General features: G+C 43.6%; 1 protein-coding gene across 1 annotated transcript; it reads right to left on the reverse strand.

The window, feature by feature from the left end:
* Positions 1–29,597: 29,597 nt before the first annotated feature.
* TEKT4 (tektin 4) lies at positions 29,598–46,789 on the reverse strand. The gene is made up of 6 exons (XM_024212471.2): positions 46,256–46,789; positions 37,673–37,743; positions 34,638–34,781; positions 33,575–33,797; positions 31,653–31,807; positions 29,598–29,814 (listed from the first exon to the last, which is right to left on the reverse strand). The coding sequence occupies exons 1-6, from the start codon at positions 46,787–46,789 to the stop codon at positions 29,598–29,600; spliced, it is 1,344 nt and encodes a 447-aa protein (XP_024068239.2).
* Between the last annotated feature and the right edge of the window lie 25,300 nt (positions 46,790–72,089).

Consider the following 72,089-nt stretch of genomic DNA (forward strand, 5'->3'; position numbering starts at 1 on the left):
TTCTTGGTCTCCTGTTGTTGGCACTTCCCCACATTCCTTGGTGCACCGACCCACCCATGGTGTTGATGCTTTTGTAGGGTCTGTCAAAAGATGCAGCTGGGGTTACAAAGTGGACTACGAAGCAATGGCAGTAGCTTGCTAATTCTAGAAAAGCCCATCCTTGCTTATGGGTCTTGGGGACTGTTTTTACGGGCCTCTGTCTTGTCCTGCCATGGTTAGATTCAGCCGTTTCTCTATTCTCTTGCATGCCAAACTTGCACTTTGGTAGGTTTGCTGTGAGCCGAGCCGACGGAAGCCATGTGGACCAAGTGTCCCTGCCAGTCTGTGCTGAAAATAACCACCTTGTTGAGAGATACTGCTGCTGGTGGTGCAGCATAAGGTTCACGAGCCACTGGAAGGTGGATGGGGCCCCATGCAAACTGAAGGGCCTGGTGGTGAACTGAGAGAGTCCTAGCAGGATGGCAAATGCTGTTTTTCCCCTTGTGTCAGGCATCAGGGGTATTTGCCAGTAGCCTTTCTTCAGGTTTAAGAGTTGTGCTATACTTGGCTTCATCAGATGGTCCAAGCGCTCAGCTACCCAGGGCATTGGGTAGGCATCCAACTGTGACACAGCGTTGAGCTATAGAAAACCAGACAGCACCATCTGACTTGGGTACTAACACAACAGGACTGCGCCATGGGCTGCTAGGGCACCTGGTCTTCCAGGATCCGCGACTCCAGAGCAGGCAGCCAGGCCAGGGTTCCCATGGAGCCTGAAAGCCATAGGAGCCCTGGCTCCAATCAGGGCTCAGCTCCCAGCTTCACAGCACGGAGCCTGGAAGCCCTGAGAACCCTAGATCGAGCCGGGGCTCTCAGGCCTTCTAAGCTCCCTGTTAAAGTGGGCCCACATCTGTTTTGTAAGAGGAATAAGACCAAACACTCCAAAATACTAAGTTCTCTCTAAACATGAAGATATGTGCCTAAGTCCAAATTATTTATGGTGTGTGTATGCACTGGTATCTATCCACAGCTCAGCTGTACATACAGAGCCAATCAAAGGGAACTACTTTTTGTGACACAGTCAACCTGTGGAATTCACTGCTGCAGGTTTTCATTGAGACAGATGCCATGGCTGGGTGTTTGAAAGATCTGAATAAGATTTTTGATCATTCATCTCACTAGTATCTATTCATGCTGAAATAATCTGGTTAATCAAATCTTATGGTTCAGATCAGAAGCTGACTACCTGCTGAGGACGGGGAGGGATTGCTCACTGCACAGTTTTCCAGCCGTTTGTGCAGCGGGAGGTTTCCTCCTTCTGAAGCACCAGCTTCTGGGAAGCAGCATAATGAACCAGGTGGTAGCAATGGGTGAACATGGAGCTGTTCAGAGCTGGGGTTTGGTTAGGAGATGTATCCAAAACTGGATGCTTGGTTTAAATTTGCCTGAAGTGTTGGCGCTCTCTTGTAGATACTGAAGTTTCCTGCTTCAGGTCAGGCCAAAAATACTGCATAAACACAGCCTCACTTGCCGTTTTGGTGGATGTGTCAGTCCTGCTCCAAAACCCATTGGGTGAGATTTTGAAAGTAACTGAAAATAGCTGAACACCCAAATCCTTTGAAAGTTGATGGGTGCCCAACTCCCTTGGGCTTGACTGAAAATCCACGCATTGAAGACAACTCCCATTGACTACAAATAGGCTCCTACTCTTGTCTGGAACAGGGAACTGCAGAGATGGGTTTGTTACATGTGCAGAGGGTAGCAGCGAGGAAGACATATGTGTGGGAGTGGAAGGAGGAGACAAAGATGATGGCGCTGTTGGGAGTGCAGGGTAAGAAACCGCATCCATAGGTCTAGGGACATTGCTGTGCAGGGCTTCAAGCTGAGGATAAGAATCCTGCATGAATTGTAAACTGTCTGGGCATAGACACCTACCTTCCTAAGGTATGCAAAGGGCACGGCTAGTGGAAAGACTCGGATAGCAACAGAAATGGTCTGATTGATGGGCAAAGAACATAGACCAAATTTTCAAAAGTGACTAGTGATTTGGGGGAGTGCTTTAGATTTTTGATGCCCAACTTGCAATGCCTTAAAGAGCACTGAGCATCCCCTCTAAGGCCACATCTACACTATTAACTAGGGCTGTGATTCCCAGCTTTCGTAGACAGATTTGTGTTAGCTTTTATCTGAGCTAGCAGACTAAAAATAGCAGTGTAGCCATGGTAGCAGAGGCAGGAGCAAGCGGTGGGAGAGGCTGGCAGCCCCGAATACAAACCAACCTGAATCTCATGGGTACGTGGTTGGGGATGCTAGGACATGCTGCTGTTGTCGCTGATTGTGTTAACCTGAATACATTACTATTTTTAGTGTGCTAACTCAGGGGAGAGCTAGCACAAGTGTGTCTACACGAGCTGGGAATCACCTCCCTAGCTTGTAGTGTAGACATAGCCTCACTGACACATCTCTTGAAGGCACCTCATAAATTGGGCACTCCCAAATTGGAGGCATCCCGAAACCATTAGTCACTTTTGAAACTCTTGGCCATAATTTAGCAGCTGATTTCAGATGGCTCTAGTTGTAATATGAAGAAAACCAAAAGAGGCGAGAAGTAGGCTTGTGCTTCTAGAGATAAGCTTATTGACACAAAAATCACAAAGAGGCAAAACTTGTATGAGAAAAGAACATGATGTACAGAGGGTTGAAAGTGGCATGCTTTGCTATTTCAGTCAGTCTTTTTGACACCCACTCATTTTGAGCTAAAGCATCACAACTAAAATATGAGGCATGGTTGTATCGCTGTGAAAAATCTGGTAAATTACATTCCAGTGTGCTGTTCAATGACATTTACAAGCCTAAATGTTATAAAAATATCAAATATACATTCATCCTTATTCCTGAGTGCCTGGAGATGATTCTCAGCTTCCAGCTGGAACTTAAGGGTGAACAAGGTAAAATCAAGATATTTTTTAGTACTCTCCTGATAAAAATAGGAATCTGGGTTTTTCTATGGCATTACTATTTGGCATGGAATGGAGATGTCTGCAAGAGCTGGGAAAGTTTCTGGGGCTTCCGATTGTTATTTGATCTAAGACCTACATGATTGTTGTTTAATATTTGTATTTCAGTAAGGTTTAGATGCTGTCAGGCAGGATCAGGAGCCATTGTGCTACGCCCCTGCACAAGCATGTATGAAACCAGAGGCCCCTCCCTGGAGAACTAAGAAGTTATTTCTGTACTTACAGAAATAAGGCACAGATGGTAAACTCAGATGCACTAGGATCAAGACACGGAGTTGCTGCTCTATGATTCAACTGGGTGCAACGGCTTGTAGACCAGTGATATTCACACTGTGGCTCGCGAGCCTCAAGCGGCTTTTTAATGCATCTCTTTGCAGCACATGATATTAAAATGCTGTGTGATTCTGTTATTATTAACCAATCTAAGGCTTGGTCTACACTAAACCCCCAAATCGAACTAAGGCACGCAACTTCAGCTACGTGAATAACGTAGCTGAAGTTCGAAATACCTTAGTTCGAACTTACCTCGGTCCACACGCGGCAGGCAGGCTCCCCCGTCGACTCCGCGGTACTCCTCTCGTCTAGCTGGAGTACCCCAGTCGACGGCGAGCACTTCCTGGTTCGACTTATCGCGTCCAGACAAGACGCGATAAGTCGAACCCAGAACTTCGATTGCCAGCCGCCGAACTAGCGGCTGGGTGTAGACATACCCTAAGTTATTAACCAGTCAGGATGCTTTTACTATGAAACAATTAATTCACACGTCTGTGGCTCTTTTGGGTCATGTTGACCACTAATTTGGCTCCTGAACCGCTGAGGTCTGAGTATCACTGTTGTAGACCATCTAACTAGGTGGAGGGTGAAAGACTCATTAAGACCCTTTTGGACGTACTTAAGTCAGAGATTTGCTGGATCAGGGTCCAAGGGCAGGTGTAATTTAAGCTGCTTGAGCACTACTAGATCCATAAAGCCTGGAGAAAAAGCAACCTGATCTTTCTTCTTATCAAACCAAAATCACGCTCTCTCTCCCCTGCTGTGAAAGGGTGCCTATTTGATGTGTCTCGGTTTGGCTTTAACTAGTGATAGGCAAATCCATTTATCCCTAGTTAAAGCCATCTTTGCCTCCTCCCCCTCTTCCCACCCCCATTGCCAGGTTGCACCTTTTGTGTTGTGTCTCTTGGAAGCACAAGATGATGAAAATTTTACAAGAGGATAAAACGTAATTGGATGTGATTTTTATTTTCCTTCGTCTCACGTCAGGCGTGTAAAAATGAAAGCAGATAAAATGAAACAACAGGTTCCAGTTGCACTAATTCACGTAATGGCGAAGTGCTTAGCCTGTGAAGAACTGTCAGGAAGAAAACAAATCTAACGGCTTGTAAATATTAAACCCAGGCAAATCATTTGTGACAAATAATCTATTTGACAGATTTTACCCTTTTTCTGTGTCACAACAGATTGTGCTTTCTCTTGAATGTATTTATTGTTCAAAATTGTTTGCCAAAACATTGTAGATTGTTGAAGAGCAATTTGTCACAAGTATTCAATATTCAAAATTTGAAATCGGAGCTGTTTCCATTGGATACACACATCTCATGGTATTTTTGCTGTTCCCTGCGTGAATTGGCATATGGTAACACTGAGAATCAGGTTTCTGGTGTGAATACTCAGAATTATGAATTAAAACTTCACTTTCCACAAATGTCATTCAATATCAGCTTTCAAAGTCACTGGTTCTGTGAACGTGCCACCCAGGTAACTCAGTGGCAGAAAGCAAATACAAAAGTGGCATGGATGCATTCGGAGTGAATTTCTTTCAAAATATGAATGTTGAGATTTTTTGGCTGATGAATCAGCAAAGATTGCTACGTGCAGAATGTGTTGTGGAGAAAGCAAGATGGTGTATCGCGGGCTAGGTCTTTCACTTCCATATGAAAATGTTTAGATGGAAAGCAGTAGGCCTCTGTAGAAGACCTGGGTCAATATTTTAGGTAAGAGCCCTGTAGTTTGCTCATGTGTGCCAGGGCACCGTTGAAGGTCTCCATCAGATCTGGGCGGTGGCTGCTGAGCAGTTCAATGTAATCCTGTGGCACACATGTCCAGGAATTAAAGTTTTGAAAGTCCTCTGGTCTGGCTAGCAGGGCTGATATATGAAGCACTGCTGCTAGGGAGCCTCTGGATGAAATCTGGGAGCAGTTATTCCACATGGATCCTTCCTCTTTTACTCTCTCAACATCTGAGTGGCATGTCGGATTGGGAGGCAGGTGAAATGATTTTACTTAGGGAAATAGTCAAACGTCAGAGAGAGTCAGTAGCCAGCTGCCCCAAGAGCAGGCCCCCCCCTCTGGCAGCTCTTACTCGGGCTGTCCTAATAGGGCAGTGAGTTCCCCTTATTACTGCTGCGTGATACCCGTTCTGAATCATGTCCCTTTGCACATCTTGTCTCTGCTCTGTGGTCGGACTGTTTGCCCGGATCCTGTCTTTCCAGACGAGGCCATGATTTGTGCCGTCCTGCCACATGGACACAGCCGCATTTTTTTGTCGATCATGCACACCTTAGCCTGGACTGAGCCTATTTGACCAAACCCGTTAGTCTCTCCCTGGCGTATATCAGCACTCAGGACTCAGGTAGAATGATTTTGGCTTGCAGAAATCTGCAGTTTTATGTTTTTCCCTACACGTGCACCTTGTGAGCCACAATCCGGACTTCATAATCCTGTTGTGACCAGGACCGGCTCTAGGCACCAGCAAACCAAGCACGTGCTTGAGGCAGCACAATTGTAGGGGCGGCATTCCAGTGAGGTGTTTTGGGTTTTTTTGGCTTCGGCAGTGGCGCTCTTGGAGTTTTTTGGTTTTGTTTTTTGGTTTTTTGCTTCGGCAGTGGCACTCTCAGAGGGTTTGGTTTTTTTTTTGCTTGGGGCGGCAAAAAACCTAGAGCCGGCCCTGGTTGTGATGTTGCAGGTCCTTGCTGTCAAAAAGATGATGATGGCCCACCAAGAATATCAGAGCTTCAGGTGGGGAATAAATAGCAGATACAGGTGAAATCTTGAGACAGCAGGATCTCTGACAGAAGATGAGTGAAGTTAAGCCAACAGGAAAATAGAAGACCCATAGAAGCATGACTGTTTTCAAATAGAACATTTATTAAAGGTTTTCTTGGAGTCATCAGCCGCCTCTAACGCAGCACAGCTCACCGTTCCCATGTCAGCCACAGTAACTCCCATTGTTGAGGCAGCTAGCCCGTCCATGGAGAATGGTAAATGATGTTTACAGGTAGATAATTCAGTAGTTTATAACATCGAAACAAGAGCTCTGCATAGTTGTTGTGATTGATGTGCAATAATTTACCAGCTGCGACACTCAAAACAACCCAGTGTTGCACATAGTCGCCAGCAACTTGTGGGAAAGTGCCACGATTATTCTTTTGTTTTATGTAACAATGGAAAACTACTAATATAGACGCTTTCTCAATAGCAGGGGGTTTAAATAATAAAAATATCAAGAAGCAAAGTGCTGATTGTTGTGAACAGAAAAATGGAAAGGATTTTCTGGTCAGTTGCTATCAGAGGACTATTTTAAAACCAATTATCAGGATAGCAACACAAAAGAAAGGGAGACTTTATTTTTTTCCAAATATTTCCTTTGCATCGCATGGCACAGGAGTTCAGGACGGGGCACTCGTATGCATTGAGGAATTGACTGTTTTGCTAAGGGAATAGCTCTTTCAGAAGCATATAGTCCTCTTTCCTCAGTGGAATATACTATTGAGGGAGCTGAGGTTGGAGTGCTAAACGTAGCGATGGCTTGGGGCTGGCAGTACTGCGTGTTATTATCCACAGCCTCTTAGCTAGCAAGTATATCACTCAGTGAGAAATACTGCTGCTGTCCACACCAACAGACTTCACTCTTTTCTTCAGAATGTGGCCAGTTTCCAGTCCCTTTCTGAAATCTTCCTAGTGCTTTATGTCTGTGTTTTCTGGATGAAAACAGTTACAGCCATGGATTGAAATAATGCAATCAAAAGCTCACTCCAGTGACCATGCTGAAACAGACTCCTTTGTTGCCTTTTCTCAGATCATAGGGAAGAACTGTAAAGAAACGGGAAAATGGAAGAATACAACTGACTTCCTGTTTAGTTGCTATTAGAAAAATATTTTTAAACAAATTCTTAGGGTAGTAGCCTAAAAGAAATTTTCTCCAACTACTTCCCTTGGGTTGCATGGGGTGTCTGTGACAAATATGATGTGCCCTGTAACAATTTAATACTGTATGTTGGCCTGGTTATTGGGATGGTGTTTTCTGTATGAATTTTGTGGTTTAAACTGCCTCCCCATGGGCCATCAGGAATGGACCAGGCAGGAAGGAGGAGATGGTTCCAGTCGGTCCCCTGATCAGCTTCTACTTGAGGGTGGTTAAGGGACGATGCCAGAACCGTTCACTCTGATGACATTGGCTTATGGAACTGGTTAGGCCAGGCAGGGCCCAAGCCTGCCAAGACTGGGAGAAGCCTCCTGGAGAACAAAAAATACTGCGAGGGCTTAAAGGGACACACTTTTACGGGTGCTGGGGGTAACCCAGACTGAGATGGATTCCAACATAGGAAAGCCATAGGGATGTCTGAACAAGCTAGGCCTAGGTTACCATTATGGGCTGATAGTACTATGGGTAAGCTAGATGTGTGTACAGGCTGTTTGTTATAAATTCCTTTCTTCCCTCATGCTTTATTCCAACTGCTAAGTAAAAATACTCTGTTTTAAGAAGTCACAATATCACTGACTCCTAAAGGGCGGAAATGTAGGTACCCAAAAGCCAGTTGGGGATGTAGGGTGGTATGTGGTGGGTGTACACTACGTAGCCTCAGGTCCAGGTCTAAGACTTGGAGAATCAGGAGATTCCACCCCTAGACTCAAGAGACTCACGACCTGAGCTGTGTGCTGTCAGAGAGACCACTGGGGACGACAGAGGTGCAGCTAGACCCCCTCCCCAAACCACGACAATATAAATTCAACAGACTATCAGTCTATTTGTGCACTGAAGAAATGGCTGTTGTATTAAGGGAATAGCTATTTCAGATGCATAATATCCCCTTTTCACCATGCAATATACTTTTGCGGGGGTTGGGAGGAAGGGATAAATGTAGAGGGGTGTCTGGTGTTTGGACACCAATGTAATGAGGAATGAACGGATACGTAGGGGGCTCTATGCTAGTGGTGGGTAACTCTGAGAAGCACCGAATCATCAATTTGGCTTGCATGAGCACCTTAAACACTGCATTCTTTTCTGTATGGATTAGGTCCATAAAACTGAGCTGGAGAGCTCAAGAGAACAGATCTTCTTTTGCTTTATTAGCTTTTTTAATGGTTATGGACAGAGCCAGGCAAGTGTCAACATGAAAAACAAAAGGTGGAGTGACCCTTTAGATAGGCAGTAAGCTAGCAGGGTAGCGAGCATGGCCTAATGCTTAGAACCGTCACATATGTGAGATAAATAGAAATGTTCTTCTAACATTTCTAACCACAGAAATGGTTTGGTTCAGGTTAGGGTGAAGGGCCAACTCAGTATTTCTTTTTCCCTGAACAGATTTACCAAGACCTTAACATAAGCCCATCTATTTTGTATCTAAAATCTACCTCTATTTCTTCTCTTCTTTTGTTATACTAGTCTTTTGTCTGTCTGTATCTTGTGCAAAAACTTCTTTTCCCTTGAGTCTGTTTCGCTGGGCTCGAAAGACTCTTTTTTAAAGACATTTTCATTTATTTAATCCAAGCCATTATCAAAATGGTTCCGAATTTTTCATGTATCAGGTTTTCAGACCATGAAAAATGTCTAGCAGTTTCAATCACATTTGCCAGAGAGAAGGCACTTCCCACCTCCATTCTTCTGGGTCTTCTTCCTTCCTGAGTTCCCTTAACTTCTTTATAAGGCCCAGGTACCTAATGATCCTTATCTCACTCCATGCCCCAGGCCAGGAGGCAATCAATCCATCACAGATGCACTAATTGGCTTTTCACTTCTTGTCTAACAGGTGATGGGCATGAGAGAGCAACTCAAGATCCCTGGTTATGAATACCTTAACTTGCAGCATAGCCTGGAGGTACAAGCAGAGGCCCAGGATTCAAAAGCCTCAGGTGTCATTGATTTCTGTGGACAATTCACAGGACCTCCCTGCTTTAGGGTCCCCATCTATAAGATGAGAATAATATAATAGGGTGAAATTCACTCCCAGTGTAGAAGATCTTTGTGAGACTTATCCACCACTTAAATGGTGCTCTATGTAGCTGGCCCAGGATCAGGAAAAGGCAAAGATCTCTTGTAGTCGCTGCTTTGCACGCTTCCACCTGAGTTGCACTCTGTGTGCTGTTGCTGCAGCTAAGGATTTAAGCCATAAAGTTTATAAGAGCTAAGGATGATCATAGTTCATCTGGGGCTAGAAATGGGCGAACATCCACCGATTCAGATAATCAGACTATCTTTGGGGTGAGCGCTTGTGAGATTGCATCACATGCCCAATATATGCAATGCTTCATAGTCTTTGGCATGCTTGGAAATACCAGTGTCTGGCACAAGACCCATCGTTCTTTGTGGCCCTTCTGTCTTTACATTTCTGAATGAAGCCAGAAAACATGGAGATGCCTATAAAAACTGTAAGACGACAAGCAGAGAAAGTGGATTGAACTTTTTTGAACCTCCAAAAGCATTCAGCTTTGGGTCTCCTTGATTTGTGTATGTATGTTTGTGTCAGTTCTAGTTTCATCTGAACACGTTCACCCATCCATAACTGAAATATCACCAGCTTCTTCCACAATGGTTCACCAGACGAGGTCAATTTAATAATTACAGCTTTTATGCACATTCTGCTTGCCAATTTCAACTAACAACATTGGAGTTTCTTTGCTGTAAAACTCTCCTGATTGTACCTGACATTCAACAGCCAGGGTACAGTTGCAATTCTATGGGCTATGACAAAGCCAACGCAATGGTTTCTAAAGAGTTTCTAGTCAGTGTATCGTACGTGTCAGAAAAATGTCATTCAGGCACATTGTTCCAAGCAGATCTCATAGGCATGAACCCACTAGAGAACAAGAACAAACCACTTGTACTAACTAATAATTCTACACTCGTGCATCACAGAGGGGTTGTGTACTCCAACATCAGTTATTGTCAGAAGCAAATTTATACCAGTCTGATCATGAGTAACAGAAAAGGGGTGAAAGCAAATGTTTCATATAAAACTTTTAGTTCATCTCAGTTTGATATGAGTATGAAAGCATAACGCTAATCAGTGCTGGCAACACATACTGAAAAACATATGTGTATGAGCTTTGATTACATTGTCAGCTGGAATGTAAATATAAGTTGTTTGGTAGCAGGAGACTTTTCTTTCTTTAAAACTATCCTTTACTTTTAGGATAAAAACTATGGCATATATTTACTTTTCAATATACCCTCAGCTTGCGCTGTGACATAAACTGATCATTAAGAGATCTTTGTGTCTATAACCATATAAGCATTAAAGCTTATGCTTCTAAACGATTTTCCCCATGTGTGTTAAAAAGGGATTTCCTGTTTGGAAAATGGGTATATTGCCAGCTAAGGCTGAGCAAAGTTTTTTGTAGTGGAGCAAACCCATCATTTGGGTCACTCAAGCCGTGCTCTCTGCAAACTTTTTGACCAATCTGGTCCAAGTTTCAACTAGATGTGAACAGCGTTTCGAGTGAATTTGGAACGATGTTTGGGCTTTGGTTAGAAAATGGGGGGAAAGTTGGTGGTTTTGCCAACCCCAAATTAGGCAAAATTGGAGCGTTCAGAAGTTATGGGAAGTGAGCTCATAGGGATACATAATCAATGAAAGGTTGGTATGAATCTAGGTGGACGAAAAGTGGCAAGGTTTGCACGCCCTGTTAGAAAAATATTTCAATTTTTAATCTCTTCCTGCCTGTCTTTTACTTGCACTATTTTGTCTGATACAGCCATCCCGTCATTCTGGTCACCCGTGCACAGGATTGGTTGGTCTACTGACTCTCAGAAAGCAATACTTGGAAAACAGGCATCGTCTAACCTTTTCCTTTCTTCTCCAAGCACACCATGTGAAAACCTAGCATTCAGGTATTTTTCATGACTTTTAATTGAAGTGGAAGCCATTATAAGCAGGTCTTTGAAATTGGTCCATGTGGCCATAACAAGCATAATGCTTGACCTGTTCCCCAAGAGCAGGTCTCCTGCTTGAACTTGCTGTGTAGACTGTTGGGGAGCATGGCAGAGGAGAGCAGATTCACCTCCTAAAAGGAGGAGGGGCCTCGTATTACACTCGCAGTCATCTCCCCTGGAGGATCATCAGATGATTTTGCTGGATATGCAAAATAATCTACAATAAAATATACACCAACCAACCAAAAGTTACCCAAAGTATTTCAGAGGTTCCATTTAAGTTTTGGGCTAAGGGCTGGTGCCAGTTCTTATTTTATTAGAACCAATTGGCCTATCCCCAGTGCTCCCCAACGACTGGAAAAGGAAGGGAGGCCGCAGACAACAGCTCAAGCAGTATGTAGGCCAAAGATGCCCGTAGTTGTGCATTGGTATCACTGGGAAGAGGCCCAGGACTAGAATACTTGCCAACAGCGTTCAGTTCTGGTCACGCCATCTTACAGAGGATGTAGTATAACTAGAAGGGGTCAAGAGACGGGTGACAGAATGATTAGAGACCTGGAGAGACTTCTGTACATGAAATGGCATAGGGCGACACTTGCCTTTTAAGAGGAAGCTGGACCAGTGCACCTGTGACTCATCCGCTGCCTCCCAATTGGCCTTAAAAGAAGGCACCTGAGGAGACACCCAATGATGCAGGGTTGCCTTAGAGCGCAGATTGAGTCTGTTAGGGAGAGGGCAGGTGAGAGCTGCCAGAGACCAGGGGGACGATGAAAGATCCTGGGAAAAGGCTGAAGGCAGAGGAGCAGCAACAGCAGGAGTTTGCAGGCTGACTTCCCCAAGCCAGAGAGCCAAGTCTGGAGAGGACTGAAGACTGGAGGAGCAGCAGCAGGAGTTGCCTGCCCATGTCTAAGCCAGAGCCAACAGCGGGAGAGGACGGAAGGCAGGGGAGCAGCGAAAGAGCTAAACCTGACACCTCCACACCGGAGACCTGGACCCAGGGGAACAGTGAGAGGGCCAGGGGGAGTGAGGGATGCTCCCCGAGTGAGGATGATCTTCCAACAGGAGACATGGACCATATCTGGGACTTTCTGCTGGGGATTGATTGAGCTATGTTTTGGTAATAAACCGGCCCCAAGGAGGGGCAGCATTAAGGCAAGAGGGCTGCTGTGGAGTTACTGGGGAAACTGAGGCAGGCAAGCATGCCCAGTCTGCTGCAGGAAGCCACTCCAGGAGGGGCTGCCCTGTCCCAGAGAGATTGAAAAGACTGGGAGTATATTGTTTAGAGAGGAGATGAATGGGAGGTGACACAATAAAGGTATGTCAATTCATAAAGCGGGTAGAGGAGGTCAGTTGGGCACTCCTGTTTTCTAGAGCTGGTTTTTTTCTGCTGAAAATTTCAATGGAAATGGAACCAACACAACTACAGCAACACTACGTACAAAAAAAATGTGTCCGTTTTCCATGGAGAAATTATACTTTTACCAAAAACATATTTTTGATTCAGAAATAGTGCTGTGGTGCCTCCTGGGAACTGTAATTTTGGTGCTTCTTGCTCTTTCTCCTCTATAGGTTGGGGTTCCTGGTTGGATACATCCCCATGAGCTCAGCAGTTTATAGTTAAGTCTATAGTTAAGTTAAAAACAATGACTAGATATTTATGACCCTGACTTCGGAAAGTGCTTAAGTTTGAGTGACTTCAATGGGACTTGTTGATCATGTGCTTAAAAACTCTCCTGAATTGGCATGACTTCTTGAATTGGAGTCCATATGAATAACAAAGAACATCCATACTTACATGAACTAAAACAAACATTTTAAAAGCGATATAAATTCTTATGCTTCAGGGCATAAACCAAGCTCTAATTGACAGGGATCAGGAAAAAATTTCTCCTATGGGCAACAATAGCTGCACATTGAGGGGTTTCTTGAAGTTTCTTTTGAAGCAGCTGGTAATGGCTACTTTTGGATACTGGACTGGATGGACCACTGGTCTGAGCCACCCTAGGAATACCTATGTTCTTAATAACAGCGGGGGTGCCCAAACAGTCAAGCTGATTCCAAGAGTGGAATTGCAAGTGGTGATACAGATCAAGAATGAGGTACCTTGTCAAAGCTATGTGGGAACTCAGAACTGGTCTGGAATAATAGAGTCCGGGGTATCACTGGTTAGGACCATGGTACTTTGGCAAGGCTGTGTGTGGAAGCTTACAGAGTGCTTGAGTGAACTCTGGTTCTAATATTTTGCACTGCAAAAATATCAGATTCACTCCCTTTTTAAACTAGGAGACATCTTGGGGCAGCTTTACATCACAGGCTCCAGAGACACAGAGCCCTCATTCAGAAAGCAGTCCTGGCTGTAAAGCAAACTAAGCCTAGAATTGCAACACTGAACAAATATTGCTGCAGGAGCCAAAGCAGCAGGGTATGGAGCAGCAGCCTCAGGAGAAAAGCTACATCGAATGTCTGTCAGAATAGGTTGCTAGAAAAGGTATTGCCGGGCGTTCTTTTCTGTTTTAGAGCAATCGCTCCCATGAATAGGTAAGTGCTTATCTGAAATTAATCAACACACACCTCACCTCTTTAGACCTTCTCTTTTCAACCTGTATCATCCTGATGATTTACAATTAGGGAAGCTGGCAAGGATAGTGCTTGTGATGACGGTGCATGTGCATTAGTGGAGTATCCCTTGAAGGGAACTTTAATATTTTAACATCCTCACAGTTGCCGGACCACACTTGGGATCCGAGAGCCGGCCCAGCTGTTTATGAAAGGAACCTGTACGGCTGTATGAAGTTCAGCTCTCATGTATTATGAAAAGCAATAGGGAATTAACACAACTTCTTCACCCACTGGGCTGTCACTCAGCCTTTCAAGTTCTCTTTCCTTTGCAAGCAGGTTTTGACTTTTGAGGAGGCCTGCTATGTTTTGGGGTGATGCAGGGCTTGTGGAGAGGCAAAACGGGAGCCCTGTGAGCAGCGGGAGAGTTGCCTGCTGCTCTGATTAGAGTCAGTCCTCGAGGTAGAGTTGCTCCTGGGTAACTGGGCATTGGCGCTGGGTTGAGAGTCCTGGGAGATGGGCTGGCCCTGCGTGCTGTTTGAGCAGCTCATGTGTGGACTCATGTACGTGTGTAAATAAAGCAAGCTGCACTTGGAAATAGAGCCAGACCCCCTGTCACTGATCTTTCCCCTGGGACGCCAACCTCCAAGGCCCCAGGCATTGGCCACCCCCCAGCAGAGGGGTGTCAGTCCGTGGCATCAGAACAGGATGCTGGTGCCAGGAGAAGGGCCAACAAAAAACCCTTTACTGAAGGTGTACAGTGGACTAATGATGCCTGCTCTGTTCGGTGATCATCAATCGAGCTTTCTTGTCAACAGGAAGCGATACACTTGACTTACGGTTCACTTAGGCAGTCAGTTCTTAAAGGCCCAGTACAAATAATGGTTACCTTAGCACATTACAGGGTGGGTTCAAACAAATAGGCTGTATGTCTCTTACAGGTGTCAGGGTGGGTGCTGGCAGTCTGGGTCAATGGTGAGAACCAGGCGGAGGGGGCCAGGAACCGGAACAGGGGGCCAAGGGTCAGAGCTAGGGAAGGGAATGGGAGCTAGGGGACAGAGCTGGAGCCAGGAAGGGAACACAGGGCTGAAACATGACAAGAATAAGGTGCTCAGTCCTGAAAACAGGCCGGACAGACCTTTATAGCAAAGTATTTAAACATAAAGCAGACAAATAGAGCAAAGAACAGAAATCGTTGGGCAAAAGTCAGCATGGTTTCTGTAAAGGGAAACTGTGTCTTACTCATCTATTAGTGTTCTTTGAAGGGGTCAACAAACCTGTGGACAAGGGGGATCCAGTGGACATAGTGTACTTAGATTTCCAGAAAGCCTTTGGCAAGGTCCCTCACCAAAGGCTCTTACGTAAATTAAGTGGTCATGGGATAAGAGGGAAGATCCTTTCATGGATTGAGAACTGGTTAAAAGACAGGGAACAAAGGGTAGGAATAAACGATAAATTTTCAGAATGGAGAGGGGTAACTAGTGGTGTTCCCCAAGGGTCAGTCCTAGGACCAATCCTATTCAACTTATTCATAAATGATCTGGAGAAAGGGATAAACAGTGAGGTGGCAAAGTTTGCAGACGATACTAAACTGCTCAAGATAATTAAGACCAAAGCAGACTGTGAAGAACTTCAAAAAGATCTCACAAAACTAAGTGATTGGGCAACAAAATGGCAACTGAAATTTAATATGGATAAATGTAAAGTAATGCACATTGGAAAAAATAACCCCAACTATACATACAATATGATGGGGACTAATTTAGCTACAGCTAATCAGGAAAGAGATCTTGGAGTCATCGTGGATAGTTCTCTGAAGACGTCCACGCAGTGTGCAGCGGCAGTCAAAAAAGCAAACAGGATGTTAGGAATCATTAAAAAAGGGATAGAGAATAAGATGGAGAATATCTTATTGCCCTTATATAAATCCATGGTACGCCCACATCTTGAATACTGCATGCAGATGTGGTCTCCTCATCTCAAAAAAGATATACTGGCATTAGAAAAGGTTCAGAAAAGGGCAACTAAAATGATTAGGGGTTTGGAACAGGTCCCATATGAGGAGAGATTAAAGAGGCTAGGACTTTTCAGCTTGGAAAAGAGTAGACTAAGGGGGATATGATAGAGGTATATAAAATCATGAGTGGTGTGGAGAAAGTGAATAAGGAAAAGTTATTTACTTGTTCCCATAATATAAGAACTAGGGGCCACCAAATGAAATTAATGGGCAGCAGGTTTAAAACAAATAAAAGGAAGTTCTTCTTCACACAGTGCACAGTCAACCTGTGGAACTCCTTGCCTGAGGAGGTTGTGAAGGCTAGGACTATAACAGGGTTTAAAAGAGAACTAGATAAATTCATGGCGGTTAAATCCATTAATGGCTATTAGCCAGGAATGGTGTCCCTAGCCTCTGTTTGTCAGAGGGTGGAGCTAGATGGCAGGAGAGAGATCACTTGATCGTTACCTGTTAGGTTCACTATCTCTGGGGCACCTGGCATTGGTCACTGTCGGTAGATAGGATACTGGGCTGGATGGACCTTTGGTCTGACCCAGTATGGCCATTCTTATGTTCTTATTTTTATATTAAAGTCACCAGCGCTTTCCATCCAAGGGTAGCAAAGTACAGCCTTACCTGCCTTCAGGTATGAAAGTGTTATTGCCATTTAACTAATGGGCACACTGAGGCAGACACATGTCCGGGGTCAGACAGTCAGTCAGTGGCACAGTCAAGTGAGAACCTACTCTTGATAGATGTTTGGCTGCGTGTGGGTGTTCTCTGTGTGCTGTCCTAGCTCTGTGCAGATAGTTGGCACAGCAAACCTCACTCGAACTGCCCAATGACCACAAGATCCGTTAAGGTACGAAGGCGCCCGGCCAGGTTTATTGTCGATGAAGCACGAAAATGGCATCTGGCAGACTCTACAAGGATACTAAAACATGTATTCCCATGACAATGGACACAGCTCAGTCAGTGGCGGGACTTTCCACTGTCCCCTCGGCTGGCCAAAGACACTCCCGCTGAGACGCCATTTTATACATCAGTACAAACAAGTTACGTATTGCCCCTCTGACGTTAGTTGATACCCTCTGACATAGCCGGTTACTACCCATCACCTTGTACATCTCTATCCATTACACTGTTATTCTGACCTTATCTTTAGGAGGGGTCAGTGTGTTCCTGTTATCTTTGGGGAATGTGTTTGTACCATTCTTGGTAGAGGATGTTCTAGTACCACCCTTCTGGGATGCGTTTGCATGTGTGTTTTGTGCCTCTCTCTTTTTAGGAATGTGTGTTTCTGCAATATGAGCCCTGTTCTTGCCAGATTCTGTGAGCAGGGCCTGCCTCTTGCTAACTTTGCTTTATATCAGCAAAGCTTTGACCACTACTTTAGCTCCAGCCTCATACCAGGCCTCTGATACAAGGACTTATGTCTCAGGCTCTCTTCCTCCTACACCTATTATTTTATCTACTAGACAACTCTGCCTCTTTGGAAGCAGAGTGACCCAGAGATGACCATTTGCCCTCTGGTTCCAAAGCAAAAGTTTTGAATGTCACACGGGAGTTCTGCAGTCATTCTTGCAGGATCAGAGGCTGACAAATCAAAAGGCCCAATAAATCCCTGGTGGAAGTTCGTTGTCTTCTGCAAAAGTACACCGGGGATGAATTTGGCCTAATGCGTGCAGTGCACTGATCCACAGCATTTAGGCTTCTTTATGATCATCAGAGTCCAGCTAGAAAAAAAGAGAAGCAGCGACCCACTAAATGAGAGCTTTTAGGCCTCTTCTCAAGGCAAGTGCCGTGACTGGTGGTGGGGGGAAGAACCCTAGGAAAGAGCCTTGGTTACCATAGACAGTAATAACGCAATCAGTGTCTTACAGGCTATCATTTCCCAGCTCAGAAGAAACACCTAATTTCCTGCTTCACTGGGCCTTGAACACTGATGGTATGAAGTTCCTCCTCTCCCTTCTTCAGTCGTCAGAAAACAGAAAGAAAAGAAAAAACCACCAGTAGCATTTTTCTCAGATCCCCGAAGATTACAAGATGTATGAAAAATAATGCCTGACTCAAAGGCTGTATGTGCAACCGAGGATCTCATCATTCCTATTTTTGCTTCTCGCTCCTGTGATTAGTTCAAATTCCTGAATATAAATAGGTGATCGTTACTAAATAAGAATGCCTAGGCTGATGTAATACAGAGATTACACGTGAGCCCAACCAATAGAGCGCAACGCTGGGCATCAGAAAGCACAGGTGCTGTCCCTGACTCTGACTCGATCTCAGTTTGGGCAAGTCAATGCCTCATGTCCCACCCATAAAATGGGGACGGTGTGATTGCAAAGCTCTTTGGCCCAGGCCCTCAAAGGTATTTAGGTACCTAACTCCCATTAAAATCAATTACCTAATTACCTTTGCAAGTCTGGGGCTTTGCGCTTATATGTGTTTAAGCGCAGAGTATTGCATATTATTCCTTTTTGTTAAGCACCGACCGCTGGGGTTGTCATGGAGTGCGCTGGCCCTTTAAGAGGGGTGGGGCTGAGCTGCACCTGTGCTGGGCTTTGACCACCTCCACAGGAGAAGGGAATGAGACCTGGGATCACCTGATGGGACCATGTGACTCAGAACCCGATCCTGCTGGGAGTTGTAAAGGGCAGCCTATGCTCAGGGAGCAGGCGTTTGAGGAGGGAGGCTGCTGGGAGGACAGGCAGGGCGAGCGACATGCAAGGAGCGGGAGCCTATTGAGGGAGAAGCCTCAGCTGAGGTCCCTGCAAAGAGCAGGAAGAGGGCTGGAAAAGACTGTGCAACTGGAGGGAAGGCTGTAAGGCAGGGGGAGGCCTGATTAAAGAATTGAAAAGACTTTTGAGCTGGAGGGAAACTGAGGCAGTGACTGGGCCCAAAGCCAAACTGGTTATGCTGTGCTACAATGATGCTCAATGCTGCCTGCACCCATAATATAGTAACACCCAAGCCCCCGTTCTGTCCACACACAAGTCAGTCTGACTTGGGTCAGCAAGTCCTCAGGAACCTGTTCTAGGACCCTCCTAGGGGGATGGGTCAGGGCCCAAGCCCTGCTGTGACTCAAGTCCAAGCCCTGTCATTTTGCAGTATGGAAACAGGGCAAGCCACCGAGCTGAGTCAGTAGATCTGCATAGTGCAGTATGGACGCGTTAGCGCGACTGTGAGACCCGGGTCCAGCAGCTGGAAACCCAGGTTTACAATGCAGTGTGGATGCTCAAGCATGGGCTTGAAAATACCGAGTCCTACAGACCCAGGCTTAGTATGCACCACAGACATATTCTCTGAAATGACGTGTTAGGTGTTGTGAAACAGCGATATAGACCAGTAAGTGGGTGTAAAAGAATTTGTGTGTAAGACCATTTGGTTGACTCTCAGCAGTACCAGTTAGTTTCTTTGGCATTGCTCCATTGTGGAACAAGCTGAGAATTCACACCCCAAATCAGTGGATTCTGGCAGATTCGTAAGGCCTGTGCATTTGCGGTAGATTCTAGCTCCTCTGGCACATTGACCATATTCCTCATGGGGGAACCACACTACTATCGTTTGAATTCCTGATCACTCACTCTCATTAGAACCACCCTGGCCATCAGATACAGACCTGCTGAATTTCAGTCATCGGAGCCTAGGAATTGCCACACTGGATCAGACCCATGGTCCATATTGTCCAGTATCCTGTCTCTGATGCCTCAAAGGAAGATGCAAGAAAGCAGTGGTAGATGTGGGGTAACCTTCTACCTGTGAAAGTCTCATCCTAATCCCTGACAGAGATTCTCTTAAATCCTGAAGCATGGAAATGCAAAGAACAGTACGGCTTTTCATGTTTGTCAAGTGCTTTGTAGAGGAAAAGCACTGCAGGAGAAGGGCTGTGTAGTGACACAATTAAAGGTTTGCACGCAACGCTGCGTACTGAAAACACTTAAACAGTTTGCCAGAATCTTTCTGCTTTAGAGTAAAAAAAAGACCATGATCTTGACAGACAGGAGACTAGCTGTGTTTGTAATTCCCTGCTCAAATTATCCAGGCAAATAGGTTTTCAAAAGCTGCTACTTAAAGGGAAAATACAAACATTCTCATTTGAAGAAAATATCATGGCGAGAACAGGCGCTTGTATTCAGGTATCAGCATCTGCTGCAGTTCAGGACTGCAAATATAGCTTGAAAACATATGGTAGACAATGACCCCATTGTGACAAATCAAACCTAGTTGTGGAAGCACAGAGAGTAAGTCGACTCAATTGCACAATATATGATAAGAACCATCAGGCAAGAACCCAGGGCATCTTCCTAAATCTGAGAGGTTCAATGCATATGTCTTAGGGCAGGTCTACAGGGGAAAGTTGATCTAAACTACGCAATTTGAGTTACGTTAGTAGCATAACTCAAGTCAACATAGCTTAGATCTACTTACCGCGGGGTCCACACTACGCGATGTCAACGGGAGATGCGATGTTGACGGGAGCACCTCAGCTGAAAGTGAAATCTTAGGCTGATTCATATGTATGGGGGTAGTTAGAGATTTTTATGATCACTTTTCTAGTTCCACAGGTTCCATTTACCCAGGGAGCAGAAATTGGTTTCAGAGGCTATGTCTACACAACTGTGGTAAGTCAACCTAAGTTACACAACTCCATCTACGTGAATAATGTAGCTGGAGTCGACGTAGCTTAGGTCAACTTACTGCGGTGTCTACACCACGCTGGGTCAACGGGAGACACTCTCCCGTTGACTTACCATACTCTTCTCGTTCCGGGTGGAGTACCGGGGTCAACCAGAGAGCGCTTTGCCATTGATTTAGTGGGTCTTCACTAGACCCACTAAATCGATCCCCGATGCATCGACTACTGGAGTGTCGATCCGGCGGTAATGTAGACATAACATAAGTGGGATAAAATTCTTTGTGTCTCAATTCCAGAAAGAGACCAGAAAACGAATTCTCTTTTCGTGCAGTTCCTGGAAGAATAAGGTTCTTGGCCCATTCAGTGTACTAAAGGAATGCATGCCAAAGAAGAGCTGATGCAATTGTTCATACACAGAAGCTGTTCAGGTAAAATATCCTTTGATCTCATAACCATTGGAGATATATAATTCCAAGGTAGGGAGAAAGCTAAATATCATGTTTTCCCTCTAGCTACCTCATTTCCCCCCCACCCCCGATGTATCAATCCATCTCCCTGACCCTACTGTTTCCATTCTCCATGTATTTACACTGACAATAGACTGAATTAGATAATGGGGGATGGCGAAAGGAGGTGAAATAGTACTTGCTGGTGAAAAGAAGAAGTACACTTGGAAGAATGGGGTGTTGGTCTTTATTTCAGTGTGATTGTGCAAACCCCAGACATTATCTACTATCCACATGGCGCTCAGCTTGAATCATAGTCTTCCCACATCGCACAGTGTCTCCCGTTGACCCAGCGCGGTGTAGACACCGCAGTAAGTTGACCTAAGCTACGTCGACTCCATGGTAGTGTTTGCACAGTAAGAAGCTGAACCAGCAAGGTGTTTAAGCCCGCTATCCATCCAATGGGAGCTGGGGGCCCACTCAGCATTTCAAAGCATCAAGTTGTAAATAATCAGAAAGAGGCGTCTCGTAGCAAATGCAGAGTGATAGCTGTAGCTATGTACCTGACCTCATGAAAAAGTCCTATGTAATTTAAAAAGAATGAAACTAATAGGGTTCTATAGAAATTAATCTAAAAACCCTAATCCTACTGAATTCTATAACAGGTAAATGCTAGCAGATGGGGAAAAACGTATCCAACGATTGATCTATGATGGGAATATTTCTATTATTGAATGTGCATGACTGTAGTAGTGCATGACTACTGGAAAATATTATTCTATTTTTCTTCATTGATGGGACACCTCTATCCCGATATAACGCTGTCCTCGGGAGCCAAAAAATCTTACCACGTTATAGGTGAAACCGCGTTATATCGAAATTGCTTTGATCCACCAGAGCGCGCAGCCCCGCCCCCCTGGAGCGCTGCTTTACCGTGGTATATCGGGTCGCATTATATCGGGGTAGGGGTGTATACTTATATATGCATTCTGAGTCCTCGATGAAATAATAATGTAAAAAAAGCAATAGAAAAGTGGCAATTTTTGTTAAATTGCACAGGACTTTCCACCATGGTGGGGATGTTCTGTTTCCTGTATTTTCGAGGAGTTCACTCAGAAAAAGGCACACAATGCTCTCTCTGGGGACAGGATGAGAGAACAAACAGCGCATGGCAGATGTTAGTCACATTGCTTAGCGCACTATGGGAAGGCGCTCAGGCATTCAGGTGAAGTGTAAGAACCTATATCGAATAGACTACAGCAATCATGTTTAAGACAGACCTGACACAGTTTGTTCAAGGAGACCCACACTGTCCATGTTTTCTCATGGAGAGTTGGCTTATGTCCTTTTCTTTCTTGTGTTGCCCTAAATGTACAATAAAGGGCATTTAGAGTAAAAATCTATGGTTGTTATTTGTGTACGGAAAAATATCACAACGGGAACAATAAGTATTTTTATTCCATTTATTGCAAAACCTAAAAGAAGGGAGGGAAAAACAGATGACAAACTACCAAGTTTCTGTTGCAACGCCTTTTTTTAGAGAGACCCATTGGGTCGGAATGGTACTAGAGTAATAAGGTGGGGAGGCAAACTCGTAGGTATCATGCTCCAGAGGCTACCATGACTCAAAGAGGCATTCAATCCAGCTGATCAGCAGACAGTCCCCTGGGAGCCACATCCAAAGGGTCATAGGCTGGAGGAGGTGGCCAGTTGGCCAGGTTTCTCTCCTTTGCAAGAGTGAAGGGAAAAGAAATGTTGGTACCAGAGGGGGAGTGAGATTGGGTGGGAGGAAAGAGAAAGGGTGGTGAGCTAAGAATAAGTCAGACTTGGGTGGGGCTGGGGGGAGGAGCCGGAAAAGGGAAAACTGGGGGGTGGGAGAAATCTGTTTTGTAGGCGGGGAGAGGCTCTAGAAAACAATTCCACTTGGGCTGGCTCTGAGCTTTGGAGCGCCTATTAGCGCTGTGCCATTAATCAAAGGAACACTGTAAAACACTGCACTTCTCAGCAAATTCCATTAACTCCTTGGTCAGGGTGGGGCTGGGGGAAGAGAGGAGATAATTAATTACCACATCCTGTATAAACAGAAATAACTTCTGGCAACAGAACCAATTATACAATTAGGCTAATCACTCTCCAAAATATTTTAAAATCACTCATTGTGTAACGGGCAAAGTAACACTGTAAGTGGTCATCTCCAATGCAAATAAATAGGCAGAGGGCAGAAGCCTAACTCATAACTTGTTCCGTATTGCCAGGTTCCAAAACACATTGTCTTCTAACAGCCCTGCTAGCTAGGCAGACTGAAGCATGGTAGCATAGTCCCACTTTATACCAGACATTGCAATACACACTCGGGGTGAAATTAGTCCCTTCACAGAGGGCCAGTTTAACACTATTTAGATAGACAGGGTTGGTGAGGTCCAATATCTTTTATTGGACCATCATCTGATGGTGAAAGAGGCACGTTTTGGAGCTTACACAGAGCTTTCCCAGACCTGAAGCAGAGCTCAGTGTAAGCTCCAAAGCTTGTCTCTCTCACCAACAGAAGTTGGTCTCTCTAGTAACCTGGGACCAACACGCTACCCTGCAAACTCTGTTTAGAGGGCTCTCGTCTCCATAGTAACCGAACACTTCATAATCGGTAATGGATTTTATCCTCACAGCACTCCTGGGAGGTGCTGGGCAGTATTAGTCCCATTTTACAGATGCTGAACTGAGGCACAGAATGGGTTAAGTGACGTAGCCGAAGTCACACAGGACATCTGCAACTGACCCCGGAACTGAAGCTACGCCTCCTTAAGTCTCAAGTCAGCGCCTTGTCCACCAGTTTATCCTTCCAGCCCTCCTTTCTGCCCAGTAAAGAAGGCTAAAGTGGGACTTATAGGGCAGAAATATATGTGCCTGAGCAAGATGTAGTTGAAGCCAAAATATCCCACTATACGTGTGACTTAGAGGCCATAGTGAGTTGCTATAGAAACGGCTGCATATATCACCCACAGAATGATAAAAACAGATTGTTTCTTCCCCTCTGAGGAATGGGAACAGGCTGCTCTGCAGTCAGGGTGTGATCCTGTGAGGGGCTGACAGCTTCTTGCAAGTGACTAGACTTCAGTGGGGCCTGAAGGGCACTCAGCAGCTAGTGGAAATGGGCTCCTTGCTCTGTAGCATCTGGAATGTTAAAATCTTGTTTTTGGAAGACATGGCATCCTATTACTCTGTCCAGGCCAAATCCAGAGAGCCTGCTGCAGTCCTTCCTCAAACCAGCTTCCTCTGAAGTAAGCAGGTAGGGAACTATCTGGTGGATATGGTACTGAATTAGATGGACTATGGTTCTGATCCATGTGGCAATGCCTATAGTGGTATGGAAGGGAAAACACAAGGGAGTATGACATGTTAATACTAAAGAAAGTATATTATAATGAGCAGAGCTGGTCAAATAGTATTAAATGAACCAAAAATCAGGAGAATTAAGACAATTTTGGTTAGCAACCCAGTCCAGTTGGCAGAGAACATGCTCCTCGTTCTTAAACATTTGCTGATTAGCTTGGCTGAATACATTTCAAATGATGGTTTGGTCCCAAACTATTTACTTTGACTGGTTGCCAATGGAGGTGGACAATTGGTCACTAGAAACTTTTCTACTTGCTGATTGACTTAATGCAACTTTCAAGAATTAGTGAACTTTCAAGAACTTTCAAGAAACTTTCACGGTTAAAGAACTTTTCCATTGAATGCCAGTGGCTGTATGAATAGTCCTGAAGGACGAACATGATGATGTCCCAAAGAGCAGCAAGTCAAATTCAAGTCATTCACTGAGGCAGCTGCTCTAATTTACACTGGTGTATTGGGGAACAATTAAATACCTGGGCCCTAAAGTTGAATAAAATACTTCAAAATGCAACAGGCAAAGTTATTGAGAAGGCTTTTTAATGATTCACAAACAGAGTGATAAGGTTTTGAGCAAAAAATCCCCTGAAAACACGTTTGAAAAAGATGAAAACATGCAGACATTATGGACATTAGAGGTTTTTAAGGCCCGGCTTGACAAAGCCCTGTCTGGGATGATTTAGTTGGCGATTGGTCCTGCTTTGAGCAGGGGGTTGGACTAGATGACCTCCTGAGGTCTCTTCCAACCCTGATCTTCTATGATTCTATGACAGGGATTGGCAACCTTTGGCACGCGGCCCACCAGGGTAAGCACCCTGGCGGGCTGGGCCGGTTTGTTTACCTGCCGTGTCCGCAGGTTTGGCCGATCGCGGCTCCCACTGGCCACGGTTTGCCACTCCAGGCCAATGGGGGCTGTGGGAAGCGGCAGCCAGCACATCCCTCGGCCCGCGCCGTTTCCCACAGCCCCCATCAGCCTGGGATGGCGAACTGCGGCCAGTGGGAGCCATGATCGGCCAAAGCTGCAGTCGCGGCAGGTAAACAAACTGGCCTGGCCCGCCAGGGTGCTTACCCTGGCGTGCCGCATGCCAAAGGTTGCCAATCCCTGTTCTATGACATGGTAACCCGGTAACTTTCCTACTCAAATAGAAAATAAGCGGTATGTTAATGATTAATTTAGGATGATCCACAGTACATGTGAAGAAAATTGCTGAATGGTAGAAAATAAAGGACTAGGTCTTGTTAGTTCAATGAGGTAATGTTAATGACATAGAATGGTGAATGAAAAACAAATCATGAACATTTGGATACATGGATAACTGGGCACGTGTAATGTTAAATGATGTTAATTGGGGGAAAGCTAATGAATATGTAATGTGGAAATGTATAAGAACCAAGTGAATGAGGGCCCAACTCGGAGAAATACCAGACAGAAAACCGAAGGAATGAGACTGAAGGACCAGAGCAGAGACTGAGATGATGATCATGAAGTGGAGAAGAGCTCCCCAGTAACCTGGAATATGGTAACTCGGGTCCCTAGCTCTTCAATCTTATCTGATTATTATCTGACATAAATATATGATCAGAAATGATAAGTGACAATAATTCTATCTGAAAATTTATAAAGGTGAAAATTGAGTATGCCTAAACTGGGCGAACATGTGACTCAGTTTCCCACCTTACAGGGGACTGGGGCAGGCCCTGGCATGGACCTAGAGCGTACAAAGAGAGTACAGAGAATACAAAGATGGCCCCAAGGATAGGTACAAAGTAACTGAGATTTGCTCCCTTTGCATCTGCATGTGTTTCTATCACTAACATCCAGCATCAGACTCCAGCGCATGAGGTCTGCCATGATCAACAACAGCAGAGCAATTGACAAGAGAAAAATAATGATATTAGGAGGCCAAGCAACAAACCCTCTGCAATTAGCCCAGTACATATTTTTGGTATCAGCTACATCTCATGGATGAGCCTCATCCTCCTTCTCAAGGAGAAATGTGCAATTAATAAGCATTTTATACAGTGATAAATATTGTTTTAATCCATATTACTCTGGAGACAGACATTCAAGATGTAATTTTACTTAAAAGGACCGGCAGAACCAAGAAACTACCCTGCAATTATGTAGCTAAATATCACATAAATACTTTCCCGCTCTGTGGAGGCTACTTGGTAATTATACTGCAAATCACCTGGAACGGAACCGCAAAGATTAAGTGAAATATCTTCCAGCCTTCAGATCTCATCTTTAATGCTGTCGTTTAAAACACGGTTGGAACCACATCTTGTAATCTTGGATAATCATGGTGTAGGCAGGAACAGGGATTACTAATTACGACGGGCCCGATTTTAAAAGGTATTTAAGCACCTAACGATGCAGATAGACACCTAGTTGTATTTTTAAAAGCACTTAGAATGGACAGAAGATAATATCTTAAGAGCCACATCCACATTTAAAAATCTGGCCCAGTGCTGTTATTGCAGGTTTATTTGTGACCTGTGAAAGGTGCGAAGCTGAAATTTACTATGTGGTGGTTCTAAGATTTACCTATGGATAACAATAATTATTGGTGTTGTAATTACTCTGGTAATATGTTCCCTGCCTTACTTCGGTAGTTTATGCAAACTTTTTTTTGGACTGCATAGGAATGCTGGGGAAAATGTAAAACTGCATTTACACTCCTGGAGCAATGGCTCCGATTAGTATGTAAAAAGAAAATCAGTAATTAGGGAAACGGAAGCTATTGTATGCATGGTTCACGCTCCTACCACTTGCATCAATTCAACCATTAGCATGTGAATAAGACAGTGATGAGACTGTTGCCAACGTGTTCCATTTACCGGAATAAGATTATCGTGCTGAGTTTGATGTAAAAGTTGAATAATTGGTTCATACAAGGTAAATTAAACTATTAGGCTTTAGCAAGTGAAACCTCCATCTACATCCACCATGGGGCATAAAGATACTTACATTCGCATTCTGTTTCAGACAAGAAAACTATATATTTCATCTGTATCGCCATTTAATGAAAAAACAATAGCAATGCAATGTTATGTCTGTGCTTTCAGATCCAAATAGGACAGTTTAAAACTCTTGCATTGTATAATTATTTTAAAAATCCTTATGCTGTTATGACCCTGCTGCAACCTCCACATACACGCTGGCCCAGTTTGCATTAAAGTCCTGCTGCATCATTAACTCCAGATTTAAACCTGCCTACACTTAGGCTTGATAATAATAGGGCCTAGTAAAATTTGAGTGAAGGGAAGCAATTCTGAGGCAAGTTAGAGATGAGTTAGAACATAACCCCAGGTCATGTTGTAAACACGTTTGTGGTTTTAACACCGTTTTTAGACAAAATGTGAATATTTTGACAGCATGCTATCTGTATGGATAGTTATTGGAATGATATTCACGCAGCTTTATTTTAGATGATGTTTATTATTAAACAGCCAATGAGATGATGTTTATTATTAAACAGCCAATGAGATAGTAAAACATATTTAAGTATGGTAGCGGAAATATAGATATGGTAAAAGGTAGGCTTAGTGCTAATTAATTAAGGGGTGTTATTACAACTGATTATGGTAGCAGGCTAATTTTAGATTTGCGCTGCTCATCTATCATCAAGGTGCCATTAGAGAAAGGATTATATATCCATTCTTCTCAACCAACGATTGATCACCCTGGGATGCACCATTCCATTTTGGAATGTGACTATAAATGGAGGACATGGTTATATTGTAATGCTTGCTTGCTTTACCTAATTATTTGATTTTAAATACAATCGTTAATTCTATCATTCGTGTCATTCACAGTCCTCCATTAAATTAAATGAGCTATAACTGTCCCAGAGACACAAAGCTTCTAGAGCTCATTTTGGTTCTATTCCTTATCTTTAAAGTATTAATTGGGACCACACCAATCTAGATCACACGGGGGTGGGGTGGTCCTTTGGGATGAACGGTGATATAAAATCCTATTCTGGAATTTTAATGTTGAATCAACCTTTATCCAGCTTCCGAACCTCTCTTTGGTCTCCAAGTAGAGGAAAGGACTCAGAACCTGACGAATGCAAAAGGGACAGCACATGAGCTTACCATCCAAGTGCTTCTTTTTTTAGTATATTGCTTTAGCTGCCTGTGTTTAGAGACACAAGGTAGACAAACTTTCCCTATTTTGCTCTCTACCACCTACTTCTAATGACTGTGATTCAGGCTACAAAAATAGCACTGCAAGGACAATGTTTTTATTTAAAAAAAAATTCATGAATACAAAACAACTGGAGAAATCGAAGCCACAGGCAGAATATGTTTTACTGATGTAGTTCTTTTCAGAGAAATAGTGGTAGGCTTTTATTTCAGGATGGTAACAGACCAAAGCTGATATGCACCTCCTGTGTCAACATAATAGATGGATGAACAAATAACTGTCCTAGAGTAAAACAGTTACATGAATGTACTCTCATACTTAGGGTAATAATGCAGTGACCATGCAGAGTTAAGGAGTTTCTAAACTACCTTTTAAAAATAAAAAATATGTAATGTAGGAGACAATGAATTTGCCTTAATGGACATCTATTTCATTTAGCCCCTTTTATCCTGTATATCACAAATCCAGCAAACTGGCACCTGTAACCTGATAGATGAATGATGTATGTTACAGGGTTCTACTGATGCAGATGGAATTGATGTGTCTTTTGACTGCCCATCATAGGTTACATTTCACTATCTATCCACATACATTACTTCCACTGATGTCAGTGGGAATAGCGTGAAAAGATCAAAGGTAGACTCTGACAGTGGTAAAGGCAGTGAGAAAAAGGAGCATTCCCTGTTCACTAGCTGTTTAGCTTCTCTTTAAAAGTAAACTGAATTGGTTTTGATTGTTTAAAATCATTTCATTCAATACCAGATTATACATCCAGGTATCATGGGTTTGCTTTGTGTAGTTAGTATTCAGATTGTCACCTGACTGTGAAAACTACAATTTTACTTTCATAACCCTTGGGCAGCTTGAAACTAAAATCTATTTAATCTATTTCCTTACTGAAGTGCGTGTTCTTCTATTTCCCAAGCACACTTATTTGTTCGCTATAAAGTTGCTTGAAAACGATGGAGCTAGAAAAGCCTTTCTTTGTTCCAAAACCCCCACGTTCATTTATTTGATCTGAGGGGAAAAGCCCTGAAACATCACATACTGTATGAACTGCGCAAGCATAAAGAAAACAGATATCAAATTTTAGGTGGAATGCAAATGCAAGAACCACAGCCAACTGCGAAGTTCTGCTTATGCATTTTTATTTAAATAAAGGAAATTAACAGCAAATTACGTTTCTTATTGACTACAATATTACACACTTATTATAAAATTAAATATCTTAGGTTAAGATTTTCTACCAATCTTCACATCATTAATACAGAGGGTATTGCTACTGGTAACCTGCTAGTTTAAGGACAACAGGGTATCGCGTGCGATGGGCCGTGCACTTCTGCCTATCAATAAAAATGCTGTTCGATTTCACAGCGATCTCCTTCTCTAGACTCATCCGCGTGTCTTCCAGGTTCCTCAGAGACTGTTCAGCCTCCAGTAGTTTCTGCTTCAGAGACTCGATGGACTCTGTCATTTCTTCAACTTCACTGATCAACCTGAATAGAATTAAATAAGTAATCAAAATTAGAAGAAGGCTCCAAAGGCATGTGAGCTGTTATAGTTCTCTGGTTAGCAGTCTTTGTTCTTCTGAAACTCAACAGCACAGTAATTGGGTGTTAGTCTGTATAACGGCTAGCAGGGCCAGGTGGGTGCTAAAGACTTTGGGCTATAGGATTATGAAATGAAGCTGCTCTCCGAGCTGTCAGTGAAGTCTCTTCCAATAAAGATAAAGCTCGGAATAATTTCAAAACAACTGTAATTATAAAGGTCTCCTAAAATTTACATTGTAAAAACAACAAACTCCAAGATAACCTTTCCCCATTCGGAATAGTCATGAAAGAATGATCCATTGTCCTAGATACTAATCCATTCTGCAAGCATCCCTTGTTAACAGCTGAAGGGCTAAAGATGATTTAGATGACTGATTGATTTTTGACTGTCTAAACGTTTATGTAAGCCCAATTTTTTCCCCCCGTTCGCTGGTGTACAACTGGAGGAACTACTGAAGCTCATGGTGTTACGTCAGATGTATGTTGATGTAAGTGAAATCACAAAATGTTCCTTAGGTTCTTTTTAGAATGAATTGTAGAGAAGATTTTCAAAGCCATAAAAGGCAGTTAGGTGCACGACTCTCATTAAAAGTTCACAGGAGTCCCCCCCAAATGTTTATTTCATGGGAAAAGGGGATGCTATATAAGGGGTATGTATTGGGGGGAGAGGAGTAATGTAAAACAATATAAGGCCCCATTTCAGCAAAACAATTAAACACATCCCTATTCAGCAGAGCACTTAAGCATGCCCTTATATCCTATTATAGGTAATGCACATATTTAAGAGCTTTGAATAGGGATGGTTTGCTGAATCAGGGCCTAAATGAATGTGCCTGAGATAGCATAAAGCATTTGAATTAAGTAAGCCTATCGCAGCACTATACAGAGGAGAGAAGCAGCATGTTGGCTTTGAATGGTGTATATTTTTGCTATAAACAACTGGGAAAGCTGATCACAAATTTTCCTAAGGGCAGGGGGGAAAAAAAACACATGTGGGAGAATCAATTACAAGCACTATAATGAGATCAAGAGTAACAAATTACATTCCGACCTTTAATTTGAAAGGATTTATTGCCCTCCAGTTTTTAAATGGATTATTACTGAAAATCGAATGCCATCGGCTAGTTCTTTGGAGGAGCTGATGAGTTTTCTCAGCTTGTGGAAATGCACAGCCCATTTACATTCATAGTGCTTGAAGTGTAATTGATTCACCGCATAATTCACCTCACAATGAACCTCTGCCAAGAGCATACTGGCTGCAAATTATCTACAACCTGTCAGGTTATTTTGGATCAGCTGGATAAGTAAAGAACCCCACTGTTCAAAGAAGAAAGCGGACAGAGATGTTTATGGAGTCTCTATTTATAAACATGTTGGACCTGATTCAGATCTTCTTTACACTGATTTCAACGGCGTAACTCCCAGTTGACATCAGCGAACGGTATTGGAATCAAGCCCAGTAATTAAGAGCTGAAGGTCACATGCTACAAAACGATTTCGTACAACAGTGGCAGTGACATCGTTAAACTTGGGGATTAGGTCATTGACATTTAAGAACTGGTGTCAATGGGTGAAACTCCATTGAATCTATGTCAACCCATTGAAGTCAATGATACATCCATTCACAATAACACGTTAGGGTTAGGGTTAGGGTTTATTCACGTTTTTGTGAATAGGTAAACCATTTATTTCTTTGCCACAGTATGTCTCTGCCAGGGAGAAGTTCTCAAAAATATCTTTGATATAATTGGGGTCTTTAAGGACTCTCTCTTTAATGTGCTTACCTGAATTGTGCTGGATCTCTGCAGAGCTCAACGTTGGGCCTAAAAGATCTGTCATACAGCCTTGTCTGAGCCACTTTCAGTGGAGCTTCTTTGTCCTTAATAGCTTGTTTGAGAGCAGCAATGTTGTTTTCTTGATCTCCAATCTCCTTAAGGGTCTGTTTGAAGTGAATATCCATGAGAAAAGACAAGTTTAAGACAATAAATTTAACGTATATGGTACTATTTGTGTGTATAGCACTTTACAGACATTAAATGATGGGGCCTCTTCAAGCTCCCAAGGAATCAAGGGGAGTTTTGCTCTTGCTGGGTAGCCCTCTCGTTGACGCCAGAATATGGGAGGTGCAAAGGTCGTATAAAGCTCTTTTGTCTCCTTATCTCTATTCCTACACTGAGCAGAATGGAAAATCTCATGTCCACTTTAAAGAGAAGCTGAAGAATTTTTGCAGCTGATTAAACTGATAAGAACAGATATAACTTAGAGAATTTTTCACTTAACCAGAGCTATTTGTATTCTCATCAGACCCTGTTCATGGCACAATCCATCTCAGTGAATCATTTCTGGCACTGCAATTAATGTAAATTACTCAAAAAGTGACAGGCTATTTTGAATTAGATCAGAAAGATTACCTAGGCTTATGTTCACAGCTTTCTGGCATTAGTGAAGCTGGAATCACATGAAAAAGTGAGAAATACTGATTCTCATCTCCTTTAAAACCAGTGAACTCCACTGACTTTGATGGAGTCACTCCAGAATTAAATCAGTGTAAAGAACAGTAGAATCAAGGCCTATGAATTTGTATTTCGGATTTTTTTTTTTACAGGGTATTACACATTTTCACAGAATTATTCAGTCATGAGTTGCTGAATGTCAGTTTGTTCCACCTGCCCCTTGGTTGGACTTTAAGGAGAAAAAACAAAATGGAAATTCACATTAATGCCCATAGAACTTCAGTAGTATTACAGTGGATGCCCTTAAAAAACGAGTACCATATCAATGGTATTGTCCTTACACACAGTAGGTAATACATTTAGAATGCATCGCGTACCATGCTAAATGCTCGCTTTTTAAGAGTGTAATAATAAAAATAATCTTGGGAGGCAACTAGTGGTTACTGGCAGTGATGTATATGATACTGACTACTGTAATCTTCCCTTGAAGAGGTACAGTCACCGTAAAAATATTCTGACTAGTGTATTAGACAAGTTATGGAAAAGGCACCATAATGCACACTACTGTAGATGCTTCTATTTACGAGTGACATGTTCATAAAACTTTTACCATTTCTCTCCCCCGCCGCCCCCACCCGTCCTCTGCTAGCTCAGAGCTGCCCTTCAGTGGGATCCAAAGCTTTTTACTTTGTCTCCAACAACATCTTGAAACATCTCACCCTATTAATAGCTTTTAAATAGGAGTCTATGTTGTATGTGTATATGTCTTGCATATACAATGTGCACTGTTCACATATGGATACAGTGGGGGAAAATCCACCCCGGGTTAATTCCACTGACTTTAGCGGGGCTACACCTGAGATGAATATTGACCTAGTACTTTACAGCTAGACAGGTGGGAAACACCTATTAGAGTTCATTTCCTTGCCAGGGCAGTAGTTAGGCCCTGATTCAGCAAAGCACTTAAACATGTGCTTAACTTTGAGCATGCATTTTAAGTCCACCGTGATTTAGTGAAGCAGTGACAATAACGGAACTTAAGCACACACTTAAATATAAGCATGTGCTTAGGTGCTCTGCTGAATCGGGGTCACAACTGGAAACCCTATCAGATACTAAACTGACACAAATACTATTCTATACTCTACATGGACTAAGCAACTCTTCTTTCTTGATCATTCTACTGTGATGATCTCAATATGTATGAAAACTAATGGAAGCGGCTTAGCTAATAAACTCAGGGGCACCCTTACTTTTTTCAAATGATGTTCCAGTTTGTGTTTTGCATCTTCCATTTCTTCGCAGCGTTTAGCAAAAGCCTCATCAACGGCAGCGCACTGCAAGCGCAGATCCTCAGCTGTGTCATGCAGGATATTGTCAATCAATAAACGGAGGTTGATGGAAGCCAGTCGCTCTCGCTCTGCCCTATAGATGTTGTCATGGCTGAATTTTGCCCAGGTTTCAGGCGTTGAGGCACTGTAAGGGATAGGCCAGAAATCACTCTCATGAAGAACTTTGTTCAAGTTGCAATGGAAAAGAAAAGCCAAAACAGAACTGTTCCATTTCCTTGGGTTTTATCATCCCATAAACTTTCCTGCTACGGCATGCATGCTTTAGTATTACTATAAATAAAACATGGGGGAACAGCAGGCGGGAGTACTCTCACCTGTCCTCTCAGTTCTGAAGCAGAGAGAGATACACTATATAGAATCTCAGAAGTTCTATCACCTTTAGCAAATAGGAATAAAGGCAAAACAAAAAATAAGAATCACTCATAAATCTTAACTATACTGAGAGTGGCAAACATTGTTAAGACAGCGGTACATAAGCACTAGGATTTCTAGCCAATTAAGCTTTACAATCCATGACGACCTTATCTACAAAGCAGACTGAAATATGATTCTGTGGTAATACTTTGCCATCTGTTGAGCAGCAGAAGGAACTCTATAACATTCTGTAAACTACGTTGCAGGAATAGTGGTTGGAGGAGGAAAAGCAACAACATTTATAATAGTTAAGCAATAAAATTCTGTTCTATATAAGAGGAGTGAAACTTTTCTTTCAACAACTAACCCAGGGCTTCTGTAATTCAATCTAATCGAGCCTTTGCATTGACTTCAATGGGTTTTGAATGACCCCCCCCCCCAAATGTTTAAAACAAATTATTGCTAAGAATTGATATTTTGCAAACATAATATGTATTTGTTCGGCATAAAATAAACGTATCTACAGAAATGGTGTGGTTTTAGCTGATACAGAGGATCCTTTACATCTCAATGGCTTTCCTTGTATAGGTTAATAACAAGTAGTCCTCACCTTTCCTCAAACTTTGATGAGCTGGGATGGAACTGGATGTTGGTGCTCTGGTTATTGTATCTTCCACATTTGTCATCAATGTTGTACGTTTCCACTTTATCAGACCAATCCATTTCACAAATCTGCTTGTGATCTCGATTTAATCTAAAAAGGTGAAGATTCCCACAAATCAGTACTGGAAAAATAATATGACCTTGCAACAACATCATGCAAATGTATGAGTCCAGAGGACAGAGCCTAGGACTTTCAAAGAAAGCTGAGTAGGAAATCCTCCTTCTGATCCTTTGAAAATTCCAGCCCAAAATCTCTTTCCCCAACCTTGCACGGCAGCACCATACTACCCACTTCCACCCCCCCCCCCAAATTCTCCTCTGTACTAACTGCAATAGCTGGAGCTCTGATGGTGAGGTGAGGAGCTGGACCTGGGGTTTCACAGAGTAATCCTGGTGGAAAGGGGACCCATATGGGAACTCCATAATGTGACCCACGTGGTTTTCTTAGTCCTCTTTCCCACTCACCCAAAGTTTTTATCCGGGAGACAGCATGATTTGATCCTCAGAAAACACAGTAATAATGACATTAAACATTAAAGCTGTTGCTTTATTCTAAATTAAATCTCTCCTGCCTACCACAATTAATTTAAAGATCTTTAGCAACAGTTAGTTATAAAAAGTACCATTTTTCTCTCGCCTGTTACCACCAGATGTCAGTATGAACTAAGGAATCAAAAGTCTACAAATGTTAACCTATGTAATACTATGCCAAGACGATCTGAAAACAATTACTAATACAAAGTAAAGTCTGCACTCAATAGATCCTGTATTGTGCTTTGATGGAGGTTTTGATGCAACAGCCCATATTCTTCATAGAAATATTGTTATAATCGGATTATAGCATAACTATGATATGTTTTGTGCAAGACAAGGCATGTAAGGTATCATTGGAAAGGTAATGATTTACTGAATATGATTATCCTATTTGTATGCATGCATCATGTTTGTATCTAAAGTTAGGAATATGGACTATACATCTTAACTACAGAAGTGTTTGCACCTGGGGAATGCCCACCAGACAAAATGCAATCAGCCTGGCTGGTTAGCTGGGGACAAGTCAATGAACCATTAGGGAGAACACTAGGTCTTTGAAGATGCTAATCTCCCACCTTCTGGAGAAGCTTTCTGGGATGCTACAAATGGCCTTTGACACATGGCTGCTTTGACACTGCAGGGTCATGTGATCATGTCACCTGGTACTGGACTCCAACATAGAATACCAGTATTTTTCCACTGAGCCGGGTGGGAATCACACTGAAAGACAAAGGATTCCTGCCGTATGTAAATCCTATTTAAGGCAGGGAAGTGAGTTAATCAGGGTTCTTTCTTCACTGAATCCCCGCCCAGGATGACTGCTGGAAACATCTAAGGGTATGTCTTCGCTAGCAGAAGCGCTTTAACGTGGCTGTGTAGTCATGGCACCAGCGCTGGGAGAGAGCTCTCCCAGCTCTCTAAAAAAACCACCTCCATGAGGCGAGTAGCTCCCAGCGCTGGTGCACTGTCTGCACTGGCACTTTACAGAGCTGAAACTTGCAGCGCTCAGAAGGGTGTTTTTTTCACACCCCTGAACAAGAAAGTTGCAGCGCTGTAAAGTGGCAGTGTAAACAAGGCCTAAGAAAGACAAAAGGGGGGGAAGAGCTGAGCCCAGGCTGGAAAAGGTGTCTGGCCTGTGAAAGAAATGCCTAAAGCAACATTTAGGGTGAGAAATTACTACTTGTAACCCGTTTCTTTAGTGTATTAAGCTTAGTTTGCGTGTTTGTTTTATTTGCTCAGTAATCTGCTTTGATCTGTTTGCCATCCCTTATAAACACTTAGTTAATAAACTTGTTTTTGTTTTCTCTGAACCCAGTTTGTGGAATTCATTACTGGGGGGGTGGGGGGGAGCTGTGCCTATCTTCCTCCACATTGAGGGAGGAGGTGAATTTCAATAAGCTTACGCTGTACCTTTCTCTGTGCAGCGCAAGATGATACAATTTTGGGTTTTCACCCCAGAGGGGGTGTGCACATGAGTCCTGGGCAATTCCCTAGCTGAGTCTTCCCATGCAGAGTTGATTTCAGTGTCCATGTCATTCTGCAGCTGGGTGTGTCCCTATCTGTGTGTGCTGGAGGAGGCTTGAGGGCCTGGCTCAGTAGATCAAAGTAAGGGAGCCCAGGCTGGTGGAACAGGCGGGATCAGTGGTACCTCAGTACATCAGGTGGCACCCCGGAGTGGGGGGTAACCCGTCACAGAGGTAATTAAACTATCTGAAATTGTTGAGTGATTTTTATAAGCATTCTTTATTAAAAATAATATTCTGCTTTATAGCTAACAAAATATGACAAATGCTGGCTGATAAGAATAAAAGATTTTTAAATGTAATGTGTACTATTAATTGTCTCACCTTGAAATACCTTAGAATTTAGTAAACATCTTATTTCCGGACTGGTATATTGTAACATAAAAGTAAACACTACTTTTCAAGAGCAACAGACTTCCATACTAGCAAGGATACTGTCGGTTTTTTTCACTTCCTTAGTTCATACTGACATCTGATGGCAACAGCTCTGGGGGGAAAAGGTACTTTTTTCTAACAAATTGTTTAAAAAGAGATTTTAAAATAGCTGTACTAGTCCCAATGCAATAGAGCAGTGACTTCAACAGAATAAAATGTTTTTACCGTACTTCTACTTACATGCAATTTTGAGCCATCACAGAACTAAACAGATATATTTGAAAGCAAGATGAAAAATTTGACCTAATGTTATAGAATAATGGAAACTATCATTACAAAAAGACGTGGCACTTCTCTTACACCACCTGGCTTGCTTCCAATGCTGCCTTTCCATATATGTAATTGTATCTATTTTGAGGGCTTAAATAGAATGGTAGGTAGTGCATAGGCCTTGTGAATTTCACCTACTGACAGTTGTGTCCATAGATGTCAGGAATTAATTTGGTCCTATAAATCATTAAGTATTTGGGAACAGTGAAAAGCATCTTACTGCATCTGGTTAACAGCTTGCATCAAAGTTCTTTTCAGAAGTTCTTGTACATTTCTGATAAGTTCAACTTCCTAGATAAAAATATAAAAATTATGGTATTCAGTACATCCCATTTTCAGAGACCTTTGCTTTCAACCGCTACTGGTGCATTGCTAAATTGTCCACTAATTATCCATTCTCTTTGTGACACTATTTTTCATGACTGTAAAGACTTTGTCAAGATCTTCTGCAGAGTTAGATATGATTCAAATATAAGGTAGATCAATCAACATTGAATTCACTCAATAAATTACAGGTTTGTGACACTGATCTAAAAATGAACTAATGCTTAAAGTATTTCCATTCTTTAGAATTTGTTGTTTTAATACTGCATGTATATTAAGAGGAAGGAATATGTTTTTATCATATTTAATACAAGATTTGCAGCTGTGCAGGTTGCTATATAGATGTATATAGATGTTGGTGCTAGACCTTTTACAAAATTATTGTATGTTTAAATGGCTTTAAGGCACCCATTGAAAAATAATCTATTGAATTTCAAAGCCTTGTCATATCGGATCAGACCAACTTAGTCCAGAATCCTGCATCTGGTAATGGACAACACCAAGGAATATGGAAAAATCTCATAATGCATGTAGTCAGTTCAACAATGTTGTAGATGGAGGAACAATTGTCTCCTAAAGCCAGCAGGTGATTAGTTTATGCCCTGAAGAGTTAACCCACCTCCTTGATAATGGGACAGATGTCTAAAGCCCCAGGTTGAACTGATTTATCATGCTAATTTCATCATTAAATTTATTTGGATAGGAAACTAAAAGTCTGTATTTTAAAATATCCTTTATTGAACAAGGAAACATCTTAGATTGTAAGAAGTTTGCTTTGTTCCTGAACTACCAATACCTAATGAAGTGACCTTTCTGACCTGGAAGTTTATACACTGTTATTTATTAGGTGGTCCAATAAAAGATACCACATTTCCTACCTTATTTCCTCCATTATTATTTGTGGCCTAGACATTAAAAAGAGCTAGAGGACATAAAAAACTCCTCATTAATGTTGCTATTCTACTCCAATGACAGTCATCTGGCCAGCAGAGAGAGAACGTATTTACTAACAAATCCTATTCTTAGAACTGTGCTTGCGCCAGTTGATTATATTACAATGTTTTAGACAAATAAGGATATATACAAGTCACTGACATATCAGTTTATTCTCCATAAGAAACAAAGGAGGAAAAAAATAAAGAACAATTTATTTTAAACAGAAAAAAGGAAACGTCTGATCAGGGTGAAAATGGTATTTTTAAGATTCTGAGATGCACAGTTAAAACGAAACCTATTAAAAAAAATTGATAGTGTCTCTTTAATAAAATGCCCTTGCAATCAGGAATACCAAGGAAGGAAATGTTTCGAGGGTTGAATTGTTAGACAGCACCATTTTGTTACAAATATTTTAAAAGATTTAGCAAGACTCAGTATTTGAAATACCATTAAAGATAATTGATTTCATGTTGTATTGTGTATCCCCAGTATAAATAAAGAGGCAATAGTATTACCTGTGATCAATGTGCAATTTAATTGCACAGCTTTGAATATGAAAAGCCTTCCATTACCAATTAATAGGTCTCTTACATGGAAAAAGAGACGCGGTACTAAAATAAAGGAAACTCTTGTTGAATGACCTCCAATAAAAGTAACTGCATTTCCGCTGGGGGAGATATGCACTTACATAGAATACTTCCGAAATGCAGAAGCAATACCCGTAATCAATGGCAGCCATAATGCTAGTGGGAAGTAGATAAACCTAATGTGCTCCAGACACACAGGTTTAAATAACAACCACTTCTGGATGCTGATCTGCCATATGATTTTTCATGACATTTAAAATAAACTCCATGCTAATTCTTAAGCTGCATAAACTGGCAGAACAACCTTATGAAACAAACAGCCAGGAACCACTTCAGTAACCATGCCTTTTAGCTCTGTGGGAAAGTTTAGCGTTCCTGATTTAACCCCAAACCTTAAAGTAGATGAGCTTCCCTCCTACCCTAAAACAATGTGTGCAAATAAAAACGTCGAGTATGTTCAAACTAGGAAAAGACACCTAAAGGCCCTCCAGTTTCTGCATTATTACTCAGGCAAAGTTCAGTGGGAGTTTTGCCTGAATAAAAGCTGTGGGATTGGACGCTAAATATTCCCGATTAAGGCCCCAATCCTCCAAAATGTATGCATGTGCTTATCTTTAACCCACTAAGTTCAGTGGGCCTATTGAGTGCCTAAAGTTAGGCACTTGTGTAAATCTTCACTGGCTCGGAACTGAAGACAGCTTACCAAATAAGAGACAGAGGGATAAATATGATTGAGCTATGTAGGATTCATGCTCGCCAATGCAAAATGCTTCCTGTTACCCGGGGTTCTTTCAACCCAAAGCTCTTGGTAACTTTACTCTGTGCAAGGAGGTGTCAGGAAATAAATCAGGGGAGACACGGCCGTCCGACCGATAGATGGCTGGCACAAACAGGACAACACAAGAGTGCTTTCACTTAAAGCTAAACTTTACTAGTCTCAAGCACTTACACACGTCCGCAACAAGATTAGTAAAACACCCCCAACCCTTGATAATTACCAAAGCTGAGTGTGGCTTTCGAGTGGCACAGTGGCAGCCCGTCTGCCGCTGGGGAACACAAGATGCATCCAGAGGGAGAGACTAGTCCCGAAGAGTCCCCCAAAGGAGTCCTCTTATTTATACATTAGTAATAGAATGACATGTCCCTTAAAGAAACCTTGTTAAGTAAGCAGTTTCAAGCAAGAGGTTCCTTCTGATTATTGATTAACCAGGTGTGGGTTTTTCCAGAGTCTGCAGCTCTGAGACCCCAATAGACATTCCTGGGGCATATCCTGCTCTTTTAAAACGCATGTATCAGCAACTTCAACACAATTCTTATCAGGAAGGACGCGGGGTCAAGCTGCCCCTTCCGTGGCACCCCAAAAACCCCTCCCCTCCTGCCTTGGTCAAGCTGAGTTTGCTGAATGGCCAATTTACAGCTTGCTGACTAGGTTGCTTTTTAACAATAAGCCATAGTGGTTTCAGGCACTTTACTGGTTTGCCAAAGTCTCCCCATACACTCCCCTTCATATCTGTATAGGAAATGGAGTTGGTGAGGTGCTTAGGGTGACCAGGTGTCCGGTTAGGGTTAGGAGCCCACACCCCTTCCCACATCCCAACCTCCTGCCCCAGCCCAGTGAAAATGAGTGAGGGTGGGGGTGAGCGAGCCACCGAGGGAGGGGAAATGTATTAAGCGGGAGGTGAGGCCTCGGGGAAGGGGCGGGGGTAGGGGTGCTCGGTTTTGTGTGATTAGAAAGTTGACAATTCTAGTGGTGCTTAAAAAAAGGGGAAGTTTTGCCTCTACAGCATGCGCCCTCTTTCCCCAACCGCAAACCTGCAGAAGCTCCTCCATGTGGCTTCACAGAGTTCAAGGCTGCAGATTTGGAGGGGGCCAGCTGGAACGGGTCAAAGGAGTTGGCTCCCCAGGCCTGCAGGGGAACACAGCCTGATGCTGTTGGAAATTTCACTGCTTCCATGAGCATCCATGATAAAGGGAGTCAGAGTCTGGAAGCATAGCTAATTAGGACCAAATCCTGCCATCACTCTGACTCCCCATGGGGAGAGGTTTGTGGTTTAACAAGTGGTAGAATATATTTATAGAATGTATACGAGGAAGGAAAAATCAAATGCACAGCTACAAAACAGGGAATAATTGGCTAGGTGGTAGTACTGCTTGAAAGGATCCAGGGGTTACAGTAGATTACAAATTGAATAAGAGTCAACCATGTGATGCAGTTACGAAAAAGGCTAATATCTTTTTGGGATGTATTAACAGGAGTGTCGTATGTAAGACCCAGGAGGTATTGTCCCGCTCTACTTGACACTGGTGAGGCCTCACCTGGAGTACTGTGTCCAATTATAGGCAGCACAGTTTAGGAAAGATGTGGACAAATTGGAGACAGTCCAGAGGAGGGCAACAAAAATGAAACATGGTTTAGCAAACCTGATCTATGAGGACAGGTTAAAAAAAAATGGACATGTTTAGTCTGGCAAAAAGAAGATTGAGGGAGAACTTGATAGTCTTCAAATATGTTAAGGGTTGTTATAACTATAGGGGTAGTTAAGCTGTGGAATAGGTTTCCAAGGTTGTGGAATCCCATCATTGTCCAACTGGTTCTTAAAAATCTCCAAACACATGTCAGGGCTGGTCTAGGTTTACTTTCTCCAACCTCAGCAGAGGAGGCTGGACTTGATGACTTCTCAAGATCCCTTCCAGCCCGACATTCCTATGATTCTATGAGTCTATATTATCTTTATTTAGAGTGTGCATGGAACTGTAGTATTAATCAACTTGAAGGCCCTGCATATATTATGAGAGGAAGGGGATATTAAAGGATTTTAGTCACTAGCAGGACTTTTGTGATTCAGACAATGACATTAATGTAGATTTGTATTTCTCAGAGTTGTAAGTATAGGTCTTGATGGACGATATGTTCTCATTCCAATCTTTAATGTTCTCACGTATATGTGGTCGTCTCATCTGTTATGAAATCTAAAGAGATCTTGGTTAATTTTCACTTTTCTTTTCCATAGTTAATAATAATAATCTTTGTGGCCATCATAAAATGATTGTCAATTAAAAACAAAATGAACATTTTATAGTTTAAAATTTAGTAGGTAATTAATTTTATTACAGTTTTTAGTTTTATGGTGTTATAGATGATGTTTTCCTAAGTAGAATGAATCTAGTGATAAATCCATCACAATGCATAATTATGTGTATGTCATTAACATCACTTGGAGAAAATAATGGGAATTTTTAAAAGCAATTGTTTGTGAGTTTCTTAAACCAGGGAGGTATAAGCAGAGTTTCCTGCATAAACCAGGGTAGCATTTGGCCCTAAATTAATCAATCCGGAGACTGCATGTGTAGAAATACAATTTGACATGCAGAATATACACACCTGACACATGATTTATACCACCATCTGACAAGCCCATGCTAGTGCTTATAATATAATATTAGATGCAGGCACACAAAGTTATTAACCTGGCATTACAATGACGCAGAGGAGATTTAGAGTAGATGATGAGCTGTGCTATGATAGTAAAATACATCACTCAGAGTTAGATGCATGTTTAGTTTTTCTGGAGTTCAGACATTTCACGTGCAGTAGTCTGATGTTGGAAGAAATAAAAATAAGCATCTTTATTCATCAGGAAAGACCATTCTGCTCCTTCCTCCAAACTCCCTTTCCTAACCGGAACTGCCCTTAAAATACATCACTTCAATATGTCATCTAAGTTGATTCACTCCTTTCTAAGTAAAAGTCACCTAAGTACTTCACAGCTGATTTATATTACTCACCTGAAGAGCTTTCACTGAAACATATTCATCCCTCATTGTGGTAGTAGTGAAACTGGCAGTATTACATATCACCCTATGTGTTCTCGATATGACTCCTCCCTCTAATACCACTAGGAGAGAGAGAGGCTGAAACCCTCTATACGACAAAAAGTAGCAAGAAATCTTCCCTCTAGCTACCCCTGGTTTCTTACTGTGGTCATCTGTTGACTTCTGCTGGAAGGAAAAGGAAATCACCCTTCCATGCAAAGGGTTTCCCCAGCTTGCATGTCTGTTGGTGCTGTCTCTATAAACACCCTTGCCCAGATCATCAAAGGTATTTAGGCTCCTAACTTCCATGTGCCCAAGCGCTGCTGAGAAGGTGCCTATCTTTCAGGGACTCTCAAGATACAGGATCTGACCTTCAAGAACTGAGAAATGCTTTCCACTGCAGAGCAGAGGAGAGCAAAGGATCCCACATATCAGTGAAAAGGCCCCAAAATGACAGGAAAGGGAGCAGTAACCTGCTCTGTCTGTTTCCACCTCACCCCCACATAGCTACAGCTGTGTGGATTTGGGCGGCCAGGGAGTAACCACTCTACTTGATACATCCATCCCCACAAATGACAGATTTCCCAGGGGGAATGAACGGGGCTCCTCGCCAAGCACACCGGTAGGAGAAGAAGCAATCAGCTTACTTTGCAGCAAGGGAGATTTAGGTTAGATATTAGGAAAAACTTTCTAACTCTAAGGATTTAAGCACTGGAACGGGTTAGACAAACACCTGTCAGGGGCAGGCTAAATAGACCTTCCTGCCTCAGCATGGCCTCCCGTGGTCCCTTGCAACCCAACAAGTCTATGATTCTATGGAGACTAGTGCACTGCCATATTGGGGGTATCGACAGAAATAAGGCTGGAATGTGCCAAGCCTACTAGTAGGGAAGGGGGGCGTGAAATCAGTGAAGAGGGACTGAATCAATTGGACAGACACCCTGGAATTCAATTTCCCCAGGCGATCAAACAAACCTCTGCCCAAGGGAATGTATGTCAGACTCTCCACACAGCTGACTAGGTAGCGTCTTTGGAACACTGTTTCCCTTCCTTTGAGTTTTCACTTGAGAGAGGAACATATGGCCCATCGTCCCCGTCCCAGTTCCGAAGGAGGAAATGACAAACAGAGAACGAGCAGCTCTGATTCTCCATTGCTTGAGGGAGGGGTTAGAGTGGAACGTGGTTGGACAGGGTGAACAGGATTTGGAAAAAAATTTTAATAAAACCGCATAACTCCTCCAAATCAATATGCAAATGGAAATATACCCACCAGCGAATCAAACCATTAACTTTGAAATCTGAGCAATGAGCAGTCTGAACTCATGGCCGAGTGACAAGTATTACTGTTCTATGATTGGAAACAGCAAGACATACAAGATAGAGATTGATTTCCTGGAATGAGAGTGGGGCATTTAGCATAAAAAGCTGGCAAAGTCACAAAGAATTCACTTCAAATCATTCTATTTGCAAACATCTCTGCTGCAAAATCCATGCATTTCAGTTAACTCTTGCACTGTTGTTATTATTCTCATATTATTCATTCCTTTCCCTCGTTCCTCATTGCAAAGGTCATTGGCATGGTAACAGAATCTTAGCTTCTCAAGAGTTCATCTGCTTCTGGTGCTTATGCCGCATCTGAAATCACATCATTCTTTCTTTATGACATCTCCAGTTGGCTGTTGATGCTTTGTCGTCAGAAACAGAAATACGATTTAAAGTGAAGAACTAGCAGCAGGAGCAGGTGGACTCCTTAGAAATGAACTAAGTATCCTTCATAATAGTGAGTAACAGGTGAGAAATACAGGAAATAAGCTATGCCAGACAAATATTTTTGTAAATGTATGTTTGACAAAGTTCTCCATAAAGTATCAACAGCTTGTTGGGGGAATTTCTGCTTGATAATCTGGGATTAATCATGTTAATGTTTATGCAGCAGAAGGACAGGCCACTGCATTATCTTTTATGGTATCTAATAGTAACCTCATATTTTTAGGATCAACTAGAATATTCCCATGAACACTGGTTACATCATCTGCATGATCCCAATTAAAGAACTCCTATAATATCCTAATTGCTTCCCATCCACTATGAAGTCCAGCTCTGTTTTTTTCTAAATACTAATATTGCCATTTAATCTGATCAATAACTCATCCTGAATCAATTTTGTCATCTTCAAAATATATTGGAGATTGCAAACAAGTAGGTATTAACCTTAGATGCAAGAATAAGGAGAATTCCAGAATGTAAAATGGGTCCAGAATCTGTCCTCAGTTACATCCGTGCAACCACAATTACATTCATGGAATTGTACAGCTATGAGAGCAGAATTTGGCCCAGCGAATTTTGCACACAATATCGCATTGAAAATCCCAGCATCTCCAAAGAAGGTGCTAAAGTTTCTGCTGGATGCAGGAGACTCTCTTTGGGGAACATGTTCTGAAACAGATTATTTCATGTTTGCTAAACTCAGTTTGTCAGAAAAGTACCATCTGTATATGCCCTCTGCCTGCCTACGCTGTCACCTTGTCATCTCAACACCGTATCCATCTTGCAGTATGATAAAGATCCTGCTTTGTGTTGAAACACCACTTCTCTCTCTCTTTCCCTCAGCGGGACAAAAACAATCCCATGTCCAGGAATACAGTTATGAGAACGGTGGCTGGACTTTGCCCACCCAAGGGTTGCAACTGGCAACTAGCCAAGAACCTAGGGTGGCACATAACTGGCACCTTATATTTTATATGGCGGTGCAGCCCATGGATGTCTCATGCCAGCATGTGATGCTCCATGTCCACCTCAGAGGCCTCCCTTCTGAACTTGCTTGTGTAACCCTCCTGCCAGGTGGAGTTGGCAGCAACCGGCGCGGATTCAATATCCAGACCAGGATCAAGGGGGAGAGGTAGCAGGCAAGGATCTTTGGTCTCCCTTTGTCATGCCCAAGCAGTTAGAACCAAAGCGTTGTGAACATGCCAGGGCACAAGGCCGGGAAAGTAGAGCCAGGTCTGTGTTCTGCTGGGACTGGGACATGTCTCCATGGGCTGTGACCGCCATAGTCTGTCTATCTTAGGGTATTGTAGCCCCTGGGCATTTTAGAGCCGAGGCTGGCTGTGGAAGGCCTCATGACAGGCCCCATCCCCACTCACCTTCAGCAGCTCCGTCTCCACCTGGTCCCGAACCAGGTCCGCCGGCTGCCTCCTCTCGCGGCACTGCAGGTTGTCGGTGGCGATGGTGTAGGGCACCTCGGTGGCGTCCAGCGCCCGCTCCAGCCGCACTTTCTGGGCCGCCAGCAGGTCGGTCTCGGTCGTCAGGTCCTCGATCTCTCTCTGGAGCTCGGCCTTCCAGAAGTGCGTGTCCTGGAGGCGCTGGCCCAGCTTGGCGGTGGAGTCCTCCTGGGTGCGCTGGGCCAGGGCGGCGGCGTAGGCGGCCAGGCTCTGGGACTCGTGGCGGCAGCGCTCGGAGCCGTCGCGGTCGGCGAAGGCCTGGTGGTACTGGGCGTAGTTGTGCTGGTGCCACTCCTCGGTCAGGTACTTGGCGGTGCGGAAGCCGGCCGTGGCCAGGCCGCACGAGGAGTCCGGCCCCGTGTTCAGCGCCGCCTCGTACACCTTCATGGGCAGCTCGGACACCGGCACCGCCTGCGGCGCCGGCTCCCGGGTCAGCAGCACCCCGCTCTGAGCCATGCTCGCTTCCCGCCGCACAGCGGCCCGGCCCCGGGCACCGCGATCAGGAAAGGCCGCGGCTCGCTGCGGGGCCTTCCAACGGCGCCTCGCTCAGCGTCCTCCCGTTGCCCCGGCGACGGCGGCCAGCCAATGAGGGAGCGGGTCCGCTGGGGGACCCTTCGCCAGGGAAACCCGAGACGGTGACGGGTTAGCGTCCCGGCCGCGCCCGTCGTTGCCCGGGCGACGGTGGCAGCCAATGGGAGAGCAGATGCGCCTAGGCAACGTTCTACGCCGTAGGGAAACTCGAGCCAGGCGACGGTGAGCGTGCCCGACCCCCGGTTGCCTGGAGTGACGGTGCCAACCAATGGCGTTGCAGTGCCTGAGGGAACGTTCCATGAGAGTGGGAGGGGGACTGTACTCCTGCTCTTAAAGGGCCAGAGCACCTGGTTTGGGGGGGAGCAGAGTGTGCCTTGCTTTGTGTGGAAGGGGCCGGGCTGACCCTCGTGGGTACAGCTGGCTGGCAGGGGGCGCAGGAGCCTTTGGTAGGGGCTCTCTTCCCCTCCTCAGAGTCACACAGGGCCTGGGCCCTGTAGCATTTACTCTGTGACCTCACATGAGGTCATCCATGCCCTCACCGTGGGCGACAAGACAGCTGCCGCATTGCCTGCCCCTTTGTTACTGGACGTACTGTCCATCAGCCGTGGCCATCTCTTTGTTTCATGGAAGCAGATGCATCCCGCAGAGCTTTCAGAGACCCGCTGCAAACGCTGCGTTTCACGGGTTGACACTGTACTGAATGCTTGGAACTTCTTGGTGAAAGAACAGCCCACGGCCGTGAGCTGCTGGCAGTGCAGAGCCCAGGAGACATAGGCCGTGTCCACGCTCGAAACACTACCGCTGCGCCGCTATAGTGTAGACACCTACGACAGTGACAGAAGTAAATCACTGTAGTAAATCCACCTCTCCAAGAGGCAGTAGCTAGGTCAACAAAATAATTCTTCCGTCAGCCTGGCACTGTCTACACTGGAGCTTAACTGTTTCTCAGAGGTGTGAATTTAGGTCGATGTAACTTTCTAGTGTAGACCAGCCCATAGCTGAGCAGTTTTGATTCCATCCAGTAGAATGCGGCAGTGTAAAAACACACTACCCAGTTCATTACACGCTTATGCCTACGCTAACATAGCTATGGTATAACTTTGGATAACCTACAACAAAGCCCAAGGTTCGATTTCTCACTGATCTGCTTTAAAGAAAATAAAAAGATCATCCCCAGAACCCAACACCCTTTACCAGTCAAGCACTTGTGAATTATGTCTACAGCTGTAGCACCTGTTTAATTTTCATTTTGAGAATTAGAGCAGCATAAAACTTAAAATTAAATTTTAATATCCGGGTTATTACCAGGCACATAAATTAAATACAAATCTTCACAGAGTTAAAAGAAATGACCAGAAGGTGATGAATATTTCATATTCTGTTTGTAATTTTGGGAAGAAATTCAATGAGATCAGCCTAAAACAGAAGGTGATAATTCATCTGGCAACAGAGGGTGCTATTGCACTTGCATTGCTACTAAACAAGACTCCCCTAATCTTCAATAGTGTTGTGATTTTTAAAAACCATATGCTCCTCATTCCTCCTGGTGTCATTCAGTGTAATCAGCTCTTCAAATGACATGTGGAGGGATGCTCAAAATATCCAGAAAAGTTATCCACTCTCATATACATGCAAATAGGGATGGATGGATGTTCATTTGAAATGAATCCGTGGCTGGTGAAAGGTGTCTGACAGCCCGAAGAGCCAATTCACAGAGCTGGCACAACACCATACACGGCAATGCAAGGCTCCCCCATGTTCCTGCTGATGTGTTTTGCCCTGCAAGTGAAGGAGCCTATAGAGCTGAGAAAGTGGCTTGGTCCCAATCAACCATTCAGCCTTCGCTAATACAGGTGTCCATCGGTGCCAAATGTGGGTGGTGTTTTCTTGTGATGCCTGATAGTCACCCCACTTGGAGCTGGACTGAGACCCACAAAACCCATATTTCACATAGGTCTCTGAATCATAGAAATGTAGGGTTTGAAGGGACCTTGAGAGGTCATCTAACCCAAGCCCCCATGCAGATGTAGGATGAAGTATACCTAGACTATTCCTGACAGGCGTTGGTCTAACCTGTTCTTAAAAACCTCAAGTGATAAGGATTCCACAACTTTGCTAGGTAACCTGTTCCAGAGCTTAACTACCCTGTTAGCGTTAGAACGTTTTTCCTAATATCTCATCTAAATCTCCCTTGTTGCAAACTGCAGCCAACATTTTGATGTATGCTTATCTCTGTCTGTTCCATCTTTCCCTGCATTGTATCCTCTCTTCTGACCCCTTTCTCCGCCCCTCCATTTCTTTCTCTTTCATCTTCTCATTGCCCTCTGTGTGGTGCAATATGCAGGTCTCACATTTTAAACATGCAGTGGGTGGACAGATTATCAAGCAGAATGAGCACCCACTGAGCTATTCTTTGTCAAATTCTTTTACACACTGGCATGTTGCATTTCAGAATAGGGCCTTTAGAATATTTTGCTTTCTCTTAATAAAATAATAATAATAATGGTTTGCTGTTAAATAGCAGCTTTAAGAATATAGGAACATAAATACAGCCATACTGGGTCGACCAATGGCCTATCAAGTCCAATATCCTGTCTTCCAGGATGCCACATGCTTCAGAGGGAATGAACAGAACAAGGCAATTTCGAGTGATCCAGTCCCAGCTTCGGGCAGTCAGAGGTTTAGGGACACCCAGAGCATGGGGTTGCATCCCTGATCATCTTGACTAGTAGCCATTGATGGCCCTATCCTCTGCGAACTTATCTAATTCTTTTTTGAACCCACTTATACTTTTGGCCTTCACAAGATCCCCTGGCAATGAGTTCCACAGACTGACTGACTACGCTGCGTGAAGAAGTGCTTCCGTATGTTTGTTTTAAATCTACTGCCTATTAATTTCATTGAGTGATCCCTGATTATTGTGTTACGTGAAGGAGTAAATAAACTTCCCTAGTCACTTTATATTAGGGAATCCTCATGACAACCTAGTCTAGGAAACATGCTGTCACCGCTATTTTACAGGAGGGTAAATTGAGGCACGAGGCAGTGATGCGACTTGCCCACAGCTACACAGCGAGCCTGTACCAGAATTGGAATGAGAATCCCAGGAGTCCTTAGTTAGTCTCTTCCCTATCTGGGAAAAATTCCACCGAGAACTATGCAAATCCTTACTGCCCCAGTGTAAACATTCCTTCAATCAGGATTTTTATTACTATTATCCCGAGTGGATACCATTTCCCAGGATCAGCCAGTCAGACAGAATTTGGAAAGTCTGTTGGTCAGACCACTATTGCCAATCCAGGTCTCATTTCAAATGTTTACAGCTGCAGAACGTCCTGATGGCCAGCACTTGTGGGTGCAGTTTCTCGAGTTGCCGTCATTTTTCAACGCAGGCACTGGGACTGTGTTTTAATGCCATTCCAACAGCTGAACTGCTGCCATTTCATATGCCACTGTGATGTGTAAATTATTAACAGCAATTCAAGACGTTCCCTGAGCACAACAAGACAAAATGGACTGGAGGAAAAGACCAAAAAGGGTTTCCAGCTCAAATCTTTTGACATGCAATAGATGTAGGTCTCCTCTGGCTGGAATCCTTTGCTACCGGAAATTTCTTTCCTCTTCATACAGCAAAATGCTACACTTTTTGGATGTCTTATGTTGTTCTTTAAGTTTAGTTTGAAGGACACTGTGTAACAATTAGAGCTTACCATCAATGGTATCTGCAATAGTCTAAGGGCCGTCCGTCTGTGCTCGGTTCTGTCCGCACGTGGGCCCCCTAAGGATGGATTCAGAACTGCTCAGTGGAGGCCCTAGGGTGCTGAAAACTAAAAGGTTCAAGAAGCAGGGGTCTGTAGTTTTGTAGCAGTGAGGGGCAGATTCTATTCCCATGACGGCGCTAGAATGGGATTTAAACTCCTGTCATTCTTGAAGAAGAGCTTGTCTAATTAAGTGAGTTTGCAATGAACTGGCTAGTGTGTGTATGAACCAGTGCACTGTACTGGATGGAATTTGAACTGCTCAACTCTGTGTCCAATTTCCTATGCTTCTAAGCGCTAGGATAGCTTTTCCTTTAGCCTAAGTGGTAGGGGCCTGGGCTTTGGGAGGATCTGGGTTCATACCGCAAATTTCTGAGTGGCTCTCTTGTGATGTCAGCTCTCAAGATTTTATCCCAATTCTCACAATAATTGGTGTTCTTCTAAAGCCCCAGTTCCTGTAGCCATGTGAACGTGAGAAGCTCAGCTTTCATTTAAAGTAGGTTTCTTGCTCTCAGGGCTGCAGAGAAAAAAATTAAAACGTCCCCCAAGTGACCTCTAAAGGCCTAAAAATCTCATCATTTGGGGCCTCTGCCTGACTATTTTGGGGGAGGTCTGTGGTTGGCAAATCTGATCTTGTGCAACACAGCGACTGGCGTCCAGGCGAATGTATCGATAGGAATTTTGGGTTTAGCAGAGGGGTAGAATGTGGCTCTGACCAGGAGATGGGTTGAGCAAGTGGTCAGTGGTTTGCCAGAGCAACACTTCCCTAGCAGCCCAGTCTGTTTCTGAGTGTCTGTTTCATGTGCCGGAGAAAGGATTCCAGTGGAGATTGGAGACATAAAATAAAGAGAGAGCACAAGAATTGCCTAGGGGAGGTACCAGTTTCTTACTCCCCTCTCTCCACCAGGGGACACTGCTCTCTTCCCCCTCCACATCACTCTCCCACCACTCTCATGCCATCCGTATTCATCCTGTTTATAAAAGAAAAACCTGCTTTATTACAGCTGCTCTCTGCTTCAGCCACTTGGGGCATGGTGGGGTCCGCATGCAGCCCTGTGATTTTCACATTCGTCGGGCCAGCTCTGATGGGGATGAATAGAATTGAAATGTAAGGATAATACAGTGAAAGAGGAGAATAAATCAGTGTCCAGCTAAACCATCTCATAAAGAACAAAGCCGAGATTCTAAATGGCTGTATAAATTGTGGTTTTGTCCTCAGATCTGCTCTTACTGCACAGACAGGCAAACTGCTCCATGGTTCTAAATGTTAGTCATTTTCAGGGGGCGAGGTGGAGGTTGAAAATATAGGAAATACTTTAAACCGGGGGTGCAAATCCATTGACTCACCAAATATTATCAGGAGGAAACCGCAATGAGAGGTGCTGGGGCTTTGCAGAGATTTTATTCTGATTAAAAACATGTTGTGGCTTTGAACCTTTCTCTTTGTTTGCATGGTTTTTTTTTAGGGAGGTGAGGCGGGGAATGGCTGCTCCATAAGTTTCACAGAGGCTCTGTAACCAAAGTGTCTAAGCAATGACTCCGGTTGGCGCGTGACCCTTCCAGCTGAGAGTCTTTGATGGTTGGCTGACCCATCTCTCTGGTTCAGGGTAGACTGGCTCAGTCTCTGCCCTTCCAGGGTTTTAAAGTCTAAGAAAACAAAAAAGCAAACTGTAAACTCAAAAGTCAGAGTCATCCGAGAGATCGTGGCTAGGGGGTTGTGTGGCCAGTCATCTTTGACTGTCTCCTGGATTCAGTGTTCCTCTCTCTTCCAGGAGGCTCTTCCAGGTAGCAGGTTGTCTAAGCTTCAGGCTCGAACCAGGCTTCCCTTCCTGAGAGAGATGTAGAGCTCTGCACTCCTCCCTGATCAGCCCTGAACTGGGCTAGACCTCCTCCTTTTACCTCCACTCTCCACACCTGACACTGGCTGCAGTTGTAGCACAGCAGGTCAACTGGGTCCACGGGCTTTTTCCTTCACCCTCTTGTCCACTGTGTGGAGCCCACCTGGCTCATTAACCCGATCGCTGCCAGCATGGGGTCTATCAGCCCCATCACAGGCTCTCTTATTCCCTTACCTTAATAACACTCTTCTCCTTCAATTCTGGTGCAATTATGTAAATATTCTCAGCTAAATGGAATCTCAGTGCAGAGACACATTCACAGCTTCACATTAACAAGCACAAATACAAATTAAACACAGTCACATGAAGAGACAGATGGATCAGAAGCAACAGAGAGAGAGAGAGAAAGAAAGAGAACATAACTTCCTGCCATCTATTCTCTTGGAAAGATGCACATGGTTCTCACATGTAATGTAGGGAAACCTAACTAGGAATGGATTAAGAACAGGAGTACTTGTGGCACCTTAGAGACTAACAAATAAAGGTGCTACAAGTACTCCTGTTCTTTTTGCGGATACAGACTAACACGGCTGCTACTCTGAAACCTAGGAATGGATTGCATGTCAAAAACCTTCTTTGGCTGGGCTGGTGTAAAAAGATCTACTGCAGACAATGTCCCAGATTGATTATTCTACATAAACAGAATTCACTGGATGATGTCAAGCCAAAACTGGGCAAGCAGGCAGCAAAATTGTGTGTGTCCTGCCTGTACGCATAAAATAACTCCAGGGGGATATAACATCATGTACCTGAGCTGCTGGATGGAAAACAAATCAACCAACAATTCTGCTCTTGTGCCCCAATTCAGGAAAACATCCCTGGTCAGGGAGGTACTTATGCATGCATTTAATTTTAAGCATATGATTAATTCCCAGTAAAGTCAATGGGACTTAGGCATATGCTGATATGCTTTCCAGAATTGCGACCTTACAGAACTTCTGCCAAAGACCAAAAGAATCTGTTGAACAGTGAGGCCCATATTTCCATTAGGTCTCTAAAAATATACTGAATTCCCAAGAAGAAGGGGCGTATCTGTCATGTGTACAAACCGAGAAGCTAGGCATGAAGGGACCGGATTTGGGCCCACAGGATGGTAACTGTGCAAAGAGATATGTCTATAATTTTTGAGGATACATTAAAGGAGACTGTTTGAAATTGTATCCCTGAATAGATAAGAACTGGCCACTCTATATTCTGTTTTTCTGCGGTTGAATTGTTCTAGCAGCAAGTTTGTAAACTAGCATATTCTGAGTCCTCTACAAAAAAGGCAGCCCCGGGTACTTCTGTGTTTCTCATATGAAGCTCTAAAAAGATTCCTGTCTCTCAACTAATCTAAGGGGTTCGCAAAGAGTGTAGCTTCTTTGTTGAGCTGCAAAAGGGGCGGTTAAGCTTTGAAGCACTCTCCCCCAACAAATAGCTAGTCATGCACAAAACCGAGCAATTGGTCACACAATCAGAAAATATCATCTGCCATTTAACTGTAACTCACCACTTTCTGATGGAAAAATCTTAGGTGAAATTGAGTAAGAGTACATTCAGCTTCATATGTGCAATATAGGCACAACTAACTTGAATTGGCCTACCTGTTTCATTTCAGGTTTGCTTAAAACTTTGATCTCTCTCTTTTATTAACAATAAGCATTTTAATTCTGTATTGTTTGTGAGGACCAGTTGCATGCTCAGAGCACATGGGAGATATGAGGCCAGCTCTCACTGCATTTTCAATCTGAGGCCCTTATCCTGCAATCAAATGCACACTTCCATTGCATAGCAATACGCACAAATGGACAGATTCTCAGCTGGTAAAATCGGCGTAGCTCCACTGAAGCTTCTTGAGCCATGCAAATTTATACCAGCCGAGGATCTGGACCAGCGAGCCGGAGTCTCCTTTTTCACCAATCGAAATAGGCGTCGAAAGCTTCTATTTTTATTGGTAAATGTTGATTTCAACGTACACAAACAAACTGACAAAAAATATTTCCATCTACAATAATTGAAATTTACAGCTAGGCAAAATGAGAAAAACGCTGCTTGAGAACTTATTAGACTTGGATTTACGGTGATTTACATTGTAGGTATTGACGGGATGGTGACAATTTGTGTTTTAATGGTTATAAATCTTTAACTTTTTGAATCTCAATCTCTATTGTAACTAAATAATTATTGTCTGAGCCCCCTTACTGTCTGAGCCCTCCCATAATTTCCCACAACTGTGAAAAAGTAAAGGAAGAAAATTTGAAAAAAATCTTTAAAACCTATAATTTTGCACAATTGTGAAAATGTAAATAGATCCAAGTTGAAAAAATGCTTAAAAATAATCATTGATATTACCCATCAAAATTATTTTAAAAAAATTAATTCTGCCAAGTCTAAATATAAATCAGGAGTAAATTCACTGAGGCTAATAGAATTACAATGCTGCAGGCCTACAACTTTAGGAGTGATTTTAGGTGTTGCCAGACTTCATGATTTGATTGCGAGCCTCGCAATATTTGCTGCCTTTCTTAATGTCCCAGCTCCTGGAGTCATGTTATTACAGGAGAGCCTTCACTTTTCATGTTATAACAAAGCAAAATTCTAACCCATGTCATGGCTGAGGAGAAAAAAATCAAAAAACCAAAGACAAAAAGAAGATCTCCACATCTAATTATTTTAAGTCAATTTCATGATATTCTGGGAGCCTGACTCATAATTTTGAATGTCTTGGGTTGGCAATACTGGTATTTTACAGATGTAGAAGCCCTGAGGACAATGTGATGTTGCTGCTGCTAGTAAAGATACTTCCGAAAGGTCGTGTGCTTAAATATGGAGGGTGAAATTCTTGTCTTGCTAACCCTCTCAATGCAATTTGTCCCAGTTTTACTGTGAGTGGAGCATTGATTTTCTTTATTTAATTTAACTTCATTATATTTTTATGTACTGCCTGCATACTATGATGACAAGCACCTTAGAAATGTGATAGATTGACAACATGGTGCATTCATTTATATGATAGATAGGGAGAAAATGCAGTGTGTTTGTTTAGAAGAGAGGAAATAGAGTTGCTTATTTTACATAAGGCAGCATATGACAAACACCGTCCCTGCCTGAAAACAACAAAACACATGAATAAAAAGATTAAAGAGTTTAAAAGAGAAATTTCACTTCCCATAACAGCATATTGGCAAAATGTTACATTTCACCTTAAATTAAAAACAGACACTAGCCCCAAAAGCACTGGTTTTAAGAAATATACTGAGCCCAAAGGTTATACCAGAATATAGACTTTATTTTTGTATTGGCTCAACTCAACAGAAATTTGAAAAGACCGGACTGTTTGGGGGCACGTAGTCCCCTAGCTGGTTTAGATTTCACTGAAATAATCATTATTACTATGATTAGCATAGTTTTTTAAAAGCAGTTGCTCCACAAACAAACGAAAGCACAAATCGTGCCATTCCAGCATGGATGAAAACACCATTTAAAGTTTCGTTCCACCAGCCTCCCAGCTCTGAGGCAGAATGTGTTTGATTAGATAGTTCCGGGAGGTGATATCAGTCTGAGTGACAGCCATCTATTCCGGAGTCACACTATGTTGACTTTGAACTTCCATCAGCACTAGGAATTCTCACTCTCTCTTTTAAGAGATTCAATTTAATGGGGGCGCATTAGGCAAATCATTTGAATTACAGTGTTTGGGCCGGGGGCTTGTAAAGAGTTCAGGGACTTTATCTCCACATGTTTGATCAAAACCAGATGTGGTGACAGGCAAAAGTTAAACCGAACAAGCACAAGGATGGGCTGATGAGGAAAAGGATCTGAAAGTACAGCTTGCCTTACCTGTATGATTCATTTGACTCCGGTATGATCGTGTAAGTAGTGAGCCAAGATTTCATACCATGTGACAATGGTAAGCAAGGACATCACTGCTCACAGAACATTGGGAATGTCAAACTGACAATTCATTTTGGGGGGAAGCTTAGAGGTTGATGATAATTAGCAAAAATCACTGCATTCTCCTCTCCACTCAGAGTCAAAGCTGTCGCTTCCTCGGCAGCATTAGACAGATGATCTGCAGTAACCGAGGGGCCCAAGCTTTACTTTACACTAGCCCATTCCAGGAGAAAATTGAACGTCAACTTCAGTCCAAAGCCTCTGATTTGGCATCTCCTGTGTTGGCAAAGAAGTTCTCTCAATTTTATGCCATGCAGAGGAACTTAAAAGTGATAGCTGGCAAGTTCTTCCAGAATCAGGCCTGGTAGACATGGCAAAGGGTTGCTAATATGTAACTGATACACTCTTTCAAGGGAAGAGTATATTATTATGCCATTTCCTTGCTATTTGGCTTCAATTCTTGAATCAGAGGAAGGGATTGGGGTTGGTATTATATTACTTAAAATGGGAAGATTGGCAGACTCATGATTATGAACCAGCTCCTCAGCCACTGTAAATCAGCTCCATTAAAGATTTAGACCAGCTGAGGATATGACCCTATATTTATAGCTAGAATCTACATGAAAAGATACTGTCTCTTTAAAGCTTTCTCAGCTTTTGACTTTCAAATTCCATTTGGCTATTTTCTTTTGATGTCATTTTATTTGATTGGATTCCCCTGTGATCTTCCACGCATCATCTTGATGTCTATTTTTAACACACGCCTTCCTTCTAAATCAAACACCCCACACCTGGGAGTAGATCCCATTAGTAAGTGCGTGGGTAGGGGAGGAGAGGAGTGAATCTTTATGAAGTCTTTAAGTTTATGCTGAGTCTCCTTGCGTGACTTGGCTTCCAGCGTTAAAGAGATGGTGATATGTCACCTAGACCTAAAGGAATAATGAGTCAGACAGAATTATTTTTGCTTTCCAACAATTGCCATCAATAAGGGAAGAGGTGGAAGTGTGTCCTGTGCTTTTGCAGATCCCGGCATTGGATTGATACTTGAAATGCATACACTATTCTATTGAGCTCTTCTATAGAAAGCAAGCCCCACGCGGTTTCTTTTATTCTACTTAAAGATGCCACTTGCAGATAATCTGACAATTTATGGCCAGCCTTGCGGAGTTTCGCAGCTGGCTGCTTAAAATGGAGGGGCTCTAAGAATCTTCCAACTAGCTTTTTATTGTTCTCCAGCTTCAGTCTGGACAAGGGGCCCTGGGCAAGGGCAGCCGTTTACAGTGCTGGCAAATTCCAAAACCAACAGGAAAACAATCAATTTATCACCCAGGGCAGTTGCTTTCTTCACACGGAACTGAGAGTTTACTATGGTCTGGAACCACAGAAATCAATTTGAGTCAGTTTTACGTTACTAGCTTTTTCCAACTTTGTAGCTGAAAATAAAGTCTGCTCAGTCGTTTAGGCCTGTTTCTGCAGCAGAAATTATACTTCTGTAACTGAAGGGAAAGGCAAGGATGTTGTCTAGACAAACAGAAGCCTATTTAGGATTTCGTCAGAAACAAAACAGGGCCTTGATCCTGCATTGTGAACCACACGGACAGACCCCTCGAATGGCATAGAGCCCCAGTGAAGCCAGCGTGAGCGCAAGGGATGCAGGATCGGGATGTAGATTTGGAAACTTGAAAATGATCAATAGTTGCCCAGATAGCTTCTGGTTTCAGAGTAGTAGCCGTGTTAGTCTGTATCAGCAAACACAACGAGGAGTCCTTGTGGCACCTTAGAGACTAATAAATTTCAGGCCAGGCCTGAATAAAGACTGGGAGTGGTTCGGTCATTACAAAACCTAAACTGAATTTCCCCAATACTAATTTCTCCCTACTGTACTCACACCTTCTTGTCAACTGTCTGTAATGGGCCACTCTCTTACCACTTCAAAAGTTATTTTTTCTTCCTTAGTATCCTGCTGTTAATTGATTTATCTCATTAGACTGACCTCACACTTGGTAAAGCAAGCCTCATCCTTTCATGTATTTATACCTGCTCCTGTATTTTTCACTCCATGCATCTGATGAAGTAGGTTCTAGCCCATGAAAGCTTATGCCCAAATAAATTTGTCAATCTGTTAGATAGTTTCTGTGTCCTGCTACTGACCCTTTCAAAATCTGCACGTATTTTTGTAAATGATTCATGATCTTAAGCACTTCTTAATTATCCTTTAAGTCCTTTTACGTTTTTGTTTTTTTCACAACATTCTTGGAGATGAGCACGGCTCGTTAGAAATATGCAGTCTGACTGATCCCCATTCAGCTGTATGGTAGCACAATGGCTGCTCTCTTTGTTGGGGACCTCCAGAGCTAAAAGCAGGAAAGGCTGTAGCCTGAGCTAAATAGCCAAGCTACTGTAATAATTATATCCTCTAAAGACTGGCATAGAGGGGGAACTATAACACACATTGATTGGAGAGTTACAGCAGCAAGATCGTTAAAAGTAAAACAAGGGCGGGTAAAATGTGTGATGACTTGAGATAAAACTTTTGTGGTTGTTTTTTTAAACCCATTTTTTATAGTTCGTAAATAGTTAAGAAATGTCCGTGATTCCCTGCATTAAAACTTCCGCGCCATTCCTTCGCTGAATCACAAGCAGAGGTGCTTAGCGTTGCCACCTACTGCATGCATGTCAGAAGACAAAGTGCTTCATTTTTGCATTATGTAAAATATGACCAAGTCCAGACCTGGCGATCTTGGTAACTGCAAGAGACAAATGATTGTAAAAAACAAACCCGGGTGTGGTTTCTTTTCAAAAGCCCGCAGCATTGACCTAACTCTACTCCCACTGACGTCAATGGGCGCTTTACCACTGACCTCAAGGCGGAAAGTGTTCGGTTGATGATGAGCACTTCTGAAAATTCCATCCTAGATTTCCCTCCAGGCAAGTGGCCCTCGGGGAGAACACCCTTTGAACAGCCCCTTGTCCTATAATTCGGGGGAACTCTAACCCCTCTTTTGAACGCAGTTCAACAGCAGCGCATGGTAGAGAGAGGTGGTTCCTCAGATACGGGCCTTGAAAACTGGTGTTAAATTCTGCTTTATTTAGGTCACAAGCGAAATGCCATTGGCAAATGTTTCTCTTTGTCCCCAGTGGACAATGACCCACATCACAACTTTGTGACAGGAGATAGGTATCTGAAGGGTATAAACTGCAGCCCAGTAGCAAAATCATTTAGTGTGGCCGAAGGAGCTCTAACTAGGAGGGAGGGGATGGAAGGGAGCAATGGGAGACTCTAGTTGAGGATGAGGGTAGATCTGCTGGTAAGATCAACTAGATTGTTCAACAGTTTCTCAAGGGAAGTTGTGGAAGCCTCATTACTGTACTTCAGTTGCTTGAAACTGGACTGGCTAAAGTCTGGGAGAATGTACTGAAAGGAGTGATCTTGCTACCTTAGGAGGATCTATAAGCCATATTCTGTTTGCCCTGCTCCCATGAGTAGTCCCATTGACAATGGGTCAGTGGAGTGAGTGGATGAGTAAGGAAAGCAGGATTTGACCCTAGATGATGAACAGGTCTTTCCCATCCCTAATTTCAATGGTTCAGTGTCCCCGTTCTCTCCCGTCGGTCTTGGACATAAAGCAGCTTTTGATAAATCAGGCAGCACTAGTTGAAAGCATAATACTGTTTGCGAATTTCAGTTTCATACTGGGGAATGAATCAGAACAGGAAAAAGCCGATAATCTGCATCACACAAGCTTTCACCTGCTTAAGCACCATTTGATGATTCACTTGGAAATTACTTTTGCTCAGATGCCACCCTTTGCAGCGATGTTGTTTGCTATTGGAAATGTACTGAGCACAAGCCCTGAGCGAACTGGCAGCAAACAAGTATCAGACTGTGGGTAGAGTAAATTGATTTGGGTGTTAGTAAACTAAAATCTAGGGCCACATGCTGGCATGACTCACACGGCTACGAGGGGGGCATAAGAAGGGGAAAGAACCTGCAGGAAAACAGAGCACAATGTAACCTTAATGTTCCTTTGCATGGTAGGCGAGGAGCCCAGCGGACGCACTTTGGGATTCATCGATTATAAGGTCAGACGTGACCACTGTGGTCCCCTAGTCTGACCTGTACAACCCAAAGGGAAACGTCCCAAGGGGAATGAGACGTGACTTCTACTCTAAAACCAGGACACACAGTGCTTTACCAAACAACTTAGAAACATTGCCACATTGTAATACACTCATAATGAGTCGAACCAGAACTACAGGTACAAATCACCTCAAACAGAGGGTGTTTTTAAAATCTGGATGAAGGTTCATTCAGCTTGAGTCCATCTAAAATAATAACCCTTTTAAGTACTACTCATGGTACTGTACATATATGCTAAGTATTTTATCTAAAATTAATTATATTAAATATTAAGAGAGACTGTCTAGGAAGTATTTGTGTTCTGACTATAAGCAGGAGTTGATTATAGGAAGTAGGATATGTTATTGCAGGGATCACCAGATGGCGCTGTTACACATAGACATGCACCTTCTTTTTCTTAGTCTGCGAGCAAGTTTTTAGTCTTTGAGGAGATGCAGAATTCTGATTCACTTTATTAGTTTTCCCTCTGCCTTATTTTCTATATTTGGAGGCTTCTCTTGGGACAGAGATTCCTGGAAATTGGGCACTGGTGTGTGGGCTGAGATTTCTGAATGAGGGGATTGGCTGTATGCTGTTTGTGACTATCTCTGCTCCAGGACTAGTGTGTGTGTATGTGTGTAAAGACAGCAAGTTATAATTAGAATACACCCAGGATATATTCCTCCACTGGGAAGCCAACCTGCAAGGCCCCAACATCAGCAAAGGGCGATTCTGGTGTCAGAAAGAGAACATTGGTGACATTGGAAGAAGGCAAGGCACCCACTCCTCACATGACTCCCAGCCTAATTTTTTGCATGTGAATTTCAGAACAACTTCGGTGCAGCTTCCAGAATTCAAGGTGCCCGTCTGAACTGTACCACCAAACCTTCTGAGGTTTAGTCGTCACTAGCTGTGAATTTTCATCTTACTTTACAGAGACAGATCAGAGCCCCCCAAGAGCTCTCAGCATGGATAATAAAGCTGTTGTGCTTTGGTAGGAAAAAGAGAGACAAGCAGAGAGCTGACTAGTGAGGAGTGAATAATTAAGAGGCAGAATGTAAAAACGAACAGAAATAAGAAAAGAGAATTTCTAAAATATAAATCCACAAACCAGATTTTTTTTTTCTGGAAAAGCAAAGGGCTCTGACCTATGCTATCTGAGTGGGTATTTCACTCTCCAGCCACTGCTTTGCATGAAAATTCAATGGGAAAGGGTGAAAAGTCCTTCCTTTCAGAGACACTGAGTGAAAGAGCATTGGAGGGAATAAAAACTTTAGCACTAATCAGTCAAAAACCTGACATAAATGTGAATGCATTTTGTGGGTGATTGGTGTCTTCTGTTCCGGTAAATTCCTCCTTCATCAGAGTGCTTAGCTGGAAGTCTCCATTTTAACAGGTGAACCTAGGGTAATATTGCAACATTGGGCCAAAGTTTTAAAGGACCCCAACCTGTCCTCCATTCATATCCAGGCAAATCTACACATACAGACACCTCCACGCTTCCTATGTAAGCACTTGTGCATTCAAATGATAGACTCCAACAGCAAAGAGAATTGTGCATGTAATTTTTTTCACCTGAGCACAGTTGATAATGTCTGAAGAGTGTGTGGGCAGGTATTTGTGTGGGTATAAATGAAGGCCGCTCTTTGAAAGTTTTACATTATGTTCCCACTGTGTCTTGAGTGGCTTCTAGTGGTAGTCCTAATTATACTGCTTAGCACAGTCAAATGATGAGGATAATCAGACTTAGCAATAATACTTAACAATAATATATCTTTGAAGGATGGGTCAGAGTTCAATCAATAAATTAATCCTCATCACACTTTTGTGAGATAGATAGTTAAGTACTATCCACATTTTAAGGCACAACTCAGCAGAGCTGGTTGCTGTGAGTAATAGTGAGTAGGTGTATCCTTTCACGGTAAAACTTTCATTAATAGATCTTTTTCTGCAAATCTAGTCGTTATTATTACATATTTACTGAATAGCTTCACCAAATAGTTTTCGGCCTGTTTCTTCCACATGGACTGAATAGTTGTTGTTCATTATTCACACTGCATGATCAGGCAGCTGAGTTGCCTCGCATTGTTTCCATTCTCTGCGTTCATGACAAATGTTTTAAACAGCTAAGTCTCTGGGACATATTTTTGGATGACTAAATATTACTTCTAAAAGTCTGGAAACTTGATGGGGTTTGTGAATATTTTCAGTGCCCTCCCAATAGTTGTGGAGAACCAGTAATGCGGCCCCATGAAATTGCAAAGCAAACGTGGTGCATTTGCAAATCAGTTAATGATCAAGCAACTCTAAAAAGGAGGCAAAGAGAGGTTAAGTTACTGACCAAATGCCCGTTTGACCACATCACCCAGAATTCTTAGTGGAAAGCTGGGTGTGTCTGTGTTGGGAGAGTGAAAAATTAAAGCGTGGTTGATGGTTAGCAGCAAACTTCAAGATCTCTGTCTGTCTTAAAAAAATACATGTACAGCATAACTCAGAACTGGTTGCTACTTGTCCAGGAAGTAGCATCCACTGGAAGAGAAGGGTATTACAGCTAACTGCAGTCAATCAGCATTGTCTGAGGTTACGTCATCGATTTTGAAAGTTGCTTCAGAGGTGGCATTTCTAGGAATGGCAACGTTTCAGATTTCCAGCTGTCTTTTGCAGACTCATGTGGCTCCGACAGTTCAGAGAAGATCTAGATAAGCTTCCAAATATTTGGGGGCTTACCAGGACACTTGGAATTTTGGAGGCTCACCCATCACTAATCATGACAATTTAAGACAATCAGGTGGAGATGCTTTGAAAGAGCGCCGTTCACACTATCAGCAATGAATTGTCACGCCAGGAATAGAGTTTAGGAATGTGTGAAGAGTTCAGACAACCAGGAACCCATATGAAATTAGGATGGGTTCCTGATCTAACTTCTATTATGTTCAGAATGGTCCTCAGCTGACATTCCTGAATGGCATACAAACCTAGACTGATGTTTTCCATCTTTTCCCCGACTTCTTCCAACCAACTTTCCATCAACTAAACGGTTTTAACCGTAGAGAGAAAATCCTCTGTATAGATTGAAAAGGGTTTTCTTGGAGGTTCAGTTTAATGAAGAATCCAAACTGAGATGCAGGGTATGCTTCCGCGGCAGCCCATAAGAATAGGCCATGGAGAGGACTCAGATGGGGAGGCCACTGGTTCTGAAACCTACAGAGCTACACAGTGTCCTTTCAGTGGATTGCAGGCCGATTGTGCATTGAAGTAAAAAAAAAAATAGTGGCGGCAGAGCAGCGGGTCATAGGAGGACACAGGCTGAAGGATATTGCTTGGAAACATAACAACCTTCTAATGCTTTTAATGGATTTCATTTTCCATGACATGGGCACAGTGAAGCGATGTCCGCATCTGAATAGGAGCAAGCAAAGGAGCCCGTTCTGGATGAGTGCATCGAGCTATGGGATGAGCCTGCTGACTACTCCTCACAGAAATTCTCCCTGTCCATGCAGGGGGAACATTGTCCGAGTGGAGTCTGAGGTTGTGGCTTTGTGCCCAGCTCACTTTCCTTATCAATCGCTCTTTCTTTCTTTCTTGTTGTAGTGAAGGGATTTCTGTTGCAGCGCTGTTAGCTCAAGTGGTAGCAGCCTCGGCTTATGGAGCAGGAAGATCAGAGCTCTGTAATGCTGCCACTGCATTCCATGGAGCTGTGCAGCTTAGTGACAATGGTGAGATCACAATCAACCACAGAATTATCCGTTCCAATCCTTCTAGCTGCCTGTGCAACAGAGTGAAGGCTGCCAATTCCGGCCATGGGGAGGAATCATAGATATGGCCTAACGCTGTTTGGTTCAGGGGATGCATGCAGTCTTTGTGGACCTGTTAGCCATGCCTCTGATCTGCAACCAATCCCACCTGCATGGGGAAGGGATTGAGACCCATCAAGGAGAGCTTCTCCAAGGTGGATAGGCACATGTTGAGTCTTCTTGCATGAGGTCTTTTCTGCTGCCTCCAGTGCACAGCTGACCTACAGCTTTTTTGCCACTGCTGGGCCTTCTGCTAGGGCTTACATCATTTTAGGACCTTAGGACTTTGTGACATTGACAATGTTTGCAATAGATGCGATTAGAGTATCCCATACAGAATGTCAGGTGGAAGGAGAGCAGCAGGAACAGATGAACTCCTAGGAAACACAGCTGATCTTTACATATAAATGGCCTTATTAATAAAGAATGAGGGATGCAGAATGCAGCAAATGTGATAGACACAGGATGATTCTGAAGGAGAATGCTTCCATCCTGAATAGCATGTTAGGTATACATTGTAGGTAGGTCCTTCTCTGGCCCTCATCACTGTAGTCTGGGGAATCAAGGCACAGAGAAATGAAGTGACATGCCAAGGTCACACCGGATGTGTTGGCTGAAAAGGAATTCAACCCAGATCTCTGGAGGACAAGTCCATGACCTTCACCACACGGCATCCTTCGTCCCTAACAGCTCAGTAAGGTAACATCCCACCAAAAGCTCAGCGGAATCAGCCCACTTAGATGTTCCCTACAAAACATTTACTGCACCACCTGCTTTTCCAAGCAGTAAAGGAAGAGCTTAAAGAGATGCTTTAAACCTAAAAGATGGGCTTGCATGTGTGGTGTGTTTTTCAAGATGTGGAAATAGTTTTTCTTTGCTGAACCTTTGTCACGTAGGGAGAGAACCAGAAGCTGCTTCAGAGGAGAAGCAAATTCAGTCTGGGATTGATCTGTGACTTTCAGCAACAGGAAGCATCCATGTTGGCGTCAGGCGGGCAGAAGATCCCCTCAGTCCTATCGCTGCCTACATACGTTGTGTTTGATTTCTGTGCGCACCCCTAACTAGATTCTGGGACTGAGGTTTTTTGTATTGAGCTGTAGCCTGCTCATCCTGAGTGAAATTCAACCCGAGGTGCATTCCAAACCCCCATAATGATGGAGCCTGGTAGAGCAGCCTGCACACTCCCTGCACAGTGTGGAACGTGGCTTCACGCTGAAGAAACTGAGGTGGAGAGGACAAGCTGAGGTAGAGGGGCCATTAGAGATGCACCGTCAAGGACATTGTCTAGGTTTACTTGATCCTACCTCAGAGCAGGGGGCTGGACTAGATGACCACTTGAGATTCCTTCCAGGCCTACATTTCTATTTGTCTATGACACCCACACAGAGGGAACGGTGGGGCTGTGCCCAAGTTGTTAGTTGTTCAGTCCCATCCCCGGAAGCCCACATAGTTGCCCGTTTACTCAGGCTTTATGCAGGGAGGAAGGGAACTAAAATCAATTGGTGTGTAACCTGAATAGGGAACTTGGGATATTGGCCCAATGCTCGGGTCCGGCTTGGTGACCGGCTGCAGGGTACTGGGGGGCGGGTGTCCAGCAGCAAAGGAGAGATCCCACTTCCACTTTGATTTTACAGATGGGCCTCTCCCCGGAGAAACTGAGTTTAAGGGAATAAATGGCTGATTTTCACCTGCTGGCTCAGGCTGGAGTGGGTGTCACGATCATGCTGATGGCACTGCTGGCTGGAACAGAACCTCGAAGGGCACATTTCTATCAAGGAAGTGGTGCCATGTAGTAGGTTGCAGCCTGTAGGGCCACAGTGCAATCCATTTAAAAGAGACTTCTCTCTTTGTTTCAGTGAACTCAGCACTTGAATGGCACAAACGGAATCTAATTCTCATCTCTCACTGGACACTAAGGACCTGGCGCTCTGTGCCAGCTGAGGAGCGCTCGGTGAAAGTGTGTGTATGGGGCGGGGCGGGGGGAGATAGTTTGAAGACACCTCTGTCTTAGCACAGTCTGGGTGCTGCGCTGGTCCCTGGTGAGTACTCAGAAGGCTGCTGTAATCTGTGGTGGCTACCAGTGGCCCTCCCAGAGATCGGTTGTGGATGGGGACCTGGGTGCATGCCCTTCTTTCCCCAGCCTTTCCCCCCTGCATCAGTAACTGAGTGACAGAGGAGCTGCGACAGCTGCTGTACGCTGCCCAAGCATCCCCTACAAAGGGGAATCCTCCATTGGACAGTGAAGCTGTTTAACGGTGGCTTCGAACTGGCAGCACAGACCTACCCAACCTCAGGAACTGTTTTTCCCTCCATTTGGGCTGTTCTGATTGGCCCCAGACTCTGCTTCCTTTAGTCAGGCTCACCTGGCCTGCCAGGATGAAATTAGGACAATTATCCCCTTTCTCTTCTGCTTCGTTTGTCAGGAAGGTGAGCCCCTGTCGCAACATGATCTGGGGGGAGATACAGTGAAGATCTGCAAAGCCATCGAGGCCATTTGGAGGCCCTATCCCCAACGGGGAGGGGAATGGAATGTCTAGATGCTCTAGGTGATTTTGAAAATCTCAGTGTCAGCTTTCTAAAGCACAGTTTTGGTCGATATTCAGGTTTGGGAGTACCAGGGGCGTTCTGAGAGCCGCCATGCTATGCCACATTGAGGGCCATTGCATTGCTTCAGGGGTTGAGGAATTGGGCATGATGCCTAGCTCTGACCTTTTAGATCGCTGAGTAGGTGCTATGACGCTTGGAGGCAACTTCATCCTTATTGGTGAGAGGTGAGACTGCGCTAGTTTCACGCCTGCTTGTGCAATTCACTGGCCTCACGTATTCCCCAGACTATGTCTTATTATCATACCTGGCGCATTTCCTAGGACTGAGTCCAAAAATACATCTGATCTTGGCTGCTTAAGTATCAATTTAAATACAGAGCGCTGTACTGCCTCCAAGAACAATTCCCAGTGGTTTTACCATGGTTAGCCCAATCGGTAGCATGGTATTAAAAAGTCCTCCACTATCAGTGGTCTGGCTTTTAGAAAGCCCTGTACATAAACAAGCCCTTGTTTGATTTCTGATTGTACCCTGGAGAATGATCTACAATAGCTTTCATATTGTCTTCAAGAGCGGAGTCTGTCCAGTGGTTAGAACAGAGGCCTGGGAGTCAGAGGTTGGATTCTATTCCCAGCCTCGGCTACTGACTTGCAATGTGGCATACCATTCAGTTCACTCAGCCGTATAATGGGTATTTTAATTAGAGCTGGCTGAGGAATGGTTTTTTGTTTCTACAGAAAATTTCATGAAAACAAAAAAAAAGTGTCATTTTCACTTACATTTTCTGTTGGAATTTTTGGATTTTGTTTGTTGAAAAAGTGAATGTAAATCTGATTTTTTTTTCAGCAATCAAAAACCCGATGAAAAATATATATATATTTTTTTCAGAAAGCAAACACTTCCTGCGAAATGTTTGCCTCTTGCAAAAACATAATTTCCCACTCAAAAAAATTTGACAGGAATGTTTGACCATCCTTAATTATAATATTAACCCTCTGTGATGCAGCTCCTGCCCCACACTGGGCTCTGAGGCCTGGGCTACACTGGGGGAGGTTCGAACTAAGATACGCAACTTCAGCTACGCTATTCGCATAGCTGAAGTCGAAGTATCTTAGTTCGACATACCTGGCCGGCCTCACAGCGGCGAATCGACCACCAGGGCTCCCCCGTTGACTCCGCTTACTCCTCCTGCTGAGGTGGAGTACTGGCGTCGATTTAGGGATCGATTTATCACGTCTAGATGAGACGCGATAAATCGATCCCCGATACATCGAATACTACCCACCAATCCAGGTTAATAGAGCCCTAGGGAAGTTGCGCAGGAGGCAGCCAATCACAGAAGAGTTTATAGGAGCAGCCAATCAGGGCCAGGCAGGCCCATATAAGAAGGGCTGCAGAATAGAGCAGCTTCAGTCACTCCCTGGAGCTTGAGGAGGGAGGAGGACTGGTTGCCTGCCTTGCAGGCTGAAGGTAGCTATCACCTCAGACAGAGCAGTGCTGCTGGCAGAGACCTGGGGAGCTAAAGGCAGCTGCTGGCGGGCTGCAGAGATCTGTAGGCTGAGGCCCTGAGGAAAGGGCAAAAGAGAGTGCTGGGGCCCAGGGAAAGGTACTGAGAGGTTGGAGGAGACGCAGCATGTGGCTGCCATATACAGGGTCCCTGGGCCGGGACCTGGAGTAGTGGGCGGGCCTAAGTTCCACCCTCCCCCCCGCCTTGCCACTGAGGAAGTGGCCAGACAATTGGCTGCAGAAGCCACTGAGGGAAGTGGTTAGACAGCGGACTGTGATACTGTCCCCCAGAAGGGAGGGGAAGCACAGAGTGCGGCACAGCCGGAGAGCTGTGTCACGAAGAGGACCCCGCGGTCCTGCGAGTGATGTAGGTCCCTGGAGCAGAAGTGACAGGGGCACAATACCACCAGAAGAGGGTGCACCGGCTAGCAGAGCTGATCCCCATGACATCCAGCAGGGGTCGCCACCATGGTGAGTCGCACCCTGTCACACCCTCCATCATTAATAAGTGGGCGGCGAATATTCCAGTAGCTAATCAATGTTAGTAAATCTTGTTTAGATCCTATATTTGGTATACAGGTGCAAACTTTCCAGTTCTTCTTTGTTTAGTTACCAAGAACAATAGCAAATCTTTCTTTGAACCTCATCCATATTATACTGCTAGGTTATATCTCCTCTCCTCTGCCTTGTCTAAATTATACAGCTACTTCACCCTCGTCCTTCTGGTTTGTGGCAGCTTTCTAGACTCATTCACTTTTCTATAGAAGATGACCCCTGTAAGCAATGAGTAGGACTGATAGCCGGGAATGCATTACAGGATTTTCTTCATTTGAATGGACATGTGCCAAACGGACACTTCTCCTGGGGCCATGCACATTCATGGGGACACTTTTCACTGTAAGATGTTCTAGCAGTCCTAAAGCATCACTTCTTTTTTTCCTTGTTAAGATGGATGGTTAATTTACTTTTCCACATTTGGTGCCAGATTTGCTTGATCTTTATCCTCTTGCTTCTGTATTTACATTAATAATGGCCCAAATTGACAATCCCACCCAGACGAGAGACTCGATCACCTGAGATTTCACACACAGAGATGTGCCGGCTGGTTTGGAAATGTTTGCCTTCCCTGGCTATTATGCTACCAACCTATTCGAGAGTGGGACAAGTATCTTTGCTCCATCTGATTCCGGTGTCTCTTAAAGAAACATCAGTCATTTTACAAAGAATGTTTGCTCATTTCCTAAAGAGAGAAAGAGACCTAAGAACTGAGCAATCACCCGTGTTAGCTCTCACCAAGATGAGATCTGAGAAACCTCTTTTCAAAAGGTTTGATTGTAGGAAGAAAGTTTTTCTATCAAGAAAACTGTCCCTCTAGGGCAGAACTTTGGAAAGTCTCCAATGCATCCAGCAGGATTATTATCTCCCCTGTCCCCCTAGGCACTGCTGCTTTTTCTTCTTTCTCTCCAACACCTTTCTCATCGTCTCATCTGTGACAGGTCTCCATATGGTCGACCCGCCAACCTTTCAGCTGCTGTGGCGGGGGGGTGGGGAGGAGCAGTAGCAGAGAAATTTCATCTGTGCTGTCCAGGTGACAGCAGTCTGTGTGTTTTAAATTATTATCCTTCCTCTTCTTGCTGCTTTATATTACTCCACTGCACATGGAATTAACTTAAAAGGCAAGAGTTTCTTCTGAATCCACACAGAAGCCAACCTCCAAGTTCCTCTAATTTTCCCTCCTCAATTTTGAAGCTGGGAATTCTGCTGTCACAGTTGAACTGGTAATTTTTCATTCAGTTGCTAATTATGCTTTGCTAAGATGCTCCAGTCTCTAGACGCAATTTCTCAAAAGTCCACCCTGAAATTATAGGGATTAATAACTAATAGGCCCTGGGGGAGGTGGAATATGATGGAGGGAAGGATAATTACTTTGCTAAAGAAAAACCTCTCTGCACAAGACAGGTACGTTCTCTTACAGGCAATGACAGGACAAGTTTTCCCTATGCCACTTGTCCAATGTGCTTCAACCTTCAGCTGAGGGAATGCTAAATCTAGGGGGAAAGGGTTGGTCAACCTCCATGGCACAGTCGGTTCTTGGCTTCTACCGAAGCTGCCAAAATGGGTACCTAGTGCCAATTAATGCCAAGCACAGGGGCAATTTTTGTGTTGTGAACAGCTGTACACTGGGAATACCAGTAGACTCCCCAATGATGATTGCAGGCAGGGTTAGTCTCTTTCCCATGTGGCACCAAGTGGTCGTTAGTGACTCAGACCACATTCGGTGACATCCACGGAGAAAGCTCTGTATTCGATTATCAAAATCTATGCACGATTCAAACCCCATCTTCAAAGCATTCACCCTGGGATGTGAACTCTGCAGAGCGAAGGATCTCTTCTTTTCAGCACTAATAATTGCATTGTAGTCGTGGAGTCAAATTCTGTTCTCAGTGATGCCTGTGTAAACCTGAAGGAACTTGAAAGTCAATGGAATTACTCCAGACTTACAGCTTTATGATGAAGGTCTTTGCTACCATTAAGGAGCCATCATCCAGGTAAGACTTTGACACCCACACCCACCCAGCCAAGAAATCTTGGCGTTATCGTGGATCGTTCTCTGCAAACTTCTGCTCAGTATGCAGCAGCAGTCAAAAAAAGCGAACAGCATGTTAGGAACCATTAGGAAAGGGATAGATAATAAAACAAAATATCATAATGCTACTTTATAAATCCATGGTACGCCCACACCTTGAATCCTGTATGCAGTTCTGGTCACCCCATGTCAAAAACGCTATTAGAATTGGAAAAGATGCAGAGAAGGACAACAACTAATGATTAGGGGTATGGAACAGCTTTCATAGAAGGAGAGATTAAAAAGACTGGAACTGTTCAGCTTAGAAAAGAGATGATTAGGTGGGGTATGATAGAGGTCTATGGAATCATGAATGGTGTGGAGAACGTGAATAGGAACTATTATTTATCTCTTCACATAACACAAGAACTAGGGGTCACCCGATTAAATTAATAGGCAGCAGGTTTAAAAATGAAGTACTTCTTCACACAGTGCACAATCAGTCTATGGAACTTGTTGCTGGGGGATGTTGTGAAGGCCAAAAGTATAACTGGGTTAAAAAATGAATTTGATAAGTTCATAGAGGCTTTTGATGGCTGTTAGTCAAGATGGTCAGGGACACAAGCCCATGCTCTGGGTATCCCTGAACCTCCAACTTCCAGAAGCTGGGACTGGATGACACGGGATGGGTCACTCAAAATTGCCCTGTTCTGTTCGTTCTCTCTGAAGCATCTGCTCCTATCCACTGTTGGAATACTGGGCTAGATGGACCATTGATCTGACCCAGTCTGCGCTGTTCTTATGTGATACCCAATCTCCATCCCCAACTCTACCCCTGGAAATGCAGTTCCTTGAAAATTACCAGTAATTGTTTTACTCCCTTTAGTCCACTATGCAACTAAAATCATGGACCATCATGTAGAAGAGGCTGTTCCTCTTAGCTAGTATCTTAGCAGCAGCAGTTACATTCCCAAGTCTCCAGGGAAATTTCAATAAATGTGTTCAAATGGAGCACTGTAAAACTGCTTATATTTGCTGTAAAAATATTTTCACTATGTTTGTTCATTGGCTGCTCAGGGCACTTTTATTTATTATTTTTACGGGAATCATGACGGGACTAAGAGAAAACCCAGAGAAGATGCTTGCAACACGGTACCAAGCGATTC

This window comes from Terrapene carolina, unplaced genomic scaffold (genome assembly GCF_002925995.2).
Source record: "Terrapene carolina triunguis isolate 2854851 unplaced genomic scaffold, T_m_triunguis-2.0 Scaffold93, whole genome shotgun sequence".
NCBI classification, from domain to species: domain Eukaryota; kingdom Metazoa; phylum Chordata; order Testudines; family Emydidae; genus Terrapene; species Terrapene triunguis.

Coding starts and splice junctions, on each gene's coding strand:
- TEKT4 (XM_024212471.2), bottom strand. CDS start 46,789: ATGGCTCAGAGCGGGGTGCTGCTGACCCGGGAGCCGGCGCCGCAGGCG. Junction 31,808..33,574: donor TGGAACATCATTTGAAAAAA/GTAAGGGTGCCC, acceptor CACTTCAAACAG/ACCCTTAAGGAGATTGGAGA. Junction 29,815..31,652: donor AGAGATCCAGCACAATTCAG/GTAAGCACATTA, acceptor AATTCTATTCAG/GTTGATCAGTGAAGTTGAAG.